Genomic DNA, 62471 nt, shown 5'->3' on the forward strand with positions numbered 1-62471 from the left:
AGTTTCAAAATACTTTCGGAATGAGTGTCTTGGAAAACTCCCTACGTTTTTCACACATTTTTAATATGACGCTCTGTCACAGTATCCCATTTCCACATTTCACAGGCAAGCAGCAGACAAATTCTGTGTTATTTTCTCCACAGAAGTTGCCCTCAGAGCGTTTTGTTGCATTATTTTGTTTATTTTCTGTTACACGAGCGAAATGGCTTCACCATGGTGGCCCAGGCCAGCGCAGTTTAGGGAGACGATGATTTTTTAGAGGCCTCAGCCCTTGGGTGCCAAAGGGTGTTGCAAACAGGCAGCGTTCCGGGTAGGATTTGATTGTTAGATATTAGCCATGATATTACAGCAGGGAACGACTGTCAACTGCCACCGCCTTGGGTGCCCCACCCAGCCCGTCCTCTCAGGGCCCAGCCCAGCGCTGCAGAGGACGACCTGCCCTCAACAAAGATGGCCGCTCGCGGCGGGAACTGCGCTCCCCAGCCCAAGATGGTCGCCCCGCCGGCATCCGCCTAACCTTTTGCCCTTACTTAGGATGGCTACCAAGCCCGCGGGTGACGCGCCCACAAAAAAAGTGGCCGCCCCAGCCGAGGTGTTTCCTGCCCCTACCAAAAATGGCGGGCGCGGAGCGGCAGCGGGCGGGGAGCCTGGCCCGGGGGGCGGGGCGGGGGCGCGCCCGCCGCCGAACCGGAAGTGCCGCGCTGCCTCCTCCAGCTGGTTGTCATTTCGTGCGGCAGCTCGGTCCTGAGGAGACGGGGCTCGGCAGCGGCCGGGTGGGGAGGAGGGAGGCACCGGCTGCGGCACCGAGGCAGGAAGCGGCGGCTGCTGGGGGGGTGGGGGGGAGGGGAAGAAGACAGAAAAGAAAAAAAAAAAAAAGAGGCAAAACAAGGCAGCGGCGAAGGCTTCGCGCGGAGGACCCGTCGCGGCTACCGAAGCGCCTTCCGACTCCCCGGAGCCGGTGTCGCTCTCGCCCGTCCTCCCCCCCCACCCCCGCCTTCTGTCGCTCTCGCCCGTGGAGCCTCCCCCCTCCTCCCACCTCCCGGCACAGCGTCCCCCCCGGCGAGCCTCCGGTGCCCGGCCGGCGTACATGAGGGGGCCGGCAGCCCGGCTGGAGCCCAGAAGACGCGCAGCAGGGGAAGGACTGTGCCGAGGAGCCGCCGCCGGACCCCGCGCCCCGGTTAGTCCCGCCGGGCCCCCCCTCCGCTGCGCCAGGCGGCCGAGACCCCGTCCCGTCACCCCCGGGCGATTCGGGAGAACCGGTTAAACACCTTCCATGGGGGAGAGAGGAGCCCGGCCCCCCGCCGCCTGCACCTTCCCCTCCCTGCCGGAGCCTGCGCCTCTCCTGAGGTAAAACAAACCCCTCCTGCCTTCCCCGACTCTTGCGAGGGAGGGGGGGACACCGCGGGGGGCACCCCAGAGACACCCGGGGCCTGGCGAGCCCGGCCCGGCCCTGCCCCGCTGGACAACGCGTCCCCGCGGAGGAAAAAACCCCCCCGGACGGATCCACCGGCCGCTCAGCCCCGGGGGAACCCACGGATCGCGGTGGAAGGAGGTGAGAGCCCCGCACCGCAAACCGCCCTCCCGGCAGCAGCGAGAGCAAGAGAAAAAAACAACCTCCTTCCCCTTCCTCCTGCACAACTCGCCGTCCCCTCCCTTCCCTTTTCCCGAACGCTGTGGGGTTTTTTTTTCTGAGATGAAAATCTTCCTCTTCAGACAGCCGGGACTCGTATGAAGGGACACGCGAATATTGGATCGTAAATAAGAAGCGAGTCTGGCGAGCTCAGAAACCCAGCCCAAAAGGAGCAGCATCAAGAATCCACCCTTCTGCACAACTCACTCCCCACCCAGCACACATAGAATACTAATTTCCTGAGATAAGATCTTACCCCTTTAAACAACCACACACGCGCATACACACACGCAGTGTATATTATCACTAAATATAATAGGTTAAAACTAATAGAACGGGAAAAAGCTTCTTCTGTAACTCACCCCTGCTTTTCACCTGAGTGCTGAGATACGTTTTTCCCTCACCCACAGCAAAGACTCTTTTTGAAGAGGACGCAAATATATATTAGATTATAGAGATGTATTAAATTATTCCAGATTTAAATCTATTTTTTGCTGCCAAGGGGTTGGGGGACCAGACATCATTGTATATTTTTTTTTTTTGCTTCCCTCTTAACTCATTTATGGGCGAGTCAAGGCTGCTGAGGAGGAAAAAAACAGGATAGTTAGAGTTTCTTTATCCTTATTCCTCAGAAGCTTTTTCTCTCATTGCAGTGCATTTCCTTTAGAAAAAGGAAACCTCTTATTTTGTGAACCAAAGATTTATTTTTCCCTTCCTCCTGGCCAAAGGAAGGAAACTGACACAAATTGACACATTTAAATAGTTGAAGAGATCTGTCTTTTGCAAAAAAAAACCCCAAACATCTTTATCCAAATCTGAAATAAATATTGTGGAGGGAGAAACTGGAATATCTAGCTAAAACCAGGATACTTACAAATCTCACCTCAGAAGAGGACGAGATAAACACTAAACATCAACTTGTTCTTACAGGGAGGATTCAAACCCTAAATATAATAAATGGGGGATTACGGGTTTGGAGTGTTAGTGCAAAACAACACTGGAAATAAGTCAGCTTTTCCAGTCAGATTTCATCCCCATCTGCAGCCTCCACACCATCATCAAAATGCAGCCCCCAGCCCTGCTGCTTTTATAAATAATAACACAGCTGCCAATGGCAGTACTGCTGGGTCAGCTTGGCTCTTTCCTGCTCCAGCTGCCCATAATATTCAGGATGAGATTCTGGGGTCAGAAAAATCTAAAACTCAGCAACAGGAAAAGCAAGAGTCCCTAGAAAAACAGCAGCTTTCCCCTGGCCAAAGTCAGGAAGCAGGCATGCTCTCTGAACCTGAGAAAACTAAAACTGAAGAAAATCAGGGCGATAGTTCTTCAGAGAACGGCAATGGAAAAGAGAAAATACGAATCGAATCGCCGGTGTTGACAGGATTTGATTATCAAGAGGCTTCGGGGCTGGGTACTTCGACACAGCCCTTGACATCCACTGCATCTTCTCTGACTGGTTTTAGCAACTGGTCTGCAGCTATAGCTCCTTCTTCTTCTACAATAATCAATGAAGATGCAAGTTTTTTTCACCAGGGAGGGGTCCCTGCTGCCTCGGCTAATAATGGTGCTCTGCTGTTTCAGAATTTCCCACATCACGTCAGCCCTGGCTTTGGTGGTAGCTTTTCCCCCCAGATTGGACCCCTTTCTCAGCACCACCCTCATCACCCCCATTTTCAGCATCACCACAATCAGCATCAGCAACAGAGGAGGTCTCCTGCAAGTCCTCACCCGCCTCCCTTTGCACATAGAAATGCTGCTTTTAATCAATTGCCTCATTTGGCTAATAATCTTAACAAGCCACCTTCTCCGTGGAGCAGCTACCAAAGTCCATCGCCGACCCCCTCTTCATGGAGCCCCGGTGGCGGTGGATACGGTGGGTGGGGGGGGTCCCAAGGCCGGGACCACCGCAGGGGACTGAATGGAGGGATCACGCCCCTCAACTCCATCTCGCCCTTAAAGAAGAATTTTGCAAGCAATCATATCCAGCTGCAGAAATATGCTCGACCCAGCTCAGCCTTCGCTCCAAAATCGTGGATGGAAGACAGTCTGAATAGAGCTGACAACATTTTTCCTTTTCAGGTGAGCATATGCTGTTATATCCATAAGAAAAATAACATGTAAGTGCATTAAAATGCCCTAAGAAGTGGGGGGAGGCTTGAACAGTACCATCTGATTGTATGACTTCTGTGCTTGCAACTGAAAAAAATATACGTCTAACTTAAAATGCTACAGTATGAACTGTCTTCTGAGCTATTATTTTTTTTAATAGTGCTTTTCATATGTTGCCCACCAGATATTTGTATTATCCAATTCCCTTCAGCTTAATACTTACACACATTGAGAAATAGTCAATGAACAAATTTAGTTACAAATAGCAAGTGTATCTACTAAGAGGAGTAAGGAAAAAAGTGCTGCCTGATCTGAGGCCTTCTAAATGATTTGAGGATGCACCACATCTGAGCAAAAGTATTAAGTGATTGTATTTTGTTTTACAGTATCATATGGACTCCTAATGCAACATAAATGCTGTAGGATTTTTTGCAAACTTTTTTTTACATGATGGTAATGAACGCAGTTTACTTTCCTCAGTAATGGCAGCACATTTTGGTTACGGACCATTAAATCATCACCAAAAATAGATCTGGACAAGTTTCAGCTGGTGGTCTCCTGTATTTTAATATGGTCTCATCCTGGCAGGTCTTCTGGCCGTTCAACTTCTCCTCCTAGGCCAGCTTTTTATGAATTTAAAAATAACTGTATAATGCTAAACCTAATTTGCAGTAAAAATTAAAACAGAAGTACTCTTCATCTGACCACTAGCTAAACCCAGCTTTTATGTGTGTGCACCTTTTGTAAACTCCTTTAGGCGCAATCCAAAAACCCAAAGTTCTTTTACATGGAGTGGCTTGTTTTTCAAGATCCTCAAATGAGGGCAAAAGTAAAGATTTCCAAATGATTGCAGCATTTCTAGCCACGCTGTAAGAACCAGGGTGACCTACTTAATAGTAATTTCAAAGATTTGTAGATAAGAAATGTGCGATACATCTCATGTTATAAACCCTAGAGAAATGTAAATATATTTAATAATGACTTTGTGGATTCAGATGCAGGAACGGTTTGTTTTTTGGTAAATTGTGCAGTGTGGGTGGATTTGCAGGGCCCGTCCAGCCTCTGCAGCCCCTGACAGCTGAGTAGCTGCTGCCAAGAACTTGCCTTTCGAGACCTTTTTTCTGCTGCAGAGCTCTGAGCTGGTCCAATAACCAGGTAGAGCCCTTGTAAATTTAGAATGCATAGTAATAACAGATTTTAATGTCAGAATTTGTAATTAATATAATGAACCTGTGTCCAGCATACCAAATTTAGGCACTGGAAGCATTAGAAAAAGGGCCGCAGCTGCAGTCGGGCTTTTTTCAGCCTCACTGCAGTGAGACTTGGCTCCCAGTTCAATTCATCCTGTACCCTGACACGCAGCTGATGTTCGGAGTGACAGAATGAGATCAAGTGTGTCCTTGCTGCCGTGTGCACGGCCCAAATATACACCCAGCGACGGGAATGGTCTGGGTTTGACATCAAGGGAATTTCAGGAAATTGGCAAAGTCGACCTTGACTTCTGGGTTATGTTCCAAACATAAAATATCAGATGCGCGTATTTTGATAGCGGTAAAGAAATAATTTTTGTGTAGCGTGTTGGTATCTGTTTACATAAACACCAAGGTGAAGCTGTACATGTCAAGACCGAGTCTGACACTTCTCGATGCCAAGGAAAGGAAAGTGTTGGAGTGAAGTGCTTTCCAGTCTGGTACTGTCACTTCTTGAAGAAAGGAGCAGGGCAGCAAAAGGGACCTGGGCGCTGCACACCCAGGAAGATGCGGATTAATTTTGAAGCCATCTTGGACAACTGCTTTTTGTAACTTTTTTGGTATCAAACCTTTAGCTCCCTTGCTCACTGGGTCATTTGTGTGTTGAAAGCACACTGAATTTTTGAATTGCTGGAAACAAATGAGGTGAAATTTGACCTTTGTCTTTATTTTTTTTTTTCTTGATTCTGCTGGTTGTATCCCCAACTCAAAGCAGAAATAAGGAGTTTTGCTTATCGTATATTTGTGTTCATGCATATGTATATATATGAAGTATATTTGATGATGCAACCATGTAGTGGACAAGGCTATTTTGTTACTGGAATCTTCTTAGATTCCTATTTAGAAAATAATTGAAAGCTGTCCTTGCTGCAGCAACATAATGGAGTAATTTGATACAACTATCCCTTTCATTTAATATTTATGTTTTGCTGCTTAAATCATTAACAAGTGTTGCTGCAATCTAGTGAAAATTAGTTTCTTTAGGAGGCAAGACGTAAACCAGCAATTGCAAATATTTGGGGATCACTTCTTTTCCCCTCCCCGGTTGTCTCCGCTCCCAAGCTTGGTGAAACACACAAGTCTCTGTTTTGCTGGAAGTCGTAGGGTGACCAAGTGTAAGTGCTCGTTTCCTCTTCGGAGAGGACAACATTGCACAATGTCCCTGCAAGCCACCAATGCGAACTACCGTTCGCTTCCAATATTTCTTCCCCTGGCCTTCAGATGCTTGCGATGGCGCAGCTGAAAGGAAAATACTCTGCTGATCTCTCTGATAATCTTGCAATGTGATGGTTGCTTGCTTGGTGTTGAGAGCTGCACGCAAAATGTGCTTTTTAAAACAATGGTTTGGAATTGTGTCTCGTGACACTTCAGAAGCAGCACATCTGTAGGGGTCTCTTGTTGCAGAGGTGGAACTGGATGCAAGGTCAGAGAAGACTTGTTACCAGATCTGTTAATGAAATTAAGTTTTGATACTGTGCTTTAGCCACTGGGCAGCCTTCCCCCTTCACAGATCTTTTGAAAAGAGAAAAGCCATTGTTCTTTGTGCGTTCATTTCAAAAGGAAATGGTCTCCAAACGAAAAAATGGTTCCTGATTTAAAAAAAAAATAGTCTTTGGAATATAACAGCCTTCCCTGAGAATTAATACATGAAAATGCTTTGACTGTGACTTTTGCGTCTTACAAAGTTACTGGTTTTTAAAAAAGAATTCCTTCTCCTTCTCTCCCAGCAGCACTGACAAACAAAGTGCTCAGTAATTGCATTTAGTGCAGCATTGCCCTGGAGATTGTTCTGCCTTTCCTTTGGCCGCGTACTTGCACTTCCTCGGGAGAGTGGAACATCCTGCCTGTTATGCAATGTGTAAATCTTGCTCTGATCGGCATTTCCAGGTCTCCAGATCTCGTCTGCAAACGTGTGACCATGTTTTTTAAATAGGCCTTTGAAGGCGCGAGCAAGTTAAGCAATAGGGTTCAGCTTTCTGTAAAAATGCTTAAAAATAATTCGTGTTTCTTCCTGGAATCAGGCTTGAAAATAACTGCCCATTTCAAAGAATTTTGTACGAGAGCGGTTCATGATATCCACTTGTTCAAAATGTTTTTTCCTTTCTTCTGCAGTGGCTGGTTTCCAGGTATAAAACCCCTTCCAAATCCACCGAGGGGCTGTGCCAGAGAGACTTTCTCTTCCCCCAGGCAGATAAGGAATGTTTGAGAAAACACATACGTGATTACAGAACGTGTTTGAATTCTGAGCTATACGTCAGGATTTGTTTGCCCATAGAAATGGGTTGATTTAATAAGTGCTTTAAACAAATTCACGGGGAACTGGAATTAATTTGCCAATCTTTTCCCTGAAATGAATTTTGCAAATTTCTTTACCATGCCTCTCTATTTTAATATTTGTTCTTTGTTTTTGAGGAACCTTTTCCCAAACCATGACGGCTGGCTGCAGAAAACGAGCCTGTTTGTTTCGCAGAGTTCTGCAGACTTTTCAGTCTAGAAACAGCCGCCAGTGCAAGGAATTTCAAGCTATCATTTTAAAATAGAGTAAATACTTGAAGGTGGATTTTTAGATGTCTGTTCACCCCTTTTTCTGTAACTACATCAGTTGTGTAGTAATTAGTGTCTTGTCTGCTGTTCCCCACAGCTACTGATCTCTGGAATTAGAGGCACTCTAATGTGGTATGACATGCACAAGTTCAGTACTGTGGAAGTTAACACTGTTCTTGTTTTATAAACTTACTACTGACGTTAATACTTTGGCTTTGGCCCTCCTGCTTGTTTTTGACCTCGGGGTTTCTTTTTAAAGAGAGCTTTTGTTAGAAGCTATTTGAATTATGTTTGTATTTTCCTAAGATGAAAAGGAGTGCTCTTATTAAGCATTTTGCTTTGAAAGCTGCATACTTAGCAGCCCAACATAAAGACCGAGAACACAAGATATTGTGGAAAATAATTCCTAGAAGATACATAAAAAATATGTGACTAAAATAGAATCTGCGTTACTGGAAATTTTTATAGAGGTCTGTAATTTCTAGCACTTAAAAAAAAGCTCAAGTTGGACTAAACTAGGAGTGCTCCCTCCCAAAAAACCTCCTGTGTTGTGCGTCACTTAACTTCTCCAGCTTTTCCTTGTTGTTCTTTGGTGAAGCTACAGAAGATGATCAGGGCAGCACACAGCAACATCCTTTCAGGAAAAACCTGTTTATTCAAAGCCTTTAATTCACTGGATGCCGGACTAGGAGCTGGAATCCAGCATTTGCAGGGTGGTGGGAAGCAGGAGGAGCTTACCCAGAAGCATAATCAAGTCCAAATTTGCTTCGCAATTAAAAGAAATATGTGGAACTTGTATTTACTACCTACAATTTTACTTCTCCCTACAACCTTGACTTTGCCTGAGACACAAGGCTTTTTAATGGTGGGAAATACACACAAGGTTTCAGTAAGTTTCAGGCTTCCTGTACTATAATGAGTTGTGAGTTTGCTCATTTTCGCAAACATTCTGGTTTGGCAGAGATGTAAATATAGAAAATAAGCCCCAGTTTTATAACTACACGTACTCCATAAATACTGTGTAATCACCCTCAATAATTGCTTAACGCAGTGGCATACTTTGCATTATTATTGATGTCTCTGTCTTCAAGGAAATAATATTTTATACACTTAGGCCCGGCCTTTGCCCCCAGCCAGTGCTCATACCTTGCCAGCCTTTGCTCTTTGTACACTTGGGTTTTTAGCCTTGGGAGCCCCATGGTGGGAAGCACTGAGTAGAAACTCTCAGGTTCTGGTATCCTAATTGTTCAGATGGTGATAATGCTGTGGGTACAGATTAAACACAATGAATCTGCACTTTAATAGTTAGATTAGATGTACATTTTTCTGACGTGCAAGAGAATTTAGGTATGGGATTCTGAAGTGCCAGGTATGATCTTCCTGTTTATGAAAAATTAATGTTTAAGTTCTCTTGCACAGGAGGGTGTCCCAGTATATGCCCTACATGCTTACTACCAGGTGACTTGCTCTTTGGAATGAAATGTCTTTGGGCTTTGAAAAAGAAAACTGAAATAGCAATTAGAATTCAGTGATTTCCTATTTACAAGTGGCTCCAGAGTAGAACTCCTGAGGTCTACTCTCTATACTTTAGCAATGAGGTTGCATTAGTATGAGAACTCTGCACACTTACAGACGGTTTCTAGACAGTGAGACAATCAGAATCATTTTATTTTCTGTAGACAGCTGGCTGGTGTATAGGCAGAACTGTCGTGTTTGCTCTTGTACAATATTTATGGTCTCGATAGCTCTCAACCAGATCTGCTAGCTGTCACCTCTCCTATATTATTGTGAAAACAACACAATACTCCTTATTCAAAATTATGTTTACTGACTATCCTTTGAAATGTTGGAGCATATTAAGACCGCAGGTTGATTTCTTGCTTTGTGGTAGACGTTTTTTTGGTGGCCTTGTTTTCAACCTGCCGTCCTTCTGCCTCTGTTCTGTTTCCCAAGGATAAGTTCATGTGCCCTTTAGCCCTCTGATAAAGCAAAATTTTAGATGCCCTAAACAAGCCGTGTAAAGCCGAGTCCTTGTGATCAACCTGCGTAAATAAGACCAGGCTGGTGTTAACTTATTTTGTTACTGAAGCGTACATACTCTGTTCCTGGGAAGTCGTTACCCCGCTATCTTTTCTTTATAACTAAACAACACAAGTCTACAGTAAGCCATCCAGCTCCATGGAAAGCACTGTAACTTTGTGAATTGATCCCTTAAAAACACTGCAATATCGTTGTTAATTCTCCATGATGTCTCTTGGAGAAAACATCACCTTTTTCCCAAGTGCAGTGTGGCTTGTGTGCTTTGTAACTCACAACTAACATGTGTCTGAGAAAAGCTCACACTTGGTTACCAGTAAATGATCAGTATCTTGACCATTACAGCTTTTTTATGTTAAGGAACTAAGTTTATAGTTACACATATTTTCAGCAATATCGCCATTACCTGTCTGTCATTGGTCTTTATGTTTGGTATATAATACATATATTGATTTCTGATATGAGTTTCTGATAAAACATGCTGGCCATCTTGGAAGCTAAGACTGGAAAAATCCGTGCGACTGTTTTCAAAGCAGTCTTAGAGTAAAAGGCCTTTAAATGGCATATAAATTCTAAAAAAGTCCCAATGTCGGCTGTCTCTAGTAGTGTGGACTCCCTCAGTATGAGGGCAAGTAGTCAACTATAATAAATTAATGGAGTTCTTTTATCATAAGCACTGTGCAAATCTCTGAACCAGCTGAGCGTGGCATTTTGGCTGGTCTTTATTTAGGACATCCATGACTGACATATTTTAATTATAGGTGTGCACAGGTTTATTTATCTACCAAGTTCTTGAATTCCTCTGCATTTCCAGAGAGGTGGACTGCTGCATCCATTTCAGGAATATACCCACATTCAAGGTAACAGTAGCAGCGGCTCTTCATGTTGTTTTTGCCATTGTCTTGTTAAAAGGCAGAGACGTGGAAGAGCAAACGGTTTCCAACAACCGGGAGCAAGGCCGATCTTCCCGAGGGTGTTGAGGCCGGGGTGGTTCAGCACCGTGAACTGATGATTAGATTGGTGATTCCATACACTGTGAGCACAGAGACCATTTGTTGGACAGACAGGCAAGAACGTATCAGCGTTCTGAGGGTGCTGAGCCTGTGGCAGCCTGTTCCACGGCTGGGACAGATCACTGGAACCGCTGGAGAGCCTGAGTGTGAATGTGAGCCGTATTTTAGCCGGTCCTCCTTTTTCTGTCATTGCTGACAGCTGCAGGTAGGAATGTGACCAATTAATCTTTTGTATTGGTGCACAGGGTCGTGTTTTAAAGTGTTTGCAGTATGATTAGAAGCTTATAGACTTTATGCTGCCAAGTGCCAGCTGGCTGGTTCACTCCGAAGCTTCCCCTGGAGAATGTGCTGTCCCTGTCAGCAAACCAGTTCTATTGTGTTTTATTCTCTAATGTTTAAACTCTCTGTTATCAATATTAAAAACTTGCCATTGCAGCAAATCTCTCTGTTCGTTACGATAGTTCAACCCAACCCAGACAAGAGACTCTTTAGGCTCACGTACTCCAGTGCATACACAGCACAAGCAACTAGAAATTACTCAGCTTGGGTTTCTTCCTTTGTGTTTCTCGGACAACTGAAATGTGAAGTGCCACAAATTCAACAAAGACTTGGAACTACTGAGGCTGTGCACTTTGTGAAATGAGAATTGTGTGGCTGCTCATGGGTTGGACTCGAGGTTAATGCCACACAGAGAAACACAATATGCTCCGAAAGCCAGAATGGGAGAAGGAACAGCTACTGAGGGACGGTGGGTTTTTAGAAAATGCCCCCAGCGGTGTTTTAGGTTATTTTTGCTGTGTTGTGAGGGCTGCTGAAAACGTAGAGATTGTCTTGAGCATCCATTCCTGGGTTACACGGCTGTGAGATCCTAATGGGTCCAGGATGCAGATCCAAGGACTTTTACTCAACCCTGCTGCGGTATTTTAGTTTAACTAGGATTTGAACTAGTTAGGAACTAGGAACATATAAACCAAACCAATAAACTAAATACTTCCAGGAACCGAACCAACCAGTAGGAAACGTGTGAAAGTAAAAAACCACAGAATTCAAGAATGTAAATGCACATGATGGTTTCCGTAAGGTGCCTCAATTGTCTTGTAATATAAATGACTGAGGAAGTCAAGACTGTGAGGAGAGAGGGCAACACTCGGCTTTTTATAGCAAATTTGATTTGGGGCTGGGATAATAAAGCAAATGGTTCCAAACTCTCATCTTTCTAATGCTCTTTGAAATGCAGCACATCCGGGGGAAATACTTCACCTGTTCTATGGCCGAGAGAAAGAATATCAGAAAATGCAATTGCAAAATAGCCTTGTTTAGTGGTCAGAATGTCACGCAGGGACTTGGGAATGGATCAGCACTCCGGGAGCCTCCTGGATTCCTGCTCTTAAAAGAGTATGAGGTGTTTAAAGTCCGAGTTGACCGACCAGTCTGATACAACGAATGTCTCTTGCAACACTGCAGTCAATATTGCGTTACCGCTTCAGCTGGGGAAGTAAAGGGCATTATAACTTGAAACACAACAGGTTTTGTGCAATACCCTTTTTTTTTACTTCACCGCTGGTTTTAAAAACGATCAAAGCTGGACCCGTGTACTCTGGAAGAAATTCAGCTTCACAGCTGGAGTTAGGAACAAAAAGGATATATATTCACTGTTGTAATAGTGATAGTTGTAGAGGAGCAGTTTAGAGCGAATGTCTGGAATTGCTCACATTTTGTGTTCCTATTTGGACAGATACTTTTCATGCTTGATCTCAGTTCAGAGTTGAATCTCTTAGAAAAACGAATTCCACAGTTGACATATAATTTCAGTTACTTTGAATTTGCTAATTAAAAGGAGGCAGTGCCGGGATATTTTGTGTTGCTTACACTAATGTAGCATCAGATTTGTAAGCTGTGGAATTTATTGGTTTAATTGGGAAAGCAGGAGCCATACCTGTGTTAAATGATGGCTTGGGTTAATATGAAGGCTAAATATTTGGTAAGTATACTTCAAATAGCTTGAGATAATGAAACCATAAAGTACATGAGACATCTTGCCTCCCATTTGTTGAGTCCTCTCTCAAGTCAAGTAATGCCTGGAATACCAAGCTTGTGAATTAGAGAATTAAAAATCAGAGCTAATTGGTCACCTACTAAACCAGACTGTCTGCAACGCCGCAGCTTACATGGAATACTTTGTAATTACACAGAATTTAAACAGACTGAGCTGAATTGGGTTAAGTTGTTGGGGTAGTAGTTTAGGTGAAGGAAATTCTATGTGTTTCTGCAATTTAAATTTTCCTAAATTTGGGCTGAAGTAGCCATTTTATTATTTCTCCTCGCAATTCTGTCTCCCAGGATCTTCACTTCCTAACTGTGAAATTCTTTTTAACAAAGTTTAACTGTATAGCAAGGAATACAAACTAAATATGGAATTTGGGTTCTTAAATGTTCGGTTATTATAAATATAGACCAGATTGATATTAAAGAATATTCTAATACTCCTATATCAGCCTGACTTTAGTGGTGTATGTGTTGCTGCTTAATTCTGCTGTAGTAATGCAGAACAAACCTGAAGTTTTTCTGGTTTAGATGGTCTTGTTTAACGCCGTGTGTTGCCTAAACTGGCTTTGTTTGCATTTGCTTGCAGGATCGCACACGGACTTTTGACATGCATTCGCTGGAGAACTCACTCATTGACATCATGAGAGCTGAAAATGATTCACTGAAAGGTAAATTTAGAAAGAGACTATTTCCTGCAGTACGTAATTGGGAAGACTGCTTCCTTAGAGTGAGAAAATTCAGTTTTGTTAAGGACAAGTTCCATTCCATTGTGCACCCAATGCGTGTCAGGCCGGCCTCCTTTTTTCAGTTGTCTCCACATGGAGCTGTTGCAACACATGAGCACTTGAGTGTGTGTTGTCTTTACACAAAACAATGGGAAACACAAACATAAGCTGATCTTTTGTGTAAGTTGCCAGCGTTGTTTTTAATAGATACAATGTGTGCAGCCTGTAAAAATGATCGACTTCAGGAATCTTGTGCAGCTCAGCGAGGCGGAACTTTTTGCTTAATAGTGTTTTTCTGGTGAAGTCAGAGTTCTTGCTGTCTTGGGGGAGAGTGATGTTTATCCGTGTCATTTTGAGAAGAACACTGAGCATTTCATCACAATTTGCTTTAGTTCTTTACCTCTCTTTTTTTGTTGTTGCTGCCTTGAATTGCAGAATTCTTTGTACCATTGGGAAAGGAAAAGGGGGTTGAACTGACTTGCACTTGGGATTTATCTTTTTCTTTTTGGCAAAGGATAATCTTTCTTTGAAAATACTTCAACTTACAAAGTATTCAAAGCATTAGTTACGTATTTTATCTAAACCTGAATATACAATTTGGAAGTCTAGTTTCTTATTCTTGACTAATCTATTTTGGTTTGATGGTTACTTGTACAAGTCAAAGTCAAACTCTTACTTATTATCTAAGCGTTGAGTTTTGTTACCGGTCATGAGACCACTGGAAAAAACAAACCTGCATTTGTGGTTTCTGAAAGCAAATTTCGTTTGCTATCAAAGCTTGTGCTGTTAGTGAAATGCGACTTGTTTTAATAGTGAGTCTTGCCCAGAAACTGGCGATCGCTTGCATTTCACATCCCCGGTGCTGAGATGAGAAACACCACGAAATACACTTTCCTCTTGAAATCACAAGGAGTCTTTGCCGTAGATAAAAGTAATGCCAAATGAGTTAAAAAAAACAAAATACATTTCCTCCTTATGTTGTGGGGGCCGGGCTTTTATTAACGACAAGTAGTAATAGCTGTCATTTGTTTTATTTGCTGTCTGGCAACACCCCATGCCCCCGGCATGGAACACAGCATATTTACCTTGAAATTTGAATTTAACAAAGTCAGGTTCATATGTGTTTAGCACCTAAACAAGGGTAGTTCTGCACAGCGGTATGATTTTTAGTTTAAATGCTTTGAAAAGATTCTTTGCCATTGCAATATGTTATTGAGTGCTTACTGTGTGTTGAGAACGATGGAATAAGTGTGTCAGCAAAGAACACATAGAGTTCTGAGACACATTAATTCCTGCTTGAGCTTGACAGTTAATCCCTCTGCAGGGTCATCTGTGGTTTGTCTAAAGTTCTGTGTGCGTTGGATCATACTGATCAGAACGCAGTATTAGCGATCAGGTATTATTTGGGAATTATTTCTTAAGTTCTTTATAAATGGTTCTGTTTCATGGCTAATAGTTGTAAAACTATAAAGAAAAAGCCTCCAAATGGAGATGAAAAATCTAAGTGATCCTACGTGAAATACTTTGTCGTGAAGTCTCATTTTCCTCAGCAAAAACATTGAGTTTGCTTATAGTGAAATACGCAGTACACTGAATTTGACTGCAGCTTATCTGGCACAGCAGACTTAAAACAATCACTTATTTGCTGAAATATATTTAGGAATGGATCTTTATTCCAACCAGCATCTGCTGTGTTGTGGTAACGCTGCAGTGATGGGCTGTAAGTGGGGTGGGATTTGTGAGGAGAGGAAACACCTTTAGTTAAACTGCTGCTACAGCTGGAAAAAAATCGTAACTTCCTGCTCCCAAGCAGATTTCCAGGCAAGTCTGAAGAAGGGCTCATGCGATCACCAGTCTTTTGTGTTTCTTTTCTTCCCATCTGTATCAGTCGGTACATGATTATTTCTTATCACAGATTCTGTCTCCCGTTTGCACTTTTCTTGCCTCACCTTTATGTAAGCCGATTGCAAGCGATCTTTAAAAACCTGGGATTTAGAAATCTTAAAATGTGACAAATTACGGTTGTCAGTTCAAGTCGTCCGTGCCATTTCAAACACCTGCAGTTCAACAAGCAGATCCATAAGAAGCTTTTTGTTTTGCATTTTAAACGGGTTAATCAGAGCATACGGTGCTTTTAAACTGAAGCTGGAGGCTCAGAAAGGAAAAGCTTCTGGGTCTGAGGCTTTAAAAATAGCCTGGGCAAGACACTAATAAACCATACTGCAGAGAGCAATCTCAGAATGGCATGGAAATAATTTAGATGATCTAATAGGTCTCGCTGCTATCTTGTGAGTCTTTGAGAGGCTTTCGTGTTGATTCAGCATGAGTTCAGTACATAACACCAACACCACCCCCTTTCCTATTGTAACAGACCTGCAGAGAAAGAGGTGCTGTGTTAAAATACACCTCAAAACAGCTTGAAGGGTATGGTCACAATAATAGATATCGGTCACAGTTTGGAACCTGCTGTCTCTTGGAAATAATTTCTATATTTATATGGTATGTTCGGAGCAGCAGGTTGGAGATCTCCTCACAAAATTACAAGTAGGAATTCTTCAAAATGTAACAAAGTCCATTCACAGTGTGGACTTCTTGAGCGAGGCAATTAGGCTGTGCTGGCCTTGGCGTTGCTTAGGACAGTAATAATAATTATGTTCTCGGGTCTTGCTGTATGAAATAAATAGTGTTTCCTGTTGGAGGTTCAAAGGAGAATCTTAAGTGTCATGGATTCAGTATTACCTTTTAATGCTTTTGACAGGCGTTTTGCCGTTTTCCCCCCTCTTTTTAAGGTATATTTTTATCCCTGCTCAAATCCTCTTCCTTTGCTGAGCAGCTGCCATTTCACTATGTTATTTTTACCCACCCGAGTGTGCTCCATGGCCAGTGCCAGTCTGCAGGAGCCTTTCCCTGCAGACTAATTGCATCGTCTTGACCGTCTATTCAGCCTCCGTGAGCTGAGCCTGGGATCCAGAGCCTGATTTTTGAATCTGGGCCTTCCAGATGGCAATTGGAGCATGACTGTAATAGTAGTAGATTGACTAAATATTTCCTCGTTAAGTGACACTGTAATGTCTTTAAATACTTTATAATGGCAGATTGTTTTATTGCTGAAATATCCTATGGTTCAGTTCAGGATATAAGGTTATTGCCTGGAAATCGTGCAAGGTGAAATGGATTAAAGAAGCAGGGAAGTACATCTTCTAGCACTGTGCAGCGTTCCTGGTAAAACTGGGATGTGAATAGTATCTGGGTGAAAGCCGCAAGTGTGAAATGGTCTCTAAAGACTAAACATGCACAAAAAGGAAGATTTTAGAAGTAGGATGAGGTCAGAGCACACATACAGACACTGGGAGAGTCGACAGCAGCTCTGAATTTCAGAGATAAGAGGGAAATCAGAATGATGAGAACTGGCACCGTTCGGGATTTCTCTGAGCAAGCAGATACGCTTAACTGTGTTTTTAAAGCAATCATCAGCCCCTTCATATTGATCTGAAAAACTGTTTCAGATGTGAAGAAAGTGGGTAAACCTTATAAAGAGTTATTTGATGAGAGGGATCAAAATAGTTTTGACAGCATTTTATGGATGTCAGATAAGAAACTGAACTAGTTTTCTGTTTTCTAGCTGTATGGATTATGCAACATGATCATACTAATTGGGTAGAATGGGCCATTTGTATTTTAATGCATCCAATTGAGGATGAAATGCACAAATCTTTTGCTTCTACTGCACCAGGCTGGAGACAATTTTTGTAGACAATTATTGTCTTGGGAAACTGTTGATCAATCCCTGTATTGAATGTTTCCTACTCAGAATCTTCTTGAGTTTTAACTCCTTTGCAGCAACCAGGAATGGCTCGTGGGATTTGCAGGCTTGAGTGCGTGAGAATTAAGAGGAAAACCAATTGTTTTATTATCTCAAAACATTGCCAAACTGGGTTTAATAGCAATAAAATACAACCTGTGCTGATGGAGCTGTGATGGAGGAAACAGTCTGAATTTTATTGGAAATCAGCAGCTCCCACTCCTGTGGTATCCACTATTTTGGTTAAACTATTGGGTTAAATGGTTGTAAGCGCTAGTCAGGAGTAAGGGTGTGCTTTCTTTACAAATGCAGCTAATATTCAGAATTTTGTGGTGATATGCAGTATTTTAATTGTTTTAGTGTTTTGGTATGCTTTTTTCCCCAGTTCCTTTCCTGGTAACTGAAGTGTTTGTTGGTTTATCTCCACTTTTCCAATATTTGGGGTTACCAGAGCCTTTGTTTAGAAACAGTCCATCGAGGAAGAACATGAAACCACCCAGGCAACAGGAACAGAAATCTTCCATTAATAAATATTGACATCAGACCACAGATTGGATTCTAACCTTACATAGCAGTAATCACAACCATACATAATGTCTGATTTTACATTCGTTGGCTGTTATCTCATCAACTCCCAGCTTTCTCATTTAAATTGACATTTGGTTCTGTGGCTTGAACGAAATGCTTCTTTGCAAGAGATGCTTGATTTGATGAGGCTTAGAAAAGCAAAACAGGACTTGGAGGAGGAAAAATCAAGCCTCAAGCTTGCAGAAACATGAGGACTCCAACACAGACGATACGTAGCGAGAAATCAAACTAAAAGGCGGCCGCAGCGACTTTCCCTGCGAGGAGACGCGTTTCCTTGAGCTCCTGAGCCACAGCCTCACCTGGCACTACCAAATACTCCCAAGTGGGGGTGAGCACCTCTTCAATTTCACGTAGAGAATGTAATGTAAAATGTAAAAATCATTTACAGCCTACTGAAACATGGATTACCCCCCCCACCCCAGTTTAAAAGCCAGCCCCCTTCGCAGAGCTCATCTCTGGTTTAGAGGGGGCCCTCAGAAAAGAGGGGAGTAGAGCCCTCCCCCTGCCCCCCCCCCCGCAGTGCTGCCTGCGTGGACTCTCCCGACAGCCGCCGCTGGGCCCGTCCGGCCGCGGTGGAGCCGCCGGTCCCGCAGCGCCGGAGCCTCCGCGATCCCCGCCGCCACATGAAGATTCCCCACCGCAAGGTATCTCCGTTCTCCCGGCGGGGCTGCTGCTGCCAGGGCTGTGCTCGGCGATAGGAGCCCGCACGCGTTGCTTCGTCATCGCCTCCTTTTGCCTTGGCGGTGTTTTCGAGCTGGGGCAAGTTGACAAGAGTCGGGTTGCGGGTTGGGAGCGGGGAGAGGAAAACGCTGCAGAGCGGCAGGTTCTGGGAGCTTTGTTTGGATCGGGCTCTTCTCCCAGCTCCCGTTTAAAGGTCAGGGTTTGTCTTGTGCTTCCTGAAGCCTGCGTGCTCTGCTCGGTTTGTATAATACCGGTATTAACCAACAATGGAGACTTGGAACGTGGCTGTGTTCTTAAAGCCACAGGCGGGCCCGCTCTGCGCCCACCCCCTCCATAAATCAGGCTTTTAATTCCTCACCTACACCCCCCCGGCCCAGCAGCCGTGCGGGTGCACCGGGTGGGGGTTAATTCTGGAGCAAGAGAAAGAACACGGGTGTATCCGGGAGATTTTGCATAGTTAAAGTCTTGAAACTAAACTGGTTGCTAAGTTATCAAGTGGTTGCCTGGTTTTGTGTCACTGTATGCTGTAGGAAAATGGGGGCCATTTGGAAAAGGTTTTTAATTTATTATAATAGACTGGAATTGGCAGCATTTCGGTGGGTATAAATGAAACGAGACTTTGCCTGTTCTGTGGAAGTCTGGACTGACACACAAGTTGCCCTGAGTGTCATGTAGGTGAAGACTTTGAGACTTTTCCCGATTATGCCTTGACACCTTACTTTTCAGTTACCAACTGTGAAAAGCCAAGACCCATTTATACTATCTCAGAAAACATTGTGCATTACCTAATAAATAATTTAAACCATTTGTATCCATGTACACTGATGCGTATGATTTAAAAAGTCAGTAGTTGCTGGTCTTCATTTAACTATTTGTGCAAAATCCCTTATTACAATGAAAACTGCAAAAATCCCAGGACAGGGATGTAACACTTAAGACTGTATAATAAGCATTTTTACAATCGTCTGGAATAATTTTGTAAATTTTAGCATGATCCAAGTTTTGTACTGAAATGTAGCAGTTTAGTGTTTGTTTTCAATGTTGGAAAACGTCAGTTGGGAGAGGTGAATTACTGTTGATGTTAAATTAATTCCCATGGATTTATTGATATTCTTAATTTCAGGTGTGTGAGAAGTAGCCTGTAGGTTATGGTGCTGCTCACAGTTTGGGAAAATTTTTAAAACGTTGACATGTATTTGCCTTTGGAACTGCATTTGAAACTTGAATTTGACTTATGTTAGGTATACATCATGTCAAACACGGTGCTGGAAGAAAATAAGGAAACATACTATTTGTTACCTTTGCTGGAATTCCTGAGTAGTTAAAATTTTGTGATAATACCTGTGTTTGTGTAGAAATACAGGTCTTGATAATGCCGATGTCAAACAAGTAGATGTTTATTCCTCTCTACTGCAGGGTATTAATTCAGCTGAGGAAGAGCAGCACCTTGATTTATGCTGTCTGTCTAAAACGGAGCCACTGAGCAATAAGCTGGAGGGTATTAATGGAACCACCCTTTGAGGCCAGGAAATTCCTTCCCTGCCACCACAGAGCACTACAAATATCCCAGGGTTTTCTGATCCCGGTCCAGCTCTGAAATCAGCGTTAGGATTCCTGTTAACTTCATGGGGGTACGAGACCAACAGGGGTTTTTTTGTCCAATCTTGAAGCATTTCTCCCAGGCCCCTTGCCATGCTGCCCCAGCTCCCGAGTCCGTATGGGAAATACAATGCCTTTCACAGTCCTTAGACAAGATATTTCCTAGGAGTGCATGTGCTGCAAATGATGGGACAGTTAAAGATTTTTAAAACACACCATTGAGTTACTGCCAAAGATTTTAATGTCTAAGTCAGTGACTTGATCTTGAGAAGCCTTTTAGCCAACAAAATCTTGCTGAATTCTGTGACAGCAGCCTTGGAATCTGCTTAAACCTTTTTAAGGTTCTCTTGCTTTCTTTTTTATATTTTTGTTAAATTAGTTCCATCCCTTTTTTAAAAAATATGTTTACTCTTCTGACTTGTTCCACATCACTGTCCACCAAGTGTGTTTATGTGTTGTTTTTTTTCTCTGAGTTCTTGCTTAGATAACCTCTGACCATTCTGGATGATCTTCAAAGCAGCCTTTGATTTGGAGCTGTATTATTCCATGAGTTGGGTCTGTTCCTTGGTTTAGAAGAGGGAGAGCTCAGCCACCTCCCCTCCCGGGCTGCCCAAACTACCTGTCTTTTGTCTTTTTGCCGACTTTGTTCACTTTTTGCCTTGATGTTGAATTGTTAGTTCTTTGAGTCTTTCATTAGCCACATTTTGCATGTTCTCTACCATCGCGTTTATCAGGCTAGAAATGGCATGAAAAGGAGCAGAAAGAAAAGCCTGAAGTGCTTAAACCTGGTGATAAAGAAGAAATGGGAGTTATAATGAGAATGGGGCTGAGTTTTGAAAAAAGATGAAGGGCTGAGGTGTAAGTGGAAATGGGAACAGGCTGCTGGGAAAGTGGGACAGAAACGCTTTACAGTGGCGGGTGGTCTGTGCATGTACCCATGAGTGACTGTGCAGCAGCCTGAAATCTGATTGTTAGCATCAGTTACTTAAGATATCTACTTACTTTAATTCAGCATTTTCTAGACTGTTGAGAACGATTGATGAGGCAAATCTGAAAATATATCTTTCAGTGGATTTTTCTGAACTCGAATTGATGTATTGTTTGTTGGAGCGCAGATGAGTTGGCTGTGATGCCAGTTGTGTTTGGGGCGCTTTTGTTGTTTGATTTGCGTGGTTGTTTTCTACTCTGATGTTGATAGTTGGAGTTTGGGATGAGTGGAACAGTCATTTTGTCTCTAGATGGGAATGTCAAGTGTCTTTAGGGGTGCAGGGAGCGCTGCTCTTCCAAATTTATTAAGAAAGCCAATTAACAAGAGTCCCAGCTCAGCGGTCAGGTTGGAGAGTTATGAGAACAGCATAATTTTTGTGTATGGAATGTGGGTATACTTGTGATAGAGAAAATGTGTTATAAATTGGTTTAATTTTCATTAATAAATCCCTAGTCATGCATAGTAACGTTACATACAAACCTGCATATTGTCATTGGTGCACAAATGGTGAGGGAGATGGGGGCAGCTTTATGAAAGCATTCTAAAGAACGGCTTGGTTGTTCACGTGTCATTTTGAGTTGTTATAATAAATAGTGTTGGCATCTGGTCTTGAATACAGCTTTGAATCTAAGCAGAGAAAATGAAGTGCTGATTCTTTCAAATACAGTTGTGTGTTTCTCTTCCCATTTCCATTGGTTGTGGGGAAGCGTGTGATACAGTTTTTTCACATGTATTACTGGAAAAATCAGCGTCTTATCTGTGCTGGTTCCTGTAAAATGAAAAATGGGGAGATGTGATACTGCAGCGACTTCTGATGTTGACGTGCTCGTGTCACAATTTCCTTATTGTTTGGGAGTGAAGTCAGAGGATGCTTAAAAAAGAAACAAAGGCCTCACGTTGCGTTCCAGGCTGTCTTGTGATCATTCCTTCCATAGACAAAAATAAGTTACTTTCAACCTATTATTGTTCTTAAGGAACTCCGGGTTTAAATCTTGCAGCGTGTAAGCGCAGCTCTTGGGAGCCCCAGGCGGGAGTTGCAGTTCAGGCGACGCTGTGAGCAGGAGGTTTGTAAGATCTTGCACCTTTTCCATAAGTTGCTCAATGAATTCTAGAATAGGTTCAATACATTGTTCTTGCCACTTCCAAAATAAATTATCTCTAGCAAGTTTTAGCATACGACATCCCGGTCTTTCCTCATGGTAGCAAGTCCATCCTTAGCATATATTTAGGAATTTACTGAAGTTGGCACATTTGAAGCAATTCTATGGCTGAGACCCTGATTTGCTCTTTTATTTGGCAAAGCTGTGTAATGATTTTCCTTGTCCCACTTGGAAATTCTGCCTTGCATTTTTTATTTTTCAAGTGAATACAGTAGTAATATCAATTGTTCAGAACATAAATGCTACCAATTCTTCCATATCATAAACTGGAAGATGTATTGCGGGAAAACACTGGATGTTTTTATAACTTCTTGTCTGTTCTCCAGAAGTCACACGTGAATAGGAAATGAAGCTCAGTGCCACCAGGAGTGGGGTGGCTGCTTTTCTGCAATAAACCTGTAATTCCATGTAGAGAGTTATGCTCCGTCCTTTGCTTTTGCTGCTTTTGGTTTCTTATCTCTGACCCTGTGGGGGCTGCGGGAGGAGAAGGCAGAGTTGTATTCAAATACATAAGATATTTAAGAGTGCCACTCAAATTGATTTGCTGTAAGCCACTGTAACATAATTAGAATTACGGAAAAAAAATACAAAGCTGTAGCTCTGTTTAGGATTTAAAGTAGGTTTGTTTAGGAGAAGATGACTCTGTGTCCTTGTATTTGATAGTGAGGGAGACTTTGAAGTTTGCTTTGAAGCTTCTGTATTTTTGAGAGGAGGGAGGCTGGGTTGGGTTTGTCACCTTTCAGGAGTATTTTCACCATTTCTCAGTTTCTTTCTCCTTCCCCCCTGGTTATTTAATGTATAAAGTTGTCAACAATCACATGATTAACAAGTTATTCTGCTGATAATCCGCTTTGTGGCACACAGCTTCTGCCTTTTTACCATGTGAACCCAATTAATTCAACATAATCACAGGTGACCCAGTGTTTCCATCGGAAGAGCCAGGGGTGGGAGGCTTTTCTAGGTGGATTCTCTTGAGGCTTTTAGAAGAAATCAGTTTGTTTTCTGGATGTCAGTTGTGTTCTGTGACATTGACCTGGAATTTGAAATGAAAGATTCTGGTCAGACCTGGACTCGGGTGCTGCAGAAAACCAGAAACTTCATCTCGTTAGTGTTCTCGACAGAAGAAACGGGTAAATACTTGGCTTCAGGCATCTGGCTTTACTTGAAATAAAGCATCATACTTGTGTCTAGAATAGTACTCTTGTTTTTCAGCATTTGTTTGGACATTTGGGACATACAATAGAGCTATTTTTCTCATCATGTGCCTTTTAATTTTTTTTTAAATTTGTTATTACAGTGTGTTTCTTTAAAAATAAGAGCAAAAGCAGGTTTTGGCATCTCTGCTGCTTAATGTTGCAGAATCAGGACTTCCAAAGGTGTTAATCCCTGGTTTTACTGCTTTGCTGCTTTCATGCTGACTTTGACATTACTAAAAGTGTGACAAATGTGCGTTCTCCAGATGTGTATTTGGAGGTGTTTAATTTATGTAAGGTTGTCTTAGATTAAGAAAATACTTTTGGAATGGTTTGGATTCTTTGAACTTAAGCAGCGTTTGAAATCCACATACCAGGGAATCTCTCATATCCCTTTTCAGTAGTTTGGTTTTGAACAAAGAAAAGGGATCTCATTTGCCGATATCATAAAGATGCAGAGTTCTGCATGGAGTAAGTTCACTGTGGCTGTAGATTTGTTAAAATTCTGATGAGTTTATTCTATATTGATGGAATTTGTCCCGCATCAGCTGTCGGCTGTTCCGCAGGCAACACCTCATGTTGGGGTCATTTGACAGAAATGTGATGATCTGCTTGAACCGGGCAACAGTTTTGCACGTGTGTTCATGGAACTGTAGCCTCATCCTTTTGTCCTTAATATTTTAGAATTCAAATCAAGGACTGCATAAAAAGCTGTACTTTCTTGCCTACCATGCAACAGTTTCTATCACTGTCTGCTTTCCTATTGAAAATGTCTCTTTTTGAGAAGGAAGATATTTTTTTAACTAGGAAGAAAGAGATACATATAGGAAGATGGTATTTTTATGTTCTAATTTGAGAAAGTATATCTACCTCTCTGAAAGTACCTGCCTTGGTCTCTGAATTGCTCCTTCGTATACAGAGATAATTTAACCAAAGGTAGGTTAAATATGGGAGTTCTTTATAATTCTCATTTCCCTGCTTTTGGTTTGGTTAAGGATGTGATTAGATTCTTCACTAGTGAAACTGAGCTTGAGATGACCTTGCAGAACTATTCTCGTGAGATGCCCTGTTACCTGTGCTAGAAATACGTGGTCCCTGCGTTACATATGACATGTATTGTGAAATATGAAGTGCTGATAAAATCTCACTCTCGAGTTATAATCAACCCTACCTGCCCCCAGGCAGTAGTTGGGGAAAAGGGTAATAAAATCCTGTAGTTGATATTTTAATGGCCTTGTGCACAGCATTGTCAATCTTGCTACAATTACAAACTATGGTTTGGTGTGGAATAAGTTCGAAAGAAGGCTTTGCTGTTGGAATGGCAAAACCAGATTGTACTTCAATTTTGTTGCTGTGATTTAAAAATAAAACTCAGGAGGGCATAAATGTTTTCTGTACTAGAGCCAGGGATATCTAGCTCGCGCTTAGAAATAATCCCGGGAGACTTTGATCCTTCTGTTTCACTAAAAGTTAAGTCCTGAGTGAAACAGAAGACAGACCAGCACCAAATTACCTCTTGTCTTCTGTTTAGGGGGAGAAAATAACTCTGAGAGTAAACAGTTTTAGTCAAAACTTGAACCTCTATGTTTGATGTTTGTGTATTGATCGTATTTGCTTTCTAACATGAGAAACTGGCCACTGTGACCATCTACAGGTACAATTTATTAAAATATCTAGAGAGGTTTCAATATAGTTGTAGAGAAAACCTTATTATCCCCCCTTTTGAAAATAGTCTGGACTCTTACATTTTCTCCCTTTACATAATATTTAACAAATAGCTGAGGATGGTTGTTTTCCCTTTTGCTCTTTGCTGCTTTCAGCTGTGAGAGCTGGAGCCTTTCCCCATAGTGGTTCGCTCGGTTCTAACGCAGGTTCTTGTTTAGTACTTTTTCTCCCTGAAAATCAGCAGTTACGATCATTCCCTCACTCATGAAATCTTATGAATTGGGGGTCGCTTCAGCAAAACCTTGTTCGGCTGGAATATTTTTCTTAGAGCCCGTAGGATTGGTCTGGAATATGAAGGAGAATGTGCAAATGGCCCCAAGTTTGTGAGCTTTCCCGGAGCTGGGAAGGGTGCGACTGGGTCAGGTTATGGAAAAAGTCAGCAGGAATATCGGTCCCTTTTTTATTTCAAAAAATATTTTGCTGGTAAGTTCAGTGATGAATGTGCGCAGAAACCTGAAATTCCTTGGAACTCACTAGTGAACTGGTCTGGTTTGATCGTTGAAAGGGAAGAAATGGGACCATATCGATGACAAACGGAAAAGATTAGAGTGTGTGACTGAATTGGCCTCTGTGCCGAGGTAAAGAACAGAATCCTGCCCGGAGGAGCTCTTGGGTTAAAGATACAAATGAGATGCAGAAATGGACAGGTATCGCATCAACCTGGACTTACCTGCCTTAAAACGACTATCGCAAGGTAGTGAGAATGAAGGTACAACCGTAATTTAATGCTGAGCATTCAGTTGCTCTGGCCATTCCAGCGTTTTATGATGTTTCTATTAATACTAACTATGAACACTTGTATAAATCTCTTAGTTATAATGTGGCCTTAGAAAGCTGGGGTGACGTTCACAGGGGATCTGGATCCTCTTGCTTGTTGGTCCATTTCCTTTAAACAGTCTCCTCCCGAGCTGCCCTTTTTGTATGAATCTTTCACAGTCAATGGCACAAAATACACCTGAAATTGGGACCATCCTGCCGACGGGAAGGTGGCACAAACCATTAAACAGCACCAGGTGCTCAGCCCAGGCACCATTTGCAGGACAAGCTGGGAGGAAGTTTGAGGTTTAAGTAATTTAGGACACCCGCCTACATTTTTCATGCTTCTTCAGCAGAATGTCATTGGGAACTGGGTGCTTTATGCGGAACGGCACGTGTGATGATACACAACATTCTAACACCCTTTTGGTGCTTCCTATAGAGAGAAGAAGGTTCAAGACGTTTGATTGGAGGTACATTAGACGCAAATGTTGTGCAGCATAAAGAAAAGAGAGGGAGATGGCCAGGAGCCCATTAAGTGTCTCAAGTAAAGCAAAGATGTGAAAATTGGAGTGGATTGCTTATTCATTAAGTTCCTTAAAATGAAAGACAGTAACAGCAGCAGGTTTTTGCAAAAAAATCACTGGCTTTCTGTGCGGCTTGATTGCTTATCAAGAACGGAGGGTTGGGGGGGGGCTGAGGTGGCAAAATCATTGAAGGAGCTGCTAATAGCACTTTAAATTTCAGACTGATTTTATTAAAAAAAACTCTGCAAAGGTTATTAATACGCAGTTTAACCAATCGCATAAACTCCTTGGTTTTGTTAGATTTTGTCACACAGTTCTTGCTCAAATACCTTGTGAGATTCGTAAATCTGGCTGAAGCCCTTTATGCAGTTCACAGGATCCCAGAATGTCAGGGGTTGGAAGGGTCCTGGAAAGCTCACCCAGTGCAATCCCCCCATGGAGCAGGAACACCCAGATGAGGTTACACAGGAAGGTGTCCAGGCGGGTTGGAATGTCTGCAGAGAAGGAGACTCCACAACCCCCTGGGCAGCCTGGGCCAGGCTCTGCCACCCTCACCATGAAGAAGTTTCTTCTCAAATTTAAGTGGAACCTTTTGTGTTCCAGTTTGCACCCATTGCCCCTTGTCCTATCACTGGTTGTCACCGAGAAGAGCCTGGCTCCATCCTCCTGACACTCCCCCTTTATATATCTGTAAACATTAATAAGGTCACCCCTCAATCTCCTCCAGCCCCAGAGCCCCAGCTCTTTATTCCTTTCCTCACACGGGAGATGCTCCACTCCCTCCAGCATCTTGGTGGCTGCGCTGGACTCTCTCCAGCAGTTCCCTGTCCTGCTGGAACTGAGGGGCCACAACTGGACACAATATTCCAGATGTGGTCTCACCAGGGCAGAGTAGAGGGGCAGGAGAACCTCTCTGACCTACTGACCACCCCCCAGTTGTCTGATATGTTGAAGAAACGAGGGAAGGAAAAACAGGTTTCGGGAATCCAACACCATCGTCGTCGTCTCGTTTCTCAGCAGGGGACGGGCAAGGCTCCCAGTCTTCAGAATGAAGTATTTTCCTCTGGTTGTGAACAGTTACCTTCAGGCTTCATTTCTGTTTGCAGCTTCGCGAGGGTGCTCCCGTAGCAAAGATTTCATGTGAAATTATGCAAGGCAGGGCCAGACTTGGTCAATCCCGGCTCGCCGTGTCCCTGCCCTGCCAAAAGAACATTCCTGAGCTGCTGTGTTGGGTTTGACATTGTGTGAAATCAGCGGCATGTGATGAGCTCTGGATTCAATGAGCGGGGAAAGTTTGTGTCCATGCTGAACGGGGGTAGTTTATAAACTGTGGCTTCTGAGAAATGTTTTGAAATGTCGAGTGTTGATATTTTGTGGGTTGGATGAAGCAAATGCAGAAGATAAGAAGTAAATTAAGAAGAAGAGAAGAAAAAAGTTAGTATTTGGTTCTCTAAACCTATTCGATAGTATTTGGCACTGGAAATGTTTCCCAGCTGGTGGCGGAGCTTTTCTTGTTGTTGTTTTCTGTGCTGGTGACAGCCTTGGGTGACACAGGTGGCAAAGCAGCGCGGAGGCTGCGGCCCCGATTGTCACCAGTCGCAGTGGGAATCGGGGCCGCGCTGGCGCTTTGCTGCCAAAAATGGGAGGGCCTTTGGTGGTTTTGTGAGTCATTTAGAAACCACAAGCAGGGTTTTGATGGCTTTATAGGCAGAGCTGCTTTGGAAAGCGCTCGGTGTTTTTCCAAAACGTGCAGAGCCTTCTGAGCTTTATCAGAAATGCTGTGGGGTTGCTCGTTGCTTTCAGTGAAAGGCGAGTTCCTTAAAACTTTCTGCTTGAGGACTGTGTGAGCATCTTGGATTCCTAAATTCAAGATGACCATGGGAAAATGAGAACTTGCCCCTCAGCCTTGAAGATTCTCCCACAAAACCTGTGTGAATGCTTGGGAGGCTGAAGACCAGAGCTTAGTTCTTTTGTGTGCTCGGTGTTCATTGTGCGTACGTCTGTCAGCAAAAGATCAGGGAAGTAAAATGATCTTAGAGATGTCAAATAAGCAAGGAGGAAATTGGATTGGTATGATTTTTATTGTGAGAGAGGAAACGACTCCTGTTGTGGTTTAGAAATATTTAAATGCTTAAACTAATTGTCAGCCTCAATTTTGAATGAGGAAACAAAATGAAACGCATGATGTGCTCGGAGTTTCTCATAGTACTTGCCAGGAGAAACCAAGTTTTGCAAACAGTTGGCCTGCTTTCAGACATGGGTTTTAATGAGATTAAAGGAGAAGGAATGTGCGCGTTTGATTAGAAAGTTTGGCCGTGTTCTGACAAGGGGTCCTGGAAGCCAGCACAGAAAAATGTTGTATTTTTTAGCAGTAGAATTGATTTGTTTTGAAAAATGAAAAGTGGGAAGCAGTGGGTAGCTGTTGAATAATGACAGTGAAGAGTAAGGAGTTAGGGTGACAATCTATAGTGACGTACATGGACCACGGGAGCGCTGAAAGTGGCCCAGATGTTTTCTCCTCGACTGGAAGTTGTGCAGCTGGTTATTGACCAATAATAATTGAACCAAGGGTTTGGTGGGCTGTGCAAAGCTTTGACAGCAACATCGTTTCAAACCAGAAATGAACATTTTCCTTGTGTTAGGGCTTTTCCTGCAGCTCAGGTGGAGATTGGAGGTGGAAAGCACGGGGCGTTCCAGAACATTTTGGGGCACCCAAGAAAAGATCCATTTACTGACAGGCACACACCCCGCAAGGGGTTGAGGAATAGGTTTGAAAAGAAATGTGCAAATTAGGAACTCAAATTGTCTTTAGCAAGTCTCTTTGAGCATACATCTATACTTTGTCGGCCTCGTATCGATGTGTTTTATCAGTAAGTAACGGAGATGGTGCAAGGAAAGCGTGGTGTTGTGGGTGGGGGGGCAGCTGGTGAACACCATTTAAAATGACCTGGAGTATGAAAAGGCTTGAGAATCACTGAGTTAGTATAAAGGCGATAAAATAAGGTCTTTTGGTCCTTATAACAATGATTGAAAGGCTCTTTTCTTTCTCATTTAACATGCAGCAAGGACATATGGGAGAAGGCGAGGTAACGATATTCCTATTTAATTTTCTAATGTTGACAATGTCTCATGGGAGAAATAACATTAAGTTGTTACTAGAGGGCAAACTCCAAAATTTAAGATTCTAAAGCGTCAGTTTCGCATCAGTTTCCATAGTCTGCATGCCATAAAGAAACCTTGAATCCGAATTAGGGAGCACTCCACAGCCCTACTGTAGAGCTGAAATGAGCCCAGTCCTCCCAGCGATCCGATTCACTGCACTGTAGGGCGATGTCGCTGTGTCTGTGTGTATGTTCTGAATGCCAATGCTGGAGAAGTTGCTTTTGGTTCTTTTGGGCACTCGTGGGTTTCTTGCTGCAGCATAGACTGTGGTGAATATACCCCAGGTGAAAGAACCAGATCCTGCAAGCGTGGACATTGAATTACCGCCCAGCAGCGGTGATGCTGGTGAACCCTAAAAGGTTGTTTCGGTGGGAGATTTGCTCCCTCCCGACACTACCTGCAGGATTTGGAGATTAAACAGCTCACATGTGCATCAGTTCATTAGGGGAAAACAAAATAACTTTAAAGTTTATATTAACAACATTTTTCATAGTAGGAACCAGGTTTTCCTCGCTTCAGAAATAGACCCAATTACAGTTGACTTTTATTTTCGTTAATGGTGTGCAAAGATTATTGACATTTCAAATAAAGCAAGCTGACTGAGCCTTCCGTTTTTTACCTGTATAAATTCTATAGACTGTGGATTTCATTCTATTTGTTTTTCTTCCATTGTGTTATCTGTTTGCATGGAAAATGTCTGGATATTGGAACTGGTCAAATTTTATCTTTTCAAGACATTTTCTTTTTCTAAAATCAATTTATTGCAAAGGAAGGAAGCAAGAGCAGGATAAATTAACCAATACATTACTGTGGTAGATGGTAATGAATTCTGAAAAAGCAGACGTAGTATATTGCATAGTAGGCAAAAGGAAATGTATCTTAAAACTCGTAGCTCACCTCCTTTATTTGCTTATTTTCCCTATATCTATTTAGTCCTAAAAATGCTCCTTAAATGAGTACAAGTCTGTTCCATTTGTTGTCTAGATATTGAACATTCAAGGGTGAATTCATGGAAGAGATCAGCTTGTGTGCTCTGTTTATGACACTATGCAGTAGCATTTATAAATCAACTAATCTTATATGAAAATAAGAGATATTATTAAGGGAATCTGTGGCAAAGGCTCATCATAGAAGAATATTGGGCTGTGAGGGGACACATGCTTAGAACATTTTCTCTTAGAGTCCATTAGTGAAACTCTGTTGTAACATCTCTAGGAATGACACAGTATTGCCGAGTTTTTAGTCTCCATTTGCAGTAAATTAAAGTGGGTCTTCCAGGGTTGTTTTTTTCCAGGATGTTTTTGCTGTTTACACATGGGTGTTTTATGGGATGTTTTGCTATCAGGTAATTTCAAGGTGAAATATATTTAGCTGGTAGAATTCTTGTTTTCCCACCCGCGCTGTGAAATTGTATCTGCTCATTGTAAGAAGCTGTTTGCTGGCAAATGATAAATACGGCTTTGGTTTTAGTGATGTCTGCTATTGGGAAAGTCTCAGAAAAACAATTGGCTTATATTCTCTTCTGTTTTTACCCTTTGTTAAAATAAATCTTAATTGGAAACATGAAATATTATGGAAAATGGCCAGCTCGAGCCTCCATTAGAAATACTGGTGTGGTTCAAATCTTCATTAGCTGTAGAGCAGTTAGGAGGAGGTAACCACCTTTCCTCTGGGGTGACGCATTGGAGTTACTGAATGATATTGAGAACTATAAGGGTCATGAAATTGAGACCGTAACCGCTCATTAAAAGGGAAGATCGCAAACAGTTCGACGCTAATGAGCAACTAGTGCCTTTAAAAAAAATATATTTAAACAGTGTGTGCTTTGTTCTGTTAGTATGTGTGTTTTTTTCTTCTTTCTCTTTCTTTTTCTAACCCCCCTTCAGGTCAGTCCTCGCTGTTTCCAATGGAAGACGGGTTCCTGGACGATGGTCGTGGGGATCAGACTCTCCACAGTGGTTTGGGATCCCCTCACTGCTTCTCCCACCAGAACGGAGAGCGCGTGGAACGCTATTCCCGCAAAGTCTTTGTGGGCGGCCTGCCCCCCGATATTGATGAAGGTACACGTGGAAAATCTGCTCCAGAAAAGCTTCTGGCTTAATCACAAAACTCTGGGGTGAAACTTTTTGGCTGTTGGCTAATGAATGGTTGTTTTCCAGACTCTGCGGAAAGGCTTTGATACGTAAATATGTAATGCGAGATAATTCAAACTAGTTGAGGCTATAGCATCGCTCTGCCATTGAAGAACAAAATTGTATGTTACTACACATTTAACTGACTTTCACAGTATAAAAATTACTAAAAAGGGGTAGTGGCGCAACAATAAAGAAGTAAACATCACCTGGTAAAATCCATATATACATTGCAATCATGTCATAGGCACCAGAAGCCCTAAGTAGGAAAAGAATTGCTGGTAGTTTTATACTATAGCATAGTAAGTCATAGCGCTTTATTTGGATGCTGATGTGTAGTTCTCAGCTGTTGTGTTGAGCAATGATCGTGTCCTGTGGTGGCTTCTGATGTGAGTGGTGAGGACCCAGGATTGAATCTGTGCAGAGGCAGCTGTGTCCAGTGAGGAACTGGGAGTTCATGGTGGGTCCATCATACGGACAAAGGTGACAGAATACTGCGGTTGTTATTAAAAAAATAAGTTTTATATATATATAATGCACAAGTGTTGTGAAGCTTCATGGCAGCGTAGTTCTGTGTTCTGTCTGAGCGTGCTGAGATAGTGGTTAAAAGAACTACAGCAACCCTGAATCTGACAAGTTGCTTTTTCTTCAGCACGCAATCATTTGAATGGCCAGTTCTTGTGTCAGGGAGAGTGACTGGAATGCGTTGCAGAGTGTGCTGCTGGGACCTGACAACCCCGCTGTCATGTCAAATGTAGGAGCTACTTCATTAAGGTCAATTATAACATGATGTTTGCGAGAAGAAAAATGACCTTACAGTCTGTCGTTGTTGGAGTTGTGTTTGTTTTTAACTCCATCACCTCTGTTTTTTAAAAGCAGATGAGCACACGGATAGTTTGGGCTTTGTGGGCCTTTGCTACTAAAGAATAGGACTTAAACCTGTGCTAGGAGGGTAGCTTGAATTTTTGAGACTTGCTTCCTGTTAAATGCACAAGTGTGAATGAGGATGAATATACCGTTTAAAATCTACATCACAGCTGAATTTTTCAGGTTTTTCTCATCCTGTTTTTAGAGCATTTTATGTATGTGCTTTAACATTAAATTTGTGTTAAGTGCTTAGCAGAGATATATGTTAAGGTGGATCTGTAGTAAGTATTGTTTTCCTTGGTTTATAAATTGAAATGGATGCAAGAATTGCTTCTTGATATAGTAATATATTCTTGCCATCTCTGAAATTCCATAGCTATGGCCTGCAAGTTTCTGTTACTTTGAGGTCAAGCTCAGATGGTCTTTGCACACGTGGCACTGGCGTGTGATGTGCGGAGTCCCTCCATTTTTTTCCAGTCTTTCTGCAAATACAAGGAACATTGGCAGAGCCGACTGCTTACAAGCAAGTCAGGAAATTGTCTTTAAAGTCTTTGTGAGGGAATAGTTGAAGCTGGGTTATGATAGCTGGAGAGATGCAATGACTCCGTTTCTGCAGTTAACTGGGTTATGATCCTTCCTTTATAATCATCTGTAGGAAGAAAAGCTTCATCTTTGATCTGTCTTGTTTTCTAGCGCGTGTTCTCACTTACAAATATTCCTAATCAGCTGGTAAACATTGCTATGAGCTGCTGAACCTTTAGGGTCACAGGATGTTTAGTTCTAGGATAAAGCTACCTGAAGTCAGTGCTCTTCAAATTGTCTTTCAAATTCGATGTATTTTAATTTCAATTCAATTTCCCTCCTCTCTTTCCAGATGAGATCACTGCTAGTTTCCGGCGCTTTGGGCCTTTGATTGTGGACTGGCCACACAAGGCAGAGAGCAAATCTTATTTTCCTCCTAAAGGTAAATATCTGGTAACCAATAACATAAGAGCATTTTAGAATCATTTTTCTTGATAAGACTCAATGTTAGACAAGATTATTGTGACAGTGACCCAATGTTTCAGGGGAGAAAAATTCAATCTTTGGGATTGCTATAAACTGCTGGAATTTAGAATGTGACTTTGCAATTATTCTGCACTGGAAGAATTCTTCCTTAACTTCTGGTTTTACTTTATTCCATTTTCTTTTTTCTCCCCCGTTGTTCCTTATTTTTGTAATAATAGTCAGAAGAGTCAAGGTTGTTTTTAAAGGGACTAAATGCCTTCCTCAGAATCTGGGAAGGATTTATACCTTATATTAACAGCCTAACTCTGGCACTAACCACATCCCTAAGAACCCCGTCTGAACACCTTTTAAACCCTCCAGGGACGGTGACTCCAGCACTGCCCTGGGCAGCCTGTTCCAATGCCCCACAGCCCTTTCCAGGAAGAAATGTTTCCTAATATCCAGTCCAAACCTTTCCTGGCGCAAATGTGCAAGAGCATCTTAAAGTTTGTCCGTCACTGTATGGAAGCGTGATACACAGTGCCGAGCATAATTCTGCGTTGAATTATTATCCTACGGGCACATAGACAAAAGAAATTCTATGTTTGTTTTTGCCTTTGCAGGATATGCATTTTTGCTGTTCCAAGATGAAAGCTCTGTGCAGGCACTGATTGATGCATGTATTGAAGAAGATGGAAAGCTCTATCTTTGTGTTTCCAGCCCCACTATCAAAGACAAACCGGTAAGTAGAATTGTCAGGACCTGCACAATTCCTGTACGATAACCAGAAATTGTTCTCTTCAGATGCCTTTTTTCTGCCTCAGAGTGCTAACGTTTAAATTTCTTTAAGGTGTCAACTTAAGTTCTCAAAGAGAAGACCAACATACTTTTCAATTGGACCTTATGAAGTTTTTTACTCTAGTTACAATTGGTATTTTTGTTAGAAAAAGAATTGCTAAATGTCATCATTGCTGATGTAATAAGGATATTTCCAGACAGGTATTTTACGCTTATTATTGATTAAACTGTAGAATTCTTACTGAGTGTTGCTACCCATAATGTGGCATTGGACTGTAAATTATGAGTACAAATGGTTTTGGGGCTGATGCAAGTCTGTTAATTGTTGGAGAGGCTTCTCCCATGTATCTGTATTTCACAATTGGCCAGCTGTAGGCAAATATGAAGCAGGTAGTTCTGCATGGTAAATAAACACACAACTTTGTGCGCTGGAGCCTGTTGCACGGAGATAACACCGGTCTGGTGCTCACACTTGGCTGGAACAACACGAGTGGCTCAGATCTGTCTGCACCAGTGTGGTTCATACAGCACGGTCCAGTCCTGATTAAGAAAATGTGTCAGCAGAGGGGGAGTTTGTTCCCAGAAATTTGGGTAACACGGAAGTGGTGAAATTTATTCTGATCAAGTGGTGTGTCTTAACAGAGCTTGTTACTATTGCATTTTGAGAAAGTATTGCTGAAAGACTAGAAAACTAATGTAGAAGGTACAGCCCTTTAAGAGGTTTTGTTCTTTGTCAGATACTGTTTTAATTTGTATTTCTGAGGTATTTTGAATTCTGAATGGTTAAAAAAAAGGCTTTTTGTCCCTAGGTTCAGATCCGGCCTTGGAACCTCAGTGATAGTGATTTTGTTATGGATGGTTCACAGCCTCTTGACCCACGAAAAACCATTTTTGTTGGCGGTGTTCCTCGGCCCTTACGAGCAGGTACAGTCTCTGGGTGCCTCGGACGTGCAGTCTGATTTGGGGAGCAACGGGGGCGACAAGTTATTTCAGCAAGGGAAGTACAAAGTGTTGTCGACACTTGTAGCAGGGGCCGTGAATACAAACGGGCTGTTTCATTGGATGCTTTTAGCAAAAATTACCGAGTTTACACCACCATTTCTCTTTCCTTTCTGGTTTAGTGGAGCTGGCGATGATAATGGATCGGCTGTACGGAGGGGTGTGCTACGCTGGAATCGACACGGATCCCGAGCTGAAGTACCCAAAAGGAGCTGGGCGGGTTGCGTTTTCTAATCAACAGAGTTACATAGCTGCTATCAGCGCTCGCTTTGTTCAGCTGCAGCACGGAGAGATAGATAAACGGGTAAGGTCTTTACACGCCTTCTATTTTTATTCAGTGCTTTCGCTGGAAATGCTTTTCCATGTAAACGTGTGCCATTGTGAAGACCGTAAGTGTTGTATCAGATTAATTGCATATTTAGGGCTGGATTGTGCCACTCGGATACGACACAGAATAAAAATGCAGGAGTGGTACAGAGCTGCTGCTTCTGGAACGTGGGAGGCAACTGTGAAGCAGACTTTCTCAAATTGCTTTGCATAATGGGAAGCGTGTCAGCTGCCTTGCCCTTTTGTAAGAATATTGCACTCGTCATATCCTCCCACTGCAAGTATTTGCGCTTGCAGTGTGTGATAACGTTGGGAGGCAGGTGTCTGCGAGGACGGAGCAGTTCCTGCTCCTGTTCTGCCTCTTTGGACACGGGGGCAGAATGTGGCCCTCCTGTCACACATGGTGTGCTGGGTGTCCCTAAAGAGCATCGCAGTCATGCGTTGTAACCTTGTTAGCGTGCGTTACAGCTCGCAGTCATCCTCCGCAGCTTACGTAAAGGCTGTGTCTGGTTATTCTTTTTCCTTCATTATTATAAATTAAAGGAATATACCAAATGGATCTGCAGTTTGAATTGTGATCTTCGGGCCACAATTTTGAGAAACTTGGATCCTTACATCTACCATCTTGTCTAACTCGTGCTTTGTCTCTGGATTTTTCTTACGTGACTGTCGTTATTGATGTTAATTTTGTAATTACTACAGAGGAAACCCCCCAAACGTGGCTGATTAGCTGATTATCATTCCACTTCTGCTTTGGCTATAAAGCTTGGGTAGAAGAATTGTAACAACAATTTGACTGTGGGCCTGCGAACTGGAATGTCTTTGTTCTAATCTTGGCTCTGGAATAAGTTCCGTACGGCTTTGAACAAATAATTTGGGCCTCCCTTGTGCAACTTGTGCTTGCATAAGCAGACACTTGGGTGAATAGGTCCATTGAAGCTGGTGGGGCTACAAATTTAAGTAAGTATTTGTGAACTCTAGCAACGGTTTTGCAATCTATTTCCCCTTCCTTCTCTCCTCATTTCCCCATTTTGTGTGTCGTTCAGAAGAAACGTGGAGAGGTGAGTGCTCAGGGGATTCAATACAAGAGGAGTTGGCTGCATGAGAGATACGGAAGTGCAACGGTGGCAGTACTACTGTTACCAATACGCTGCTATTTATTAATATTTTTTTCTAATGAAGTTTGGTTCTTCTATACAAATAAAAATGAGGAACAAGAAGGGATTTCCTGTCAAATTAGCCCAGGAGCTGCTGCCAGCGCTGCCGCCCCACGCTCACCTGGGGAAGCTGCTGTCACTTCAGCTCCTCTTCTGAACTCGGGACACCTCGGTACACCCAGCACAAGTACAAATCACAAGCTTTATTTGGTGCATGCACTTTGGTGCACACTGAGTACATGTGCTGAGGACTCTGTGGGTTTTAAACTTGCACAAAAACCAGGGCCACGGTAACAGGCTAAAGCAAGCAGAGGTGTAATTACCTGTGGTGTGGAGTCTGAATATAGACGTAATAAAGCAGCAGAATTGCCATGTTGTGGAGGCCTGCACGGCATATTTGTGGGTTCTCCTCTCAGCACTTGTAGAGAACAACACTCGTCAATGAATACCCAACCTCAAATGACAGGGCAAACTAGGTGATGAAGGGAGAACATGGTATTAGGAATATTTGTCTGCCTCGGGCCTTTTACAAATTCCTCCTTCTGAACTGAGAAATGCAATTCTAGCAATGGAAGATGGGAGAAACCAAGGCTGCTGTACTGTCTCCAGGTGATGAAACTTGTAAGCAAAATGGCATCAAACTAGTCCAGTGCCCTGTCTGGACTGTGATAGAATTTGGTGAGTTTAAGAATACGTGAACTCGTGAATGTCCTGGTTGGAATGCGCTGGGTTCCCCCAGCGGTTTGTGAGCATCCCCGGGGCAGATGCAGAGATAACAGGCAGAGACGCTGGATATTTGGAAATGTTTGTGAAAACACCTAATTAAATGAGCTTTAGAGAACCCTCACAAACACTTCTAGAGCAGGAACTTGTAACTAGACTTATTTTAACATGAAGGTTTGTGTTGCACTTGTGATATATCACACAGGCCTTTCGCAGTTGTACGGAGCAGAGGAACGGGGGTGGAGGTGACCACTGGTTTTGAGGTGAAACTGAGCCTTTTGGGGCATGTCTGAACGAGCTGTGCTGTAGCCAGCTTGGGTGCTGCCAACGGCCAGGTTTACCTTGCCGTCCCCGACAACGTGCTCCGGAATTGGGTTTTGTACCCCGCAGTGCAGTGAGTTCAGTTTTGGGATGCAAAAACCTAAATTAAAAGCTAGTAGCCTGCAGATGTTGCAGGATCGATGTATCCTGGGAGCGCCAGCTGGTAAGTACCTGTGAGTCATTATCAGCGGAGAACTTGAAGAAATGTTTCTCCTCCTTTCTCGTTTGCTTTACTGAATTACTGCGTGTCATCTGGGCCTTAATGCCGATGGCGTAGGTGGTCATCAGTCCCATTTTAAGCTTCTCATTTGATCCCAACAGGGTGAAGTAGGTTTCCTTTTACTGAGAGGACTAAGCCATAGAAAAAGAAAACGAAAACATGCTGTTTATTAAGATAATAAATGAAATATTTGAAGGGTGGAAATTCAGCCATAGAAATTTGCAGACCACATGCATATTTCACCCACAGTTACACTGTTGTGTAAACAGTTGACGTTCCTACTTGGAAAGGTAGGAGGTTAATTGGGCGTCACCGTACTTGAAAATAAACCCCGAGAATTCTCCAGGGTTTTGGTGTGAATCTGTGTATCGCATCTGTAACAACAGGTTGATGGGTCCTTTCTGTAAATCAGCGTCAGCACATGTGATGCTGATGGTCAGCGTTGGTTTCTGGGGGGTTTTGAGGCTCAGGGAGGACAGCGGGGGCAGGATTGGTCTCAAATGCCTTTAGTTTCAGACGTTTAATGGCGATGGTCGTGTGTAACGAGGGGGAAAATTCTTGAGTGTGATGCTCCCTGACCACAATCCTGGTAGAACATAGATAGTAAATAGCGTGGAGTTGTCATGATCTACCTTGTTATCAAGAGCTGTCAACTTTCTTCTCGTTTTCTGGCTGCAGGTGGAAGTTAAGCCATATGTCCTGGACGATCAGCTTTGTGACGAATGTCAGGGGGCCCGTTGCGGTGGGAAGTTCGCTCCGTTTTTCTGTGCTAACGTTACCTGTCTGCAGTATTACTGTGAATATTGCTGGGCTGCTATCCACTCGCGCGCCGGCAGGGAATTCCACAAGCCCCTGGTGAAGGAGGGAGGAGATCGCCCGAGACATATTTCATTCCGCTGGAACTAATGGATCGCTGCAGTGCTCAGACGCAGGCAAACTCCGATTAAGTGCACTCTTCTGTTATCCTGATTGTCCCTACCCCGCCCCACCTTTTCTCTTACTCAAGATAGCATGTCCTTTTGTAGTAGTCTGTAATTTAACAATAGTATAATGAAAGAACGACCTATAATATGGGTATTTTGTAGAATCTTGTAATTGAAAACTGTATTGGGAACTCCTTTTCGTATCGATAACACGTTGCGAGTTGCATTCTCTTGTCTTTCCTACCGAGAGAACACTTAATTTCATGCAACATTTTCTTAGAGGAGAGAAAAAATATTAAGAAAAGAGAATTGAAACAATAGAGTATTTTGGGTTTTTAATTAAATTATTGTTAATAAAGAACGTAAGAATACTTTTATTAAAATAACTGTGTAACAATAACACTATCAGTCTGTTCTGACACTTTTCCCCCACGGAAGCCTGGTTTTGCCTCTCTTTTTGTTTTGCCTTTGGATTTTTGCAGCGACAGATGAAGTTAGCATTTACTTACCACCAGGAAAGAGCATGTTTAAAGCAACAAAAATGCATGAGCAAAGTTGAAGCAGCTTTATAATAACGATCTCTTTTTTAAGAATCTGTTAAGGGTTTTGAGGCTGAAGTTTTAGCTCGGTGTGTACCTGACCGTGCCTGTGACTACCACTCACACCCAAATTACTGAGGAGATAGGCAGAGCTTACTATATTTTCATCAAAATGATTACATTTTAAGAATTGCTGAATGTAAAAGTTGAGTAAAGCTACTACTGAGGGGGGAGTGCAGTTGTTTTTTTTCTTTAAAAGAAATCAATTGTGTGATTACAGCCCTAGAAATCCTACCAAAGCTAGAGTAATGACAACTAGTTCACTGGCATTTCCTCTCTTGAAGGATAAATATATAGATTTTATTTTTGATGGCTATATATAACTCTATATCCTAATATACTAACATTCATCAGGGGCCAGCCTTTGCTCTCCATTTTGACGTAGAAAACCTAAAGATACCTCAAGGATATCGCTGATTTTTACTCAAGTTTTGATATTCCATTGTGTCACACAACCTAAAATTGGCTGCTTGTTTCTTTCCCATCTTGGATGCAAAGTTAGTGCTAAATACCCTCGAAATTTAGTTGTAAGAGAAGGCATGAGCCGGAGTAGTTTCCACATCTCGTTTTGCACTGTTTTCTGAATTTGTGCAAGCGCTTATGCCTTTCGTACTCTTCCTGTAGAAAGGATCCCAGCTAAGAATCCACCTCTTCAGAACTTAAAACGGGGAGATAAACACAGGTATTTGAAGTGCCAACAGCGCTAGGTTAATGCCTGCTTTACTATCCGTACCTTCTACCTTGAGAAGCATTAACGCAGCGCATGTTACCGGAGCGATAAACCAGAGCCGGGTGCAGGGCTTTAGTTGGAAATAGTTGACCGAAGGAGTCGTTGTGAACGTGGTGTCGCTTCCTCTCCACCGAACGCCCCGGCCGGCTGCTCCGGTGCCCGTTTCGCAGTGTCCAAACGCCCCCGTTGAGTGGCAATGTTCCGACCGCTCCGGTGCCCGTTTCGCAGTGTCCAAACGCCCCCGTTGAGTGGCAATGTTCCGACCCGCGCTCGCAGCCCGGATCTCAAACCAAAGACTTGCCTCGGACCTGCTTGGGAATCTCCTGCCCCCCAACAGCCTCGGGCGGCCCCTCGTCCCCACCTTATTATCTGTATGAGAAGCAGTTTTGATTTTCAATACAGGCTTTAATGAACTATACCTTAAAGTTCCAAAGGTCAAAATGGAGACATTTGCTGTCTACTAGTCAAGTATAGAAAGGGAGCTGCTTTTACTGAAATCCCTGAAAATATTGACAACAGTAATGCAAATGCAGAGTGCTCTTGTGTAGATTGTCAGGGACTTTTTTTTCTCTGAAGTACATAATTCTAGTCGGAATGTTCCTTTAGTTATTTAACGCTTGTTGGTGGCTTGGGGTGTGATTGTGCCGATCCTACCCGGTGAACAGGTGAGATGGGTTCACATGACAAGAAATAACACTGTTTGAGAACTAGCTTTGAATAATAATTTTCCCTTTGTACATGACCTGCTGAATTTCGGTACAGTGTTTTTGTAGCTAACTTATTTTGTCATGCACATAATGTATATTTGTTATGCACTACTTTTGTATATCTTGTTTTTCCAACAGTGAGCATTTTTAGGCACACTTTTCACTGACGGGATATCTCTTTATGCAATACCTCAATTTTTCATATTGCAAAGAGTAGCTTTTTGTACTTTTATTACTGAGAGATCTTCATATACTTCATTTTTTAATATAAATAATTTTAATAAATTTTATTTTCTTATATTCTGCTTTTTATACATTTCAGTGCTCTGCATACATTTTGAATTATGGATGTTGTGCACTGGCAATGCTATTTTAGAATCTGCAGAGAAAAGAAAGCATGTTGCTTAAACATCTTAGCCCAGCACCAGGTATTTGGTGTACATATAATTTAAGAAATAGTATATGTAAAGTTGAGAATTAAAGAAGAAAAGCATGAAAGTGACAAACGACGCTGTCTTTAGGCCCATGAAATTTAAATGCATCAATAGAGTGTAGAAATTTACAAGTAAAGAACCATCGAAATTGTCTACCGCTTCTTACTGAGTTTTTAAAAAATGATACACAAACGCAGACGTTTTTGGTGAATGTTTAGCCATTTTTAATATTAATACAAAATTGATGTTAGGTGTTTGATGCAGAACCGTTGTCTGCTCTTTTAAATTCTATTTAAAGAGTCAAAGAGAGCCTGCCAGGCGGCGGGCGTGTAATGTTAGTATGCATGACTAATGTAAGAAATCGTTATTCTACTAATACTCACTTGTGATTGTGTGACAAGCGTGTTTACAGATTATTTGGTTACACTTGGATTTACAGGGCATAAACAATTCTAGACGTTACTCCGTATACTTCAATAGTGGTTCCACGGGATTGGTAGCCGGGGTGAGCGTGGAGCCCCCGCCGGCGCCGCCGCGTCCTCGCTCGCCGGCCCGGGGGTTTCACTTGGGTTTGCAACGGGGTTCAGAACGCGCATGTAGTTTTCCTCCCACTCGCATGGCACCGGCCGTGTACTTACAGTGTAGTTACAGAGTAATTACATGGTTCTTTTCGCAATGTAAAATAAGGTGTTTCTGATTATTTTCTATGTAGAGGAGCCCCACCGCCCCGTGCTTTTGGTAGAGTTTGAACTTCTCCATACACAGAGCTCTGCAGAACGCAAATTGAGAACTTGCAGTGAGTGAATTGAGCGTTTTCTAAGGATGCTGTTGGAAAGACTTGATAATTCACCCCTTTTGTTGTTGAAGAATTAAAACCTTCTGTTAAAAGGTGATTTAAAACTTGAATGTGATGAATTGTGGCAAGTTAACTTCAAGTTATGTGCAATACCTATTTCAGACTTCTGGAAGATCTTTGCAGTGTAATTCTTTGTTTTTAATTGAAGACATTTAAAAATGTCATTTTCTACTGTTCTAGTAAATCCTCTTTCTTGCTGGTGTTTCTAAAGAAAAGAATCAGAAATCAATCTTTCTACTAATGTAAATTTGAGATTATTTTTAAAAAAAATGGAATAAAAGGTTTGGGTCATTTGCTTTATTTTATTATCTTATTTTAAAGCTACTGTGATAGCATTGTAAGAATTGGGACAATATTGTATTCAACTGTTTTATTTTTTATATTTTAAAATTTTAAAGTATAATTAGTTTTTATAATTTTCATCAGATTTTTTTGTTATATTTTTTGGAAGTGAAACTTTTAGCAAGTGGGTGTCTAGTTTTTACTAATCCCTAATATGTTTTTCCCCCGATGTATTGCTCATATTATCAGAAGGAAGAGTTATTTAAGTATGTCAGTTAATTGTACTACTTGGCTGAATTTCCATATAGTTTTTACTGTGTATGGGGAGGTTGTAGTATTTATTATAGCATTTTAAATAAGGGTAATTCATTTTTTATTAAAGTCATTTTCACGTTTAAGTTCATATTTTTGTATGTTCTACTCTTAAGTTATATAACACAAGTTACTTTTTTTAAAAGAGTTCATTTGTTGAAGTGCTAGTGGAAATTAATGTTATTAAATAGTTTGCAAATGACTATTTATACCAGTATGCATATAATTTTTAAATATTTGTAATGTGAGATGTTGAATGAATAAAACTTTTAACTCAATGTTTCTTCTTAACCTGTTTTTCTTTAAGCTTCCTGCAGGCTCGGGCCCGATCCTGCAGCCCCGTTCTGGTCCCAGCACCAAGGATGGTTGTGCAGGGAGTGCAGGGAGGGTTGTAACCAGCTGAGGGCTGTTGAGTGCCCTGAACGCTGCGTTAAATCGGTGCCAAATCAGCACGCGATGCTGCAGAAACGGGAAGGGCGATGTCCGGAGGACCGTAGAGCTGCTCTTTAAATCAGGCTTTAAGATGAACCCTTTTCACTGCTCGCATCCAGTTGTTGTCTTCGGAGCACGTTGAATGCCAGCTCCTTAATTTTGTGAATCCGGTGCTTGTTGAGTATTCGTTAGAAGTCGCGTGTAGCTTTGGAAAAGCCTTTCAGCAGCTTCAGCGCTGCCGGTTCTACTTTTTGCTCAGCCTTATGTGTATCGACCCGGCCAAAGGACTGTGGCTGGATCACTTGGCTCTACTTGATACTCTCTGCTCCTAATTCATAGGGACAAAGGTGAAAATGGAGTCAGTTGGGCAGGTGGGTGACAACACCACTGAGGTGGGTAACGCACCATGTGCAGCTGGGGCAAAGGGATCACCAGCCTGGGGATGGGGTAGATCCCAAAGGGATCACCAGCCTGGGGATGGGGTAGATCCCAACGAGGTGGGACAGACGAGGATTCTTTTGTAATTGTTGCATGGATGTGATCTGATAGAAGGAAAAGGTCTGGCATTTTAAAGAGCTTGGTAGCGTTTAAAATATCTAAACTTGCAGTGTCTTGTGAAGCGTTAACAGCCTTATGAGCTGCCCTTATGACCTCCTGTTCAACAGGAATCCTGCGTAAAGGATTCAAGAGTTCTGCATCCTCAGTTACAAGGAATTCCCCAAACTTCCTTGGGTTTCTTGCTTTGTTACAAACCGCAGTGTTTGTTACACTCCAGTGAAGTGTAATTCTGATTGGTCTGGGAGTCGCTCTGGGATTGTGAGTTGGAACCTGCCCGTGCACCTTGTGAGAATGAGCTGCTGCCCAAAAGAGTCCCGGAGCAGGAGCCGACCTGGTCCCACTGCCCTGAGCAGCACTTTGTGTTGGTGTCTGAGCCACTAATCTCTCGTGCCATCAGCTAAGGAACCGTGCTGTACGTGTTAAATAGATGTCGAGTAGCGTTCTTTTCTGTGGGTGCTTCAGGAAATGCAGATGTTGCAGAATTGAGCCGTAATGGGATTAGTTCTGCAAGATGCTAATCACTTCAGTTCCCACTGGCTTCAGATGATGCGCGCTTAGGAGCGAATGCCTTTAGAAAATACTTTTTAATAAGAATGAAAAGTTTCACTGGTGACTCTATGCGTAATCTTCCGATCCCTTAAAATGGCTATTTAAAAATAAACAGAAAATGCTGGTACACTCTGGATCAAAAATACAGAGGCTGGAGGTGCATTGTCTGCGCAGCGAACCATCGATTGTTTGTGCTGGTGGAACCGCAGCAGACGGGACTGCCCGGCATTGAGCACGGGGCTTGGCTTGTACGGGGCATTATCTCTCCGGTCTCTCCCTTGGTCTTGTTAGAAATCGTCATAGTTCAGCCGCTCCCAATGGAATAACAAGTTCTTGACATTGTTTTCAAGTGCAAATGGCATTTTAGGAAGCATGTGCTTACCAGTGGTTTATCTGATAATGGTTTTAATAAGGGTGATAGATGTGAAATTGGGTCCTGGAGTTGGGTGGTGAGTCTCCTGGTGGTTAATGGTTGCACTCAGTGATCTCCAAGGTCTTTTCCACCCCAAGTGATTCTGTGCCATAGTGGTGGGATTAGTGATGTCGCTCAGGAACAAGGCACTCCCTTCCTGATTTAAATCCAAAATGCTGTGAGCTTAGAGGCGTTGATCAGTTCATAGTGTCTGATTTACAGTGTGGGACTTGTATATTCATTCAAAAATTTCCTACCTGAAGGTTGTGAAATACTTTCAATGTTTAATAAATGAAATTTTATTACATAAGCAGAGGCTAAAAAATTCGGCTCGACAAGGTGAAATGCCAAAAGTCTAGAGTGTTCACAACTAAAAATAATCACTGATGGTGGTGGCCTTGGCTCATTCTGAACTGCTGAGAAGTAACTTTCTAGGAAAGATGATATAACGAATCCCTTTTGGGTTTCAGTTTGTCCTGAAACTATAACTAAACGCTACAGACAGGCTCCAGAAGATGGGGATGTGCCCGCTGGGTGGAATTTCATGATTTCCACAGTACATGAATCTCAGCTGTTTTCTTTCAATGCAAACTCATGGAGCTCTCTCAGCCACCAGCTTTCTCTTGGGTGCTGCTTTGGCTAAATGAGCTGCGACATTCCACACCAGCGGAGAAACTGTTTGGGTGGAGGTGGATATAACCCATCTAGCGCAGATTTAAAGGGTAAGGTATATTTTAAAGAGAGTCTCTTAGCTGTCCGGTTATTGTTGGACAGTTTCTCCTGTCCGTCCCCATTTCCAGCTGCGGTTTATTCAGCGCTGTGAAAGCTGGTCCAGCCACAGCCTGAACTGCAGGAAATCTGAGCCAAGGAACAGCCCCAGAAAGGACAGATGAGGAAAAAACACCGACATCTCTTCCTCTGTGTAAAACAAGCTGATTCAGGCTGTCAGTTTGAAAAACAGCCTGTGGGATAAGAATATACGTGCAGCTGTCTTTCCAGTCATAGAAGCTGAAGTGGGGGTTGGATCGGCGCTCTGAACGTGTTACAGAACTCGACCAGGGGTAATGGGTTCAAACTGGAACACAAGAGGTTCCACTTAAATTTGAGAAGAAACTTCTTCTCAGTGAGGGTGGCAGAGCCTGGCCCAGGCTGCCCAGGGGGGTTGTGGAGTCTCCTTCTGTGCAGACATTCCAACCCGCCTGGACACCTTCCTGTGTAACCTCATCTGGGTGTTCCTGCTCCATGGGGGGATTGCACTGGATGAGCTTTCCAGGGCCCTCCAACCCCTGACATTCTGGGATTCTGTGAGTTCAGTGTCTGCAAAGACCCCGGTACCATTACAAAGTGGCCGTTCTGCTCGAGGACATTGAGCGGTGTTGATAGCGTGGTTCAACGGAGCCGTCTGGTGTGCGGTCAGATGTGTTGGTGATGACACGGTCCTACAGATGCACTTTGGCTTGAGGTCACGTCAGGTTTCAGAAGAGAGGCCACGAAACCGTGAGCTTTCTGTGCTTGGACAGGAGCTCTTTGAAGACCTACATTACCACTGAATCTGAGGGTGAATCCGTGATTTTCACTGTTTATATCCTGCGCTGAACCAGAGTTCTTCCAGGGCACAAGATGCCTGGTGGTTTATCACAGGTAGGACTAAACTTCATCTGTCTGTTCACGCGGGGTCTGACTGCGCATTCCCCAGAACAGCAATAGTAATGTTTAATATCATAGTCTCCGCAGCCTAAAATTTGGTAAAGTTTTACTATATCTGATTTGGAAACACAGGACGTCATAAAAAAATACCAACAACTTGCACATTTGTGCGGAAAAATGAAACCAGAGGAACTAAAGTGTTTGCCCACTGTGCAGCCTGTTCAATGCCTGACAACCCTTTCCAGGGATAATTTTTTCCTGATATCCAATCAAACGCCAAATGACTCTGACAAACAGGCCGTGCTTATAGAAATTGTTTTCCTCTTTTTTTTTCCAGCTGTGTGCCCAAAACACCTGTTTTGTTTGTTTGGTTGGTTGGTTGTTTTTTTCCTGACAGTGTGTGAACAGCTGGAAGTCCCGGGATGCCGGCAGGAGCGGGCGGTGGGTTTTGTCCCCCCCGGTGTTCGCAGGGCGGGGACACAGGGACACGGGGACATGGGGACAGCGGCGCGTTCGGCGGGTGACTCTGCCCCCTGGTGGGGCCGGCGCGCACAGCACCTGCCCCGCGGGGGACACGGTGACAGCGACCGGGGGGACCCCCCCATCCCGGGATAAAGACTCCGCTTGGCTTCGTGGTCTTTGCAGTTCCATTGGTAGGGGCGGCAGCTTGTCAGCGCCGCTCGCGTTGCTGGTGCTGCTAGAGCAATTGTTTAAAACATTGAAGTACTAGAGAGAGCGCAGAGGAGGTGACGGAGCTGGTGAGGGGCTGAGCACAAGTGTGATGGGAGCGGCTGAGGGACCTGGGGGCTTCAGCTGGAGAACAGGAGCTGAGGGGAGACCTTATCACTGCAATTCCTGAATGAGGTTGGAGCAGGGAGGGGGTTGGTCTCTTCTCCCAAGTAGCAAGTGACAGAACAAGAGGAAATGGCCTCAAGTTGCACCAGGGGAGGTTTAGATTGGATATCAGAAAAAAATTCTTCCTGGAAAGGGCTGTGGGGCATTGGAACAGGCTGCCCAGGGCAGTGCTGGAGTCACCATCCCTGCAGGGGTTTAAAAGGCGTTTAGATGAGGTTCTCAGGGCCATGGTTTAGTGCCAGAGTGAGGTTATGGTTGATGATCCTGAGGGTCTCTTCCAACTGAAATGATTCTAGGATTCTATCAACAACTTGCATGAAATATATTTTCATATATAGCTTGAGGCAGTATACTTTGTGCTGAGCCCTGACTAATGCTGGCCAAAAACAACCTTGTGGAGCAGGTTCCTGCCAAGAGAGAGACACTGGGATGGTACAAGCTCCGCTCCTATTCTGCGCTGAGCCCGTCATTCCTTCCTGCTCAGAAAGCCGTTATTTCTCCCTTTTCCCCCATCCAGCGGGGGCACCAAGATGGGCTGCTGTCGATCAGCTGGGCTGGGGCAGGAAGGGCGCTCTGCAGCCCCCGCCATGCCTGCCCAGAGGAAGGGGCTGCAGGCGCTGTGACCCCCGGGCCCCTGTGTCCCCTCAGCGCCCGGCCCCGCTGCACATGGAGCTGAACCGCGGGCAGAGGCGTCTGCGTGTGCCACTTGTCTATGTCAACAGCTTCGGCTCCCATCGCTGCGGCTCCATCATCCGCTATGGCGGGGGCTGCCGGGAGGACGAGGCGGGCCGGGCTGGGCCCCCGCTTTCCCAGCCGAGCCCCCCTGGCCATGCCGGGGGACAGATGGCCGCCCTCAGGCCAGGGGACAAGGCCGGCCCTGGGGCCGGGGGACAGGCAGTGGGGAGCTGTGGTGTGGGGAAGCCTGCCAGGCGCCACCACGGTACGTGTCACCTCCGTGTGCCCGGGCGTGGGAGAGCGCAGGGCTGCCCCGCCATGGCCCTCTTCTGGCGGGAAAGCGTTTCCCTGCGGCGCGTGTTGATGCCATCTTCCCTCTCAGTCACCGTGCACACGGAGCGGGGAATGTGACACAATTTTTTAAATTGTTGTGCCCGACACAGTTGGACTGAGTATTTAGGCAGGAGGTTGAACATGGAGTTAAGCTTACATGAGTGAAAAAGTCAATATTTTTGCCCCAAACTCTTACGCTGTTGAGCTGCAGTGTCTCCATCCTGTGTGGTGAGGTGGCCGCCTGCAGGGCAGCTGTCCCTGTCCCTTCCTGTGACAGCCGTAAGGCCCAAAATAAAACACTGTTATCCACCCAACCTCTGCGTCTTTCCTGCCTCTTCTCACGGGATCTCTGGTTAACCAGGCAGCCATTGTGCTGCTGGCCGCCTTTTTGCTGGGGCAGCATGAAGATGTCACTTAATTTTCCTTCTTTGTGGCTGCACAGGATGAAATGGAGTGAAAATGGAGAATGTGACGCGGCTTCTGGAGAAGAAGCTGAGGTGTGAGCTGGAAGTGATGGGTGACCCAGACAGGCTGGTTCCAAATTATACCGGCTTGTTGCTCTTGAGATATTTTTGCTTGCTTAAATTTTTTTCCTCCTCCTAAAAGCCATTTTTTTGCAAAGATGACAAAAAGTGAAATGTTGCGTTGGTCTGTAATTAACAGCACCGGTTCTACTGGGTTATTATCTAAGCGATGCCAACATGTGGCTCGGGGACAGCCCGTGACTATTGGTAGCTCTTGTCTTCATTTTTGGTGGCTGTACAGGCTTGAAATGTGTTTTGTGGAGTTTGCCCCATACTTATCATGGAGAAAATAAGCAAGATGATAGCACGGTGTGAGAACCGATATTCTGTATCCCGCTGGGACCAGAAATAGATATTCCTGTGGAAGATGAGGGATCTACGGCTTCCTCAGCAATATATTGTAAACACTCAGAATATGCTTTCTAAACTCTCTTTCTAGGTGACCTTCGAGAGGCTAAGGCTGACACCTTTGACTTTCCCTTCCCTTCAAGAAATGTTGATAAAGTGATTAAACGAAAGAAGCAAAAGGTATAAATTGTGGGAGCTGAATGAGCTGCCTTTGCATTTGAGAAAATTGCTTCCTGCTTGTTCTGTATGTGTCTATGTAAGAGCATGAGGGCGATTAAGAGATCAAATTGGTAGTCTGTTACCAAAAACTTTACTTAGAGAAAAGAAAAATGGCATTATTTTCCCTCTCTGGAGGCTTTAAAATTCTGGCTCTCATTCAATAAAGCACTTAAGTGTGTGCTTACCTTGAGAAATGAGAGCAAGCTGTTGACTTGGAGCCTGCACTGAATTGCTTTGCTGGATTTGGGCCAGGGTGCCGCACACCTTGCTGCGTGAAACTCGGCTCGGAAAAGCTCTGCAGCTCCTCTTCCTCTTCTGTTTTAAGCAAAGAAACCTCATGGGTTACAAATAATGGAAGGCAAGAATCAGAGATATTAACACCATAGTAGTAGCAATACCAAATTGCTTTCTCTTTCGCAAATGTATTTCTGTTCCTGTCCAGTAGTTCAACAAACGCTTGAAACTTTAAAAGGCACATTTATTAAAACAGTAACTCATTATGAGATCTTGGTAACATGTGTGAAGTACAAGTAATCAGCTAGACTATAATACAGTAATGTCACAGATGCTTGATTTAAAACCAGCAAAATACTACTGACTTCAGAGGAACAGCTAATAACATACTATAGTATTGCTCTTCTAGTACATTACACAGTCTTCAAAAAGAAGGAGGAATATGTGTAATGTTTTAGCAATAAATGTCCATGAGAAAGGAATTATCTTTAGATTTAAACTAGTTTCACGGATGGGGTCCAGCAAAAGTAATAACATTAGCGTGTTAACAGCCATTTATATTTGTTGGGTGTGTCTCTGAATGCCTTTGTTAACAATGCCAATGTAATATTTTCAAGGCACAGTTCGAAATGGACCAAGTATAGATGGAGTTTTATGCTTCTGAAATAAAGGTCATCGACATCTATAAACCAGATTAATATGAATTTGACATGAAATAGGCAAGGCCGTTGCTATTCTAGAATCTGACCATGGGTCTGAATTATGCTGCTGTTGAGGGATTACATAGGAAAGTGTTTGCTCCTGGAAAAAAAAGCAAGCGATCTTGTACCATTCTCATTTTTTCCCCCATTTTAGATTACTTTGGAGAGAATTTAATGACTCTATGCGAGTTTTCATAAGCAATTCTTCTCTAAAAGGGCATTTCATAAGTCCCGGATAAACGAGAGTTCTAGGCAAGAAACAGTAGAAAATTCTGGGCTAATTAATGTGTTTTTATTTTTAAATAGAGTTGATTCTTCTAGCATATCCCACATATACATCCCTCCTCCACATCTCTCCCTTCCCGTCCTCAACAAAACCCAGCTGAACTTCATAATCCTGGAGAATTCAAAGTTCTACTGTATAGGAGATGTTTTAATACAACCTTTGTATATGGCTCACTGAGGAAGTTCAATTTTGTCTTTCAGTCCAAAGCCTGGCTTAAGGTTCGGAAAGTAATTTCAAAAATGCTTGAAGAAAATGAAAAGTTCAGAAGTCGACTCTTGACTTGCAGTCAGCTTAACAGAGAAGGTAAGTAGTGAACTAATAATGTTTTACCAGAGAAAACAAATCATTAATGCAAGTGCTTTGACTTAAGATCCATAAGTTTTAGGTCCATTCAATTGGGTTTTACAGCTCACAAATTATGGAATTAATTGCATTCTTTAGACACTTCTAGACATGTTTGACAAACCTTTGTGTTTCATTCAGGATCTCATATGTATTAATTTGGAAGAAGCACGGCAGAAGTGTTTGGTGCACTCTAATATTAAAGACCTGAACACAAAATATCTGCACATTTTTCCGAACATGTTAAATACGTAATTAAACTATTATTCACAGATCACTCTAAGGCAGTCCTTGTATGAATAATAATTTATATTTTCACATAGGAAAATAGTAGTTGGTTTCATACAGACAATAAATAAATGAGATGCTCCCAAATGTAACACAATCTGATGTAACCGTCAAACATGTTCTCACCCTGTGCCCTGAATTACAGCTGTTTCATTACTGGAAAATGACTCAGGAATTAAAACTTGTGCTCTGCTTCGAGCCAACTTATATTAGAGACATTGTAGTTGCTGCACAATTTAAGCTACTACAGTGTATGCTTATGGATGTAATTGAGATTTCTGACCTCACAGCCTGATGAGCTTTTAGGAAACAGAATATGCTAATCCATGAAGAGTTACCAGGCAAGTTAAAAAATGGCATATTCACCTGCAGCGGCTCTGCTCAACTTACGTTTGTGTTGATGGAAGTTTTCCATGTGTAGGCATGTTAGGATATATTAATATACAAAAACGTATGCTGATTGCTGCCCATACCCTATTTTTGTAAAATGCTATAAAACGCTGATTCGATTTCCACATACATGACAGAAAAAAGTACTCCCTCAAAAATTTTCTTCATGAGAACCAGAGAAGTGCTGGTTCAAATCAGAAATCTGCCTATCCTGAGGGATGTCCCTGCAACCTACAGGGGATGTTATTGGAACCGTACAAGAAATTCCACAATATGCTGCAACAATACATTCTGCATGATGTGCAAAAGCAATCCTTCTGTTTGCTTTAAAGCCAATTCCTGATTAATTCTGGTATTATGAGATGCCGAGTATTAATTATGTGCTATTCATATTCTTTATACCAATCACGATTCCATTGGTCTTTGTCGTATTTCCATTTAGTTCTCTCTTTCTCAGGCAGAGAAGTTCCAGCCCACTAAATCTCTCCTCATAGGGAAACTGTTTCCTGGCTCTGATAAGCCTTATCCTCTTATCTTTGCCATCAATTCAAACACCATCGACTTCTCTGTATGGTGCATAGTTCATCCATATTATTGCTCTGTGGTAATTAGAGTAATTATTTGCAACTGACTCATGCCTGTGTAAGCGAGCACCTGTGAAACATAAGAATTCCACAGAGCTGAGCATGGGAATTCTTCCTTCTGAGCCCATCCCTCCTGCTCACCGGCAGATATTTGAGCAAGGGATGAATGTCCCTTGCGGGATCCTTTCCTCTGTACCACCTGTTGCAGAAGCTGCTGTAACATTGCGTTTCTCCACCTGATCCGAAGGGTTTGATCGAGCAGCTCCCACGGACTTTCTCCTGCAGCTTCGATCATTGCAGCAGGTTTTGCGCACAGCTGTGAATGTGTATCTAGGACTTAGTAGTCACTGAAGACAAAAATAAGCCTTCCAGGATTTTAATTTACATGCTTTTAAGAAAGAGGAAAACAAGAGGCAAGGAAAAGCCTTGAATGTGTGACTGCCTCCAAAATTGCAAGTTATTGTAAAAAAACCCCAAGAATTCTGCAGATGCAAAAGATGTCCTGGGTGGATTTGCCATCTCAACATAATGGCTGCTAATGTGCCTTTCTGTTTGTTGTGCATGAGCAATGTGCTGTTTTGCAAAGCTTGGCCTTATGGGCCTGGCCCATTCCCCTTTCAGGCACTCATTTCTTTTTGGCATCTGGAGGGAGAACATTATATATAATTTCCTGTGTCTTAAAAAAACAACCCAAACAACCCACTCACCCCCCAATCTCTCAACACTTATTCTGTCTTTAATTGTAATTGTACCTCATTTTTCCAGAGCTTTAATTGACAATCTACTATTAAGCTCTATTTAGGTGAAAACCGTCAATTCTAATACTTTCCTTCTAATTAGCAGATTTTGCACAACATCAAATCAGGGAGATAAGTTTCCTATTGATCTGAATTTTTCATTAAACAAGAAGCAAATGGAATAATTCTAGCAGACATTTAGATATGTATCAACAATCTGAATAAACTAGATTAATTTTTTTTTTTTACTAGATTAACAAAGCTAGAAAACTAATGCAGCAGTTTATTGTCTCTATAAATAGTTTTCTTGAGAGAACAAAAATCTGCTTGAATTCTAATGCTACCTATTTAATCCTTGGAATGCTGCAATGAGATTAGTTTCAGTGTGGCTGAAAATGCTGATGTACCTCCACATAATATTCTCCTACAGGCAATGATATGAACCGAAGTTCACAGAATGAAGCGTCCTGCCCAGACAGGGTATGTATGTAGACCATAAATTGCCAAGCGAGCTTAAATGCTAAAATAAACAAAGTGTCATATTAAAAAGATGCAGTGATTTTGTTTAATGTTATTAGTAAGTACCCGTTGTATAAGTCGCTATTATTGACATTGGGCTCGAATGTTCATCAAGGTTTCATCGTGTTTGGGAAGCACGACAGCTCTGTCTTCAGCAGGAAGGGCTGCGTGCATTGCAAGCCTGGGAGGTGGATTTGTACCTTTTTATTGAGCTAAATCAATCTTTGATGGTCTAAAGTAAAATCTGAAGAATCGGAATAGAGTTTTTATTCGTCACACTTGATATCTGACTTCTTTATGCTAAAGAGAACACACGATTCCACTTTTGTCCTCTTTTTTTCTCTAGGAGGAGTCCCTCTTTGGCTGGATATAGCACGAGAATAAAGGAAGATTCAACCCAAACCATAATTTTTTGTTTTGATCTGGTTCTTGCTGAAGCTGCTTGCAAGTCCGCAAGTGATTTCAGTGAACACAGGTTCTCTGTTGTCTGTTTGCTGTATGTGCTGCTCCTGTTTAAGAGGTTTCTTCTTACAGTGGCTTAAACAGTTCAGTTGTGAGATATTAATTTCATTTCAATTCATTTACATCTAGTGTTTCACATAGCTATTAGTTTTCGAAAGCTTTTTAATGAGCATAATATTGTGTCAGTTTTCTTGCAAAAGAATAGAGATACACATTTAATGTTGGCTCTCTATTTATAGCTATTTTCTGTAGCTTGTCAGAATCATAAACAAACACAAATTCAGTAAGGCTGAACTCCACACAAGAGATAAAGAAATGCTTCTTTTTCTTACTGATTTGAACAAATTTGACTTCATTATATTAAAATAATACCCAATTATCCTTCTGCTCGTTCATCCATTTATACATGAATCTCAACGAGTATTTTGAATATGAAACCAGGTGAATGTTTTCTGCTTTACTGTTCAGCATGAAGCACATAATGATATCATCATCATCAGAAGGGATTGTTTATCTAGCTGGCTTCAATAACACAATATCATTTTCTTCTGTTATGGAGTTTCGTACTTCAACTCTTGATTGACTGTTAAACCCTTTCAAACTAGCAAATTGTGTAAATGGAACATGCAGACTGCATAAAAATGGTATGTATATGGATTTCATCTCTGTAGATAAAACGTTCACCTGTCACAATTAGCTGTCCTTTGGTTCAATAAAAGGATTGTTTTCTTATTGCATAATGTCTTAGTGTTTGCAGATATAATGACTGGAATGTCAGCGTGTTGGGCTTTAATAACACGTTAGTGATTGTGTCATTAAGCAGCAAAACATTGGGAGGGGTTTAATCTCTGTTTTCTTCATAGTAAAACTGCAAGTATATAACTGGAATGTGCCTTTTTGATGACAGCTCTGGCATCAAGGCTCTCTTCGGATTTGTGGTTGAGTAATATTCCGATTTTACTTAAAATAGTTGACATTTCAGCTTGGAAAAGGAAGTGAGAAAGCAAAGTATTCAATCAAAATGTGATCATTTTTCTGGCAGAGCAAAAATGTCATAGTTCTTTGGTATTTTCAAAATATATGTTTGGAGTCACATGTATTTTAATTTTTTTCTTTGTACTAAGGGAGATGATCTCTGTATTCCCACAGGTCTACCAATGAAATGTTTGCATGGAGAGTATTTAGTGTATAATCCTGGATTATAAATGGTAGAGTTGTTGCTCTAATGTTTCTTTTCTTGTAAACTATGGCTGCAGTTGGTACCTTCACTGGCACAGACCTGGCCCTGGAAACAAAGCTTTTCTTGCAGGTACATAATTGCTACTTTTACAGGATAGAGGAGACACATTGGCCTAAATCTCTGAATGAAATTCACCCAACTTATCACGATTCTTTGGATAAATATAGATCTTTGTCTGTGGGACTATGCTAAATCATTTGAAAAGGAAGAAATTATAAAAGACAAATATGGCCCTAGATCATCCCCATCCATTTACCTCTTATGATCTGTGTGGGTCAGTTGTCAGTAGCTGCTGGGGCTGCCTGACAGCGTTTTAGGTGCTCAATGCAGCCACTTCACAGGTGGAAATCACCTGGAGGTGCAAGGGAACACTGGCCCTATGCAACAGATTTGCTCTTTTATTGTTACACATGTGGGAATGGAGGGTTCCCCGGCTTCCCCTGTGTCTGGGGACCAGGGAGCCGTGACCATCCAGCCTCAGCACTGCCCACCTTCAGTAGCTTTGCTGCATTTATTGGGGACATGAAGCAGCCTGGATTGATATGCTGTGCTGCTCCATCTTCATCCCGGAGTGATCTGAGGGGAGGGCCTATGCAACATCAACCTTGCCATATGGCTTCATACTTGTTAACATCCCACTAATCAGGAGAAAGAAGCAACCACTGCCCGCCTTATTGATCCCAGCGAATCTGTCTTCCTGCCTGCTTGCCTCAGCTCTTGTCCCCATCCCTCTGTTCTGCTTTTGTCTCACTTCCAGCTCACTGCGGAACGCAGTTTGTGTCCAGAGCAGAGACGGGTGAGCAGCAGCACTTCTCAGCCTGCGATGTGTGTGAAACCACAAGTAAGAAACCCTGGGGTGGTGATGATATAATTAATTAGTTGAGATCTGCTAACAGAAAAGTTGGCAGTACTTTGAAATGGATCTTGCACTTCAAGTCACTTTGGGCCAAAATAGCTAATGCAGTGGGGCAAAAAGAGATATGGTCGTTTAGGTTCTATTTCTAACTCTTTGGTTGACAAAGTCCAGCTTACTAATGTAGGGACCAGATTTCAAAGGTACTGTTGTGAATCAGGAAAGCTAGAGCAGTTAAGCTGTGGAGAAAAACCCAGCTGTGGAGAAAAACCAGCACTATCTGCTCAGACCCCCGTAGCAATGCATTCTTTTTTTTTATATGACCATTTAAGTGTAAACTACAGAAGTGACTGTAATTGTTGTGTTGCATTAGAGCATACTTATATGATCCAAGTAAGTAATATCTTCAACAAGAAAAAAAAAGATCAGTTTATACAGGAAAAAACTTTATTGAAACCCTCTTTGTTAAAAGGAGTCAGAAATAAAAAGGGCAACCTCAGGACACTGGATCATATACTTGAGATTCAGAAAACAACTGATCCTTCTCTGGAGTCCTTGGTCATCACTGCAGAACCACAAGCAAGTGTCACACTGTCCTGCTGTGCTTTCCTGGGAAGCGGTGTTGTCCTTTCACATTCTTCAAAATGCAGATCAGTTACCTGAGGTTTTTAATAACAAATCTCACTTGGGGTGTGAACCGAAGCAGATGTGCAAATATAGAAGGTCACACTTCGTCTTTGTTTTGCCTTCTTCTCAATACGTGATTTACCTTTCTACAGAAAACAAAAACTTTGGCGTATTCTAAAAGTTCAGAAATGCTTCATCTCAACCCTATGAACAGTTGCCAAGACATCTGAGGAGGCACCTTGTGTTACAGAGGAGGGAGGGAGCACCCAGAGCAGCTGAAAGCATTGCTGCTGCATTCTTATTATCTGTAAATAATAGTGTCAGCCACTTGTCTCAAAATCTTAAAGTTGGTGTGAATAAGTGTTCTTTTGTACTGTGTTTTCATAAATACAAATGACTCTACATGAAGGTAAGCAATGGAGAGTAAGACCTTAGGTTTTTCTATTAGTATTTATTTCATGCTAGTTAGATGTTTACTGGTGAAACAAAGTTTAACTGGAAGTGGTATTAATACACCTGTGAGGCCTGAAATGTTTTGAAGATGTCCCATTTGGCAAGTTATTGCCAAACTGAGCTCCCCTGGTTCCTGGAGCACTTCTTGGCAGGTCAGCCAGGCACCACAGCCTCCGGGGCTTGAAACCCCAGCTGGTGGGCTTGCTCTGCCGCTTCCAAACTGCTGGAAAGCGGAAATCCTGGGAGCTTGAACTCCGCTTTGGTTTCCATGTCTGGAAGCACTAAGGGGCCCAGCGGGAGCGCCGGAGCTGCTGCCGTCCCTGACGTGGAGCGGTGGCTTTGGGCAGCCTTGCCGGGGTGGTCCTCAGCACCACGGCTGCGCTGGAGCCAGAGGGGCTGGGGAGCTCCCTCAGCTGCTGGGTGGAACTGGCATCCACAGATCTGCTGCTATTGCCGGAGACGATGTCGTCGATCAGTCGCAAGCTTGGGAACTTAGGAATTGTGTTTTGATGTTTCTGAAGTGACCTTTCTGGGAATTTCCAGTTTGTGGGCATGTTCAAAAGAGTTTGTTTCCTGCTTGATTTGGACCCAAGCCACCAATTCAGAGAAAGCCTCATTTCCTGCAGACTGGAGGCTTGGCTTGCCGGGCAGCTCTTCTGCTCGTGCCCCATCTGCTCTGCTGTCGTGATGAATTGAGTTTCTCTGCCCTAACAGCAAAGGTTCCGCAGTCCCATGGCCTGTGGGGTTATCATAACTTGGCCATTACAACATAATCAATCACCGAGGTTAATAATATTTCATTGCTGATTCCTTCCATGAAAAGATTTCAGCTCTTAAGCAAAACATGGGAACAGGATGCGGAGTTTCTAACATGGTCAGATTTTGGGAAAGTAAAAGGTGACCTTTGTCTTCACTGAACATTTACATCCAGTAAATGTCTTTGTCTTTAGGGCCCTCTCTGGTAGTCAATGCTCATGTTTTAACTTCAAAGCTTCTAATACAATTTTGCATGGACTCTGACTAAAGAGTTGCCTTCAGCAGGCAGTTCAAGTCTCATTTTTTGGGGGAGGGAAGTGACTGAAAGCAAATTTCGGGCATATGTGACATTTATGTGTGCAGTAGGTCCTTAAATATTAAACAAAAGAGGATGCAACTTTGATTTATAGCTCTTGTAAATAATTCTCAGCGACACAGGCAGGTTTGTGTATTATGTATATTTTCATTGCATAAGCATTTATATAACTGCGATGACAGGAATTTGCATAAAAAACAAAGCAGCCACACTTTGATGACTTTGACATTATAGGCTTTCCAGCAAATTGAAGTAGCAGGGGAATCTATCGCTTAATTGGAACCTTACTTTATGAGGGAAAGAGCAAAATTTATTGATGCATATTACGGCCTCAGTGAATTTTTAATACATGTTCCCAGGAAGTTGCTCACTCGTTAGTGACGGCGTCGCGGCCAACTGAGCGGATGCAGAAAAGTCTTGTTTGAAAGTTTCTGCCTGCCTTGTAGCTGGTGGAAAATCAATGTGTGTGGCTGCAGTTTCATTCTGTTAGAAGCAAAAGATATGGAGGCCCCTAGGGAAAAAGGGAGAATGCCTTGATCCAGAGGGGCTGAATACCGCTGGGAAGGCGCTGAGAACTTTCGCCTCTCAGAATGAGCTGGATCGCACCTTCTGTGCTGTATTTATGGGGCGTATTAATGAGAATATCTCCTCCTTTCTCTAAATTGTGAGCCCACGTGTGTCTCATCCGAGTGGTTCGGCTGAACTGTGGGTGCCGCTGCTTGTGAACGTGTCTGATCTGCACAGACTCACAGAGACCATGACAAGAACACGTCCGTGCTGTGAATGTGTGATGCTTTTGCACGCTTGGCATTCCTGCGTAGATGGCAATGGCCGCAGATTGAAAGTGTTGTGCAGGAAAGTTCACTAAGGCTCTGACAAATGCTCCCTCTCTTCCAGAATCTTTGTAATCTCTTGCATTTTGAAATGAAATATAAATTATCATGGCTTTTTTTCCTGTTCTGCTCTACGCCTGTTTTCTTGTTCCTAATGCATGTGTGACAGGATGTAATTCTGTGTAATGAACGAGCTCCTCCACAGCAATGACTACAAGTAGTTAACCCCAACTTAAAAGTCCGTGATCACTTATAATGTCCCTTGGTATTTTAAATTTCTTTAACTATATCTAGAGTGAAAATTCTTGACTGCGGTGCTAATTTGTGGAGTGATTTCCCCTTTGCTTGACCCTGTCATCCTAAACTGAGCAAATCAGCGGGGGATGCGCAGTGAGGAGCAGGTCGGAGCACGGGCAGGAACAGAGACTTGTCCTTTTAGATCCTCTGCAGGTCTGAAGTTCGTGCAAGCAAGCATTTTAGTGGTAATAGTCCCACATTTTAGGTTTCAGATGAGGTTCTGGTGAGATTCCTCCCCCTGTCAATGTGCTCTAAATGTTACTTTCCGTCCACACCATAGTGTTTTCTCCAGGAAAACACAGATCTGAATTCTGACTGTATGTATTTAAGTCACAGGACTCAGAATTAGGGCTGGGTTTGGCTTCAACTGTCTCCTGAAGCTCTGTACTGGTTTTCATTGTTGTATTAGACTCATTTTGAAAGGATTTAATGTGAATGTTTGAGAAACAAACCTGATGTTTTGGTGGCTGATGTCCCTCCCAGGGTTGTCCTGCCTTGACAACCTTGCCTGGTCTGACCTCCTGGGACATTGTCCTCACTTTGTGCCTTCAAGTTTTGCAGTTTCTCCTCTTAGTGATTCCTTCTGCCTGTTCACATGATTTTAAACACGTTCCTTGAAAGCCTGATCCTAGTTTTTCATATATGAAAACAGATAAAAATAATGTTACTTATAATAATGAGCAAGAACACTATAGGGAAAAATGCACGGTGTGCAGGAAAAGTATTTTAGGAAGAGAGACATAAGAATTTCTTAGATAAAGGAGCAAGTAAGTAAAAGAATATTCATTAACATTGAAGAGAAGTTGACTTATATGTTGAGGTTTGAAGTGGGCAGAGGTTGAACTACTCTGTGACTGATATTTTGTTTGCAAGTTGCGGAATTTACATACAACACAGTGAAATGTTATTCCTAAGCCCTATTATAAATATTATGCCTCTTAAGGACAGCAAATAATCTCAAGTGTAAACTGATAATGAAAACAGTAATTCTGCTCTGACTTTTTAAACTGGAAATAGAAAATAATATATCGTGGGAGTCTTATCAAAAGAATAAAAAGAGGCGCTTTTTTTTTTTTTTGGCAGAATAAGTATATTGTTTATTCCTCTGGAATCTCCTGTTGCTCTTATTGCTGCTTTGTCTTATTGCCGGTCACCGAGCTGCTCCGTGTAGGTGGAAATGTCAGACTTTGTATTCGCCCCAGAAGAAAATCGGTATGTTACTCTTTGACTTCTCATATTGGGTTGCGTTTGCTATGATGCTGTCCCTAGAGAATGTTTGCTTTTAGGATCTTGGTGCAACTTTAGGCATCTATTTTTTTCCATAAAACATCCTGCTACCTACATTTACTTCTGGTAGTTTGTCTGTTTGTGAGAGAGGCATTTTGCAAAGTGTTATTTTCAAACTGAAATGGGGCATATGGAACCTAAGTAGTTGCAGGGCTCGTTCAGGCTCATAGAAGAAATGGAGGGCTTTGAGAGATTCAGCATCTTTCTGCACATCTCCCTCCACCACGCTGCCAAAATCCTCAGATGGTGCCACTGAACGTTGTTGCTTAAAATGGACTTTTATGCTGAAAAGCCATAACGTAAAAGCAGCATCTGCTCACTTACTGCAGGTTCTTGCTGCTAGAACTTACAACTAACAGTCTTCTAGCGAAAAAGCGGCTCGAACTGCCAGTGCTGGGGATGTCGACCTGCGTTCTCTGGGTTATATGGAGTATCTCCAGCAGAGTTTAGTTCTGATTGATTAACAGTAGATTTGCAGCTACATGAAAGGTATTTTACAGTGGTAGTAACGTACAAGGAGGAATGGGATTCACCTCATTGCCCCTTAGCCATGTTACTCTGAAGAGTATTAAAGTATAACCAACAAAAGTTTAATATATTAGGCCCTGTGAGCATATCAGTGTGTTCCAGTGATTAGACATACTGAGCAAGCAGATGATAACCTCATTTGCAACCTTGTTTTTCGTTGTGTAACCACGTTTTCCGTGGGTTTGCACAAGTGATTCTGGAGATTTAACGTCAGTGTGTTTGTGAGGTGTTGCTTAAGCCATCTCTTAACTCAGAGGATCTGGCAAAGTGTTGCTAAGGTAGTATTTTGGCTAGCAGGATATTAGTTACTAATATGCATGGGAATGATTTGGTTTTCAGATCACAGAATGCATTTGCGAGCTGTGAAAGCCATCACTTTGCTTTTCAACAAAGCTCTCATGCTTCTTGGTAATCACCAGATAAAGGTGGAAACCCACAATGCCACCCACAATGCAATGTTTCCTTTGCAGTTTTTAATAACATTTCCTAGTCCCTTAGTTGAAAATAGCCATTTTGCTGACAGCAGAGCTAGAGCAGTTCAAATGTATGCATTCGGTGGAAGATAACTACAGAGTCTGTGAATCTCTTTGGTCAAATCACTTCTGATGATGTAATCTGTAATATATTGAAAGTTGTGGAAAGAGTTGCTGCAATTGCACTTTCTTGCTCGGATCATCTGCCGTATGGGGAGAGGCTGAGAGAGTTGTGGTTGTTCAGCCTGGAGAAGGCTCAGGGGTCTCAGAACCAGCCTCAGTTGTCCCCAGTGACAGGACAAGGAACAATGGGCCCAAAATGAAACACAGGAAATTTCATTGCGACATAAGCAAACCTGTTTTACTGTGAGGGTGGCTGAACACTGGATCAGGTTTACCAGAGCGTTTGCGGTGTCTCCATCCTTGGAGATATTCAAAACCCAACCGGACACAGCCCTGAGCAACCTGCTCTTGTTGTCCCTGCTCTAAGCAGGGGTGGGACTGAGTGGTCTCCAGAGGTTCCTGCCAGACTCAGTGATGCTGGACATGACGGAGAAGAAATACTCTGAGAGGAGCCCAGTCTAGTGCCCTCCAGGACCAGAGGCTTCTGCTTGGGATCTGGAGAATGCACAACGTCTGGGACAAGACTCATCTTCTGTCATTGTTTGCAAGGTACGTGCTTTGGGATTTTCTTACAACCTCCACATTTTGAAGGCCCTAATTATCATCCTGCACCCAACTGCCACAGTGACATTCACCCCTGTGCAGAACACGAGCAAAGGACTTTGCAGAGTTTAAACCTTG

General features: G+C 42.8%; 2 protein-coding genes across 8 annotated transcripts; both read left to right on the forward strand.

The window, feature by feature from the left end:
- The first annotated feature begins 1205 nt into the window (after window positions 1-1205).
- On the forward strand, window positions 1206-43187 carry CPEB4 (cytoplasmic polyadenylation element binding protein 4). Of its 7 annotated transcripts, XR_014185253.1 has the most exons (10): window positions 1775-3709; window positions 13216-13297; window positions 31422-31595; window positions 33409-33498; window positions 34145-34263; window positions 35129-35243; window positions 35441-35622; window positions 38745-38998; window positions 41348-41453; window positions 42172-43187. XR_014185253.1 is itself a non-coding variant. In XM_082063768.1 (9 exons), exons 2-9 carry the CDS (start codon window positions 2588-2590, stop codon window positions 38970-38972), a joined length of 2112 nt encoding a protein of 703 aa, XP_081919894.1. In that variant the 5' UTR covers window positions 1206-1347; window positions 1714-2587; the 3' UTR covers window positions 38973-43187. The 7 variants fall into 7 exon arrangements, 5 of the variants coding, with proteins under 5 accessions (XP_081919894.1, XP_081919896.1, XP_081919893.1 ...); XM_082063768.1 differs by adding an exon at window positions 1206-1347 and having other exon boundaries at window positions 1714-3709; window positions 38745-43187; XM_082063770.1 differs by adding an exon at window positions 1211-1347 and having other exon boundaries at window positions 1718-3709; window positions 38745-43187.
- A 4841-nt stretch (window positions 43188-48028) lies between these two features.
- LOC309445286 (uncharacterized protein C5orf47) lies at window positions 48029-54800 on the forward strand (the record flags this gene model as incomplete). The annotated part of the gene is made up of 5 exons (XM_082063916.1): window positions 48029-48302; window positions 49334-49422; window positions 50883-50985; window positions 53454-53503; window positions 53889-54800. 5 exons carry the CDS (start codon window positions 48029-48031, stop codon window positions 53913-53915), a joined length of 543 nt encoding a protein of 180 aa, XP_081920042.1. The 3' UTR covers window positions 53916-54800.
- Between the last annotated feature and the right edge of the window lie 7671 nt (window positions 54801-62471).

This window comes from Streptopelia decaocto, assembly GCF_964273445.1.
Source record: "Streptopelia decaocto genome assembly, chromosome: 12".
Taxonomy (NCBI): domain Eukaryota; kingdom Metazoa; phylum Chordata; class Aves; order Columbiformes; family Columbidae; genus Streptopelia; species Streptopelia decaocto.

Excerpts from the sequence above, each read along its gene's own strand:
- CPEB4 (XM_082063768.1), top strand. The coding sequence starts at position 2,588 with ATGGGGGATTACGGGTTTGGAGTGTTAGTGCAAAACAACACTGGAAAT. Across the intron at positions 31,596-33,408 it reads GCCCCCCGATATTGATGAAG|ATGAGATCACTGCTAGTTTC; the intron begins GTACACGTGGAA and ends CTCTCTTTCCAG. Across the intron at positions 35,244-35,440 it reads TCCTCGGCCCTTACGAGCAG|TGGAGCTGGCGATGATAATG; the intron begins GTACAGTCTCTG and ends TTTCTGGTTTAG.